Consider the following 71,742-nt stretch of genomic DNA (forward strand, 5'->3'; position numbering starts at 1 on the left):
CTTGGGCAGGGCATGTAATGCGAAGGCAAGATAACCGCTGGTCATTAAGGGTAACAGAGTGGATCCCTAGAGAAGGCAAGCGCTGCAGGGGGCGGCAGAAAGTTAGATGGGCAGATGAGATCAAGAAGTTTGCGGGGATAAATTGGTCACAGTTGGCACAGGACCGAGGTAATTGGAGAATAATGGGAGAGGCCTTTGCCCTGCAGTGGGCGTAGACAGGCTGGTGATGATGATGATGATGATGATAGTAAATTCAGCGCAGTGTAACTACAATCAGGTCCATGCATAGGCCGGTTCCACGACGCTGGCCTCTTGCGCTTATACAGACCGAATATACCACACTAGGATCACGTCAGAAACATTTACACTCTCGTAAGCACACCCCATTTGCGAACAGAGTGACTGCTCCACATAAACACGGATTTACAACGCCCGCAAACGCTAAATATCAGTCGTGAACATACCGCAAATGCCGCGGCGGCAGTAGGGAGCGGGACGTAGACACCCGCGGCTGCTTTCAAAACGGGCAGCTAGGGGGATTTCAGTGGCTCCACTACAGGCCGCTCTCGAAGCGTATTCGCCCCGAGCGCGAACACAGTCGGCCCCTGGCGGCGGCGGGATGAACCGCTCTTAGTGTGGATGGCGCTCTCGCGTCGTCTGCCTTTTCACGTTGCGTGCGGCGCAGGACGCGTGCTGCACACGACAAAACAACCAATATGTGTACTCGTTTGGCAGTAAGCAATGACATAGTTACCTCTGCTTACGCATTTCCTCTAGAAACGCAATAATCAGCGGCCGTTGCGGGTTAATGCGCTGGTTTAATTCCACGAAACATCTTCGCCGTGGTCACCGCTTGAGTGTGAAACGAGTTATAAACATTGCTTCCACACATTGCACTTTTCTTATTGTTGAGTGCAGTCGTCTGCCGTTTCGGGAACGTCGAAGGGTGCTTTTTGAAGGTGGCGTGGTGATTATTTAAAGGATAAAAGTTTGCTACGCGAAACTGGTAAGAAGCGACAAGACCAGTGCATACGCGTGCGAATTCCACACCATTGTAAAATTGCTCTGTGTCCTTATAGAAAGAAGAAACAAAAACCTTTACAATGCACACGACCCGTGCGCTATCACCCATAAATTACCGGACACGTATTTTACACCCGCAAGCGCCTGTGTGATCGTGTCCTTCCCGTACCTTTTATAAAATAAATACCATTTTTGGACAGTCGTTGTTTATACTGAGAAGGAGAAATAAACATTTATTCAACTGTATCGAGTTTCTAATTTTACGTATTATTTACAATACGTTTCTATGGATGCGCAAAAGTATTTAGGGGGATTTTTCGGCAAAATTAAGCAGTTGTGAGTTTGCGTCTGTCATGTGGCATTTCGTGTGTCATTTTCGTATATATCATTTTCAAATCCGACATGAATCACCTTGTCCAGAAACGTGTCTCACTCAGCATAACCGAATTCCTAATATGGTAACGTCTTAACCTCTTAAGGTGGACCGAAGTTTAAAGAAAGAGGAGAAAACGCGTAATATAATGCACGTTGTTGCCCACATGTGTGAGGGGTGTGTGGCATGACTCGCTGTTTTTTTTTTTAATTTTTCCCACAATGCTTGGTTTCAATAAAATTCTGAAAAAGGCGAGCACAACTCCTGGACAATCCCAGACCAAAGGGGGGTTAATCAGTTTTGAAAATACGTACTGCTTTTTCACCGCTACCGAACACGACGCCTAGTGTAGTTTCGATTGTAAGTAATTCTGATAACCATAGTTTTTTTTTTGGCTTTTCGCGTTACATGCGTTCTCTTCTCGCTGCTCTTTCAACGTTGGCAGGACCCCCCCCCCTTCCCCCCCCCTTCCCCCCCTATTTCCCGAAAAAAACTAAATGCACAGAATTTGATTTTTTAACCAATCCTCAAGAATTAAATGCCAAGACAAAGGCTATATTCAGTTTACAAAACAAAGTAGTTACCGGGAACCCGTTGCGCTGATTCGCAACGAGAAATAATAAGGAAATGTTTGCAACAGCGCAACTTCATTTATTGCCATCTTTAGGGTTCGTAAGCGACCTTATACGCAAGAATGCAAACACATCTCGCTGTTGCAGGCACCTGTTAGATTTTAAAAGGAACGCAAATGGTCAACAGAGAAGCCGTAACAGAAAATTTGTGCTCACTGTGAGGTCCCAGAATTTCCATTCCCTACCCACAGGGCTTTATAGCCTCCTCCCTTAAATAAAGTCATTCATTCATTCATTATTTTCTGGTTACCGCGGCTCCCACTTTGGAACCATTGGAGTTGGCCAGGACGACTACGGCAAATCGTCGCATTTGAAAAAAAAAACACCAGAGGCTTTTGTTTTAAACAAATATGGTCTTTGTGCGTGGAATGGCAAATGAGTAGAATATGTGCACACGACGTTGAGTTTTGTGTCTAGGGAATCTTCACCGTGAATTGCGGCCAGTCACCCTGTCACGGTTACTTGCACGATAACACGAAGAATCGGAAACTAAGGAAGAGGCGCAAACACAATGCAACAGTGGAGAAATCAGAAAACCATTGGCTTTTGCGTTCAGAAGATATATTCCAGGGTTTTAAACAAGGAGCGGTACTAAGAGAAAGCTATCTTCGTCCACCAAAAAAAAAATGTTGCTTCACCACATCGTTCTGTCAGAGTTTGAAAACACTGAATCAAGGCCAATAAACAACAGAAGGATGCGGGGGCAGCATTCCCTGCATTTCAACAGATATAAAATACGGTTTGGCGTTGTACCAAGAATGCTTGAAGCACGTCATCTTGTATACTACACTGTACTCCTGCGATCCCCGAGCTCGAGCACTGCTGCTGATATTCAGCTCAACAAAATGACTTTCGAACTGAAAAATTACCACCTCAGAAAAACTACCTATGTTATTAGTGATATAACAATTACGTATACCGAACAACTTTTAGCAACTCTCGTATGGCTAATCTGCGAGAAAACAATTATCAGTGGTGTGTAACCTCAGTTAAAAAGATTGTTTTCTTGGGCCAGTTAAAAGCAAAAATATTTATCTGTCTGTCCCTTGATTCAGCCGCCCGACCAAAAGATAAAATAATTCTTGAACGAGAAGTTCGTATAAGGAATACAAAGAGAAAGTAATCAGTGATTATTGTTCATTTTTCATTGCACGAAACTTTTTGAAGCTAAAGAATCTGGGGGCAGTGTTCATACTCGTAAACATTTATTGGCAAAAACAATACATCACGCATATTTCCGGCAAAACATCAATACATAAGTAATATTTCACTTTTTGGTATAGGTGTAAAGTTTATGACTGCTTGGTTTCAGTGAGTTGGTTTCAGTGGTTTGACTCAACAATTCAAAAGCGACCGCCTAGCCACCTCGGGGCCGGACTCGAAGAAGTCACATCTTAACCAAAGGTACTAGGTGATTGGGCGAGCCCTGAAACGCGGCAAAATTTAATTGACTTAAGCAAACACCCACTGTATTTATCGTGGAAGGAATAAGATGGGGCGGGAAAGCGGGAGAGGTAGCCTGGAAAGAGAAGAGATGTAGTGATGTGGCAAGGGTTGCAAAAGACTATCGTCTTTCCACCACATAGGCAGCGTACTGAGCAGATCCATGGCCATTTTTTATTTTGGAAATGTGCGGAACTTTAGCGTCAGTATTCCTTTTAAATGTCAACGTAATGGCATTGTCAATTTCTGGAGACTACCGATTCGTGCCCTAATTATAACGTAATTTCTCATGCCTGTTCGTTCTATACCTTCAGACTATTGCGGCAACGGTTTTTTGTAGTTGTATTTTACTCTTGTAGGGCTTCAGGAATGTATGGTGTTGTAAAGACGCAATAAAAATGTCAAGGTTTTATTTTTTGTACGAGACACCTTTCCTAGAACCTATAGAGCAATATGCACTCTGCTTTGCAGTGATGTAGGATTTCTTTCTATGCTTATATATCTTGCCAGAGTGAAATTGGCGAATACCAAAGAACAAAAATTGCCGATGTTTTATTTCGTTTTTTTTTTACTTTTAGAGCGCGCGGAACCTGGAAGCTATTTTTCTGCAATTTAGAAACCCGTACAGCAGTGTTAGAAAAGCTGCTGTCGAATCTACTACTACTAACTTACTGTCATTTCCCGTTTCATATCATGCAAGTGAACGGACTCATCGCTCTCCAATTGTTCTTAGGAACACAGTTATACGTTGCGTGCGCTCAACTCGTCTCGAAGAATTTTGTTAGGTAACGCAGCCGAGCGACCACTGAATCCGAACAATTTCAAGCGATAATTACAATCCGTATAAAACGGGTACACATGGGCGAAGTTAATACAGCTATTTTTTTTTCAAATGTTCCTGACTCATATTTAATTCAGGTCCAACAGTGTGCGTCCACTAAAAAATATAGAGCATTTGTGATATTTTATCTCGCCTGACAAGGACAATCAGATCTACTGGAACGTCGTCATCGGTCCTTCATTTTCCCAGACAGTGAGTCACACTATATAAAGTACAAAATAAGAAACGTAGCCTGCCTCGGGCAAAATAAAGTTTAAACTACTACACAGAGTTCCCTGGTGTAGTTTTTCTGAGCACCTGAAAACCTTATTTATGTGGTTGTACCACCAGGGCTGTCCCAATTTGCCCTATATGCTTCCCGGGGGGTAGACTTTGACTGTCATCCTGAATGCAACGACATTTCCTTGTGAGCGCAACTTCCGGGCGTAACCCCTGTGCATCTACGTATACTTGATGAAACAATGAGCACCGACGGCTCTTGACAAGATGCCAATCATAGCGGCGGTCAGGTTATTCAACACATAGACATGAAATGCCGGAACAATCAGTGCTCGCCATGAGTAATAATTCACTGGCGTTTCAAGCCTCCAGGTTTCGCGCGTAACACTACAATCCGGATAATACCGTGAAGTGAAACGTTACTGGTACATGAATGCTACAGCTGTAAGGCCAGAAAAGTTCAAGGAAAATGGCTTACGTTTTTTTCGCTGACGTCAAACTAGTCAACTCATCCCCAGTGACAAGCAAATTACCACCGAGTAGAAATTTTTGTGCGACGTGCGTGAACAATTTATCTGAGCAGTGACGTATTCCACTCGTTGGCCAAACTCAAGCGTTTTCTATATAAAGTGTCATTTGTATGTAACGCTCACATATGCCCTTCACCATGAATTCTTTCATGATGTTAGTTTTGGTCACGCTTTTTGCCTTCGTTACTTTTTCAACGGTGCAAGCAGGACCTGGTCCAAACAAACTCCAGAGAGATGTTCCTGATGCTTTCAAGGTAAGAAAACATCAAGTAGACAAGGAATCAGACATTGATTTGAAGTTTCGCGGTAGGGTTGCTACATACCTAGTTAGAAGACGGTAATATCAGAAAACGCTTTAGAAACGCAAACGTCCTTCTGTCTATGCATTTCTTCTAGCTTACCTCTAGGAACATCAAATGGCGAAAATTAGTCGTTCCTAAACTAATCTACATAAGCCCACAAGAGCGAAGACCAGTATTGCCACACAAACACAATTAAAAGAGAACTACGTTGCTTCTTACTACGCCCACGGTAGTTTCGTACATGTGACAACACTGATTCATCTGTACAAGCCAGAAATTGCCCCCTGCATCAATCACTACTTTTCTGTCTAAAATATTTGGTAGTATGAGGAACTAACTAAATAAGAGTGATGTACTAGTTAGGTAACACCCTAGAAACTGCATAAATATGTTTCCCAAGCAATGCGATACCGTTGGTTTTCTGGTTTTGCTACCGAAGATGATGTCAAGAATAATCAGCATCTTCTGTTAAATGGGCGTCGTGTTTTGTTGTTTAGGCATGTTTTCATCTTTGTGCTCACTACCGCTGAATATGCCTTCAATAAGTGACCTACTTTTATTATACTGACCTCCAACCAACAAAGGTGTCCCTGGTGACCAAAGCCGAAAAAATGAAGTAGGATAAAAAAGTAATTTGGAGAACTCATTGTGAGCAAGAACAATTTATTAGCACAAGCGTTTACATAGCATTACATTTTTACAACGAAGGCGACGACCCCAGGTTCTTCCCTTTTCTGCTTCATAGGGGCTGTCGACCACGGTTCTTCAAAATGTATTTGGTTAAGGCAAAATCGTTCGAATAAGGCGCATGTTTAGCTAGGACTAAAAACTCGTAAATAACAACCACTATACCCTATCTCATACCTCTACTTTCGACAAACCGATAATGTGAAAATTTGGCTGTTTTAAATAAAAATTGATCATGCGGCGGGCGTTAGTGTAACATGTTCTTTCTTATCGTTTGAACGGAGCGAATAGTTGAATTGGTGCCTTTAAAATCTACCCGGCATCTTTCTCGTTTGACCATGCTACCTTTCACGAGTCGGCTTGAAGACCTTTCATAAAGAGCACTATGAAAAAAGTCAAATAAATACAACAAAAAAGCTCAGGCTGATAGAAAGAAATATACCGTGTGATAACAAAGGTACCTCACAGCAAGCAGCATTGTGCCAATGAACTTTTGAAGTCAATGGTAAAAATTGCAAACAGGGCATTAGAAGCTTTTCGAACTATTGTGCCATGTGTCAGACAACACACCTACCCCATTGTAATCACAATACTCTCAGTCATTCATTTAGGGCAAATGACATCAGACGAACGACGAGAAAAAAACAGCGTGAAATATTTTGCTGCACAGCGTTAGTACCCATGTTATTGCGACACCGAAGCACGATAATATTTGCGTCTATTGTTGTCCACACCTATTTACAGAAAATGATTAGTCTGCACAAATATTTGTCCAGGCAGTGCGAAACAGAACCGCACTATGCGTATTGCAACATACACACATTTCGCAGCCTTCAAATAACTCACACGACATGTATACTCCAACAAAATACCTAAGCAGCGGGTAAACAATTTATTACATCGGTGGAACACCTTTTTAAAGAATTCTTTTAATCTGAAATTTTATTTATCACTAGGACAAATAGTGGGTGGAAATTTTTGTTGGCGTGATTTCAAGAATTGCGATGAATGACATTGTCATGCTACCTTTGGTAATACCAATATTATGAAGAGTTCGATTCAAATATTCCCTAATTTCCAGGCATTTGCCATTAGTGACTACTCCATTGCAATCAGTGACATAGACAACGACCAACGGTTGGAATGCCTGACAGTGATGCGTAAAGATTTGGATCCAGAGGCCAAGACAGTGACGTACATTTGGTCGATTAACCAGGGACCCGGACAAAAGAGGTAAACGCCACAAATATAAGAGGACATGTTTCCTCACAGGTATATGAAAACGAAAACACTGCTTGCTGTACAGTTCAAAACGACGCTTTGCACGTTTGATATTTGTATTGCTAAAGCATTTCCGGCATACAATATCGCTTGTTCTGCACCATGAGATATTACTCTTTGTCCTTTTCCTCACAATTCTGCTGTTTCGGAGACCTTTCCACAGATATGGAGGTTGTGTATTTATAAATCGCCTGCACAACGGGCAATGTATCGAGCTTTAAAACGTATCGTGGTCTTTCCACACCCTGTGGTCAGGTTCAAAATTACAGCCAAACGGCACAGTTTCACCGCGAACAATACTCAAATGTTGACCTACCGCGGTGGCCCTGTGGGTAAGACGTTGTGCTGCTGAGGCCAAGGACACGCAGCCGGTCCCGGCCGCGTGGCTGCTTTTCAGATGTCAACCGCAAGCGAAAACGCCCGCGTGTCGAGATTTCGATGCACGTAAAGATGCCCAGGTGGGAAGACTTGGAGTCATCCACTATGACTTGCCTTATAACCCTTGCGTAGCTTCGGCGAGTTACGCCCGTTCGACGGGGTTCGATTTTACCGGCGAATTCCAGCTGGGGCACCGCTCGTGCGGCAAAAACAATCTATTCTCGCTTCTGCCCAAAATGAAGAAAATAAGTCCGTTTGTTGCATTGCCGGCACTGCAGCTCCGACCTCGGACGAAAATTCGCACAATGTAGAGCGATCTTTAAACCCCACCATCAATCGTTCTTAGTGTAGCATTAGGTTACTGCTACACATTCCCACGTCATGTTATGACTGCAAGAAGAATTTCCGGCGATATCTATGTACCGGTCACATTGAAGTACATGCAAAATCGTAATTCACCAATCACCAAATGTTGCTGTACTTATCAAAAACATCTTTTTTTTTTCATGTTGCGCAGCTTGCGTTTGCCGCGTTACTGTAGCTTGCGTGCTATCTGCTGGGGCAGTGTCGTAGAATAAGCGGCGTTCCTCAGAAAAAGCGTCGTTCCTGCATTGCGCACACTCGTTATGTTCTTCTTAAGCGGTTATTAGGATAACGCTATGTTCAATTCAGTTTCAGTGTCAAAAACGTTCTTTTGCTTGTAATCCTGGCAAAATAATCAGCAGCTAATCCAAGAAAAACCAAAGCAGCTGATCAAACTTTTTGGACCAACAAGTAACCAGTGAATGTGTAGAGAAGATTCCCGGTGAATGTACATCAGATGTGCACCCAATTCATTCAGAAGCTATGGTAAAAGATTACGCTAACACATCAGGGTTGACGCTGGCTGCAAGTTCGGACGTAGCCACCACAAATTATACGTGCGTGTTTTAGGTGTGGAGTACCTTATGACCACACAATGTCCGTCCGGGTCCGTCCACATAGCATTTACAATTGCAAAAAATCACACAAGCGCATGAAAAATTCGAGCATGTGCATTGTTTACCAGACAGAGTTAGTGTCAGTCCTCTTAACCATTGGCCTACGACAGGGAGTTAGTACCCGAGGGTCAAACGGCTGACTCCCTCGCCTGTAACGGTGCGGAGTGCCTGAGGACTTCCCAATGTCCGTCCGCGTCCATAGGTGCGCGCACCACCATCAAGCGAAAATCTATCGAAATTTGATTTGAGCCGTGAGATGCAGTTTCATTTAGGGAATAATGACGTGCAACTAACGGCTCAATCGACTGACGGTCGGAGCGAAAATCGTAAGTCATTCGGTACACAACTTCGATGTCATTTCGAGTCCGCGTACTCCGCGCCCTCGCCGTCATCCAAGGAGTGGAGATGCGGCCAATTTTTTCCGGAAACTTCACCGATTTCAGAAGTGTTTTAACACTGACTTGGGAAACTAAATAAGCGTTGGTTTTGAATAAGACACAAAACAGCCTCATATGACGTCAATTTTAATATGCATACTACTTAATTCTTATCCTTTAAAAACAGGCAATGAATACGGTGTTGCGGAGATGCGAGCTAAATTAAGAGATTATGTTTTCCCCATCTGCATAATTGTCCTCAGGGCAGCATTTAAAGTTGCTACTATTATTTATAACAAAAGTAACTGCAAGAACACCTAAATTGCCACACTTAGCAAAAACTGAAATCCAAAATCCGATTTGGTTTATCAAAATAATAACCACGGCTTTTGGTTGCCTGTTTAAAAAGATGTTTCATATTTCCCATGCTTATCGGTCGACGGCTTCTGGTGGTTTTCACGTTTTTTCGCATACGTGGAGATCAAGACGTGCTTATACATACTAATCTAAAGACTCAATTTCCCTTGAAAAGGCGAAATGTCATGTTAAAATATTTTGGCGCTGGCCGTAATTACCAATTACGGATTCAGAGCATCGCTCCTGCTTTAAATGTGTCTGCCTTTTCCGGAAACTCCGAGTTAACACCTACACCACCTTTGCATAGAGAGCATTTGTCCATTTCCGCTAACTACCTAACGTGTCTTCAATGAAACACCGATAACCTCATTCCGATTGAACCGGATCAAATAAAGATTTCTTTGATTTTTCAGGGGCAAAGCACCTTAAGGCTGAGGCTTGCCCGGCGTCAGGCATTCGTGCTCACGGCGCAGCACCGCGTAAATCGCAAAATCTGTCCATGAAAGATTCACAAAAAGGTTCAAGAGAGAGAGAGAGAGAGAGAGAGAGAGAGAGAGAGAGAGAGAGAGAGAGAGAGAGAGAGAAACGCACAGCACCGTGTAAATCAAACCATCCGTGAAAAAAAGGTTCACGAAAGGTTAACAAGAACAAAATAAAAGGTTCACAAAATGTTAGAGACAGAGAGGGAGAGAGAGAGAGAGAGAAGTCCTGCAGAGCTGTGCTACGCATGCGCGACGAGCATTTGATTGGATTCGATTTAAATGAATTGGATTGGATTGATTTGGATCAAATTGTATTGTATAATTGGATTGGGTTGGAAATCGTTTTAGTAGCAGAAAGCACAATCATGGGTGATTTGCGCTAAGAACGATAACCCATTGCTTCGCCCACTCTTCATGATTGACTTTGTGGAGATGCGTGAGTTTTATTGACAACTTTTTAGGGTACCCAAAATTTTAAAATCTGCTCTTTTTCAGAAAGCATTACGCCTTTCACTATACACAGGGAGACTCGCCCGACACTGCGTATTTCACTGTTGGGAATGGTAAGGATCATGGCGTTCGTTGCTTGCACATCTGTGCTTTTCTGCTAATGTTGTGCCCAAGTTCAAAAATGGGTACTTTTTTAAATCTCCGTACCCCAATTTCAAGTCACATATCCGCGCTCTTTTACCTCCTGACCTTTCGTACCTCATGAAAATACAGAAAATCAACAAAATAAAAACTCAAATGTGGCTGTGTAGTGCACTGAGAGAGCCTTTTTGATTGGGTTCAGTATATAATTATCAAGTTATAGGTACTTTTTATCTTCCTTCTGCCGGAAGATTCAGAATAGTCCTGCAATGTACAGAACAGTATTTACGACAACATTCGTAGTGCTGGCAGAAAAAGCCCTGCTAATGCCAAGTGCAAATACATTGAGCTCTTTCGCACTAACATTTTCTAAACGTACTTGCTCCCAGTTGAAAAAGTTAGCAATATTGCACAATTCATTGGAGGCGGCTTCACAACACTTGCACTTGTACTGTGGTGGCTGACACAGCCGAGCTCCAAACTGCGGAAGAAAAGGTTACTCCCAAATCTCTCCGTATTTAAATATTTTAGATTGATTTGAGACCTTGCCGGTCTTTTTGATGACGCACGCACAAAGAAAATAGGGCGCAGCACCGATAGTTGATAGTTCGCCCTCGAGGTAACTTTCTCTGCTGAAGGATTCTGAAAACGTATACAGGTATACAGTTAGGTATACAGCCTCATTGCAACAATCAGGGCCAAGGGCAAAGCTTACAAAAACTCAATGGTTATAGAAAATCTGAACATACGGTATTTTTTCGTCTGGAAGATATGTAGAAACCGCACCACGGCATCACCAAAAGCATTGTGAAGTGCTTTTTGCTACGCTTGAGCTTGCACAGTGCTGTGCGAGACACCACCAGCCACGGCTCCTGAGACAATTGTCACACGTGACAACAAGCACTTTTGATTCTACCTTAAAGGCACATGAACTGCCCGGCCAAGGCTGTGCTTTATCGCTGAACAACACCTCCAAAAGGTACGCGTTTGCAAGGACACACACAAGATACGTTTTAATTGGAGTGACGGTGACAAGGATGGTTTTCGATAACCCAGGGTGCGCGGCCATGCTGGAATTCATAATTGAGTGTGACAGAAATGATTCCGGCTTGCTGCGTAATCATGACATCAGAGAGATTGGTATCTAGAAAACTTGTGCTCCACAAAAAAAGTCTGATGAAAGATCACACAACATGGCTTGATCTCGTTCGGCCGATTAAAAACCACAATGTGTGTTTGTGCATTTATTTGTATCCGGGCACCATTTAAACTCGGTAGCGTGACCCCGATGATAATAAAAATCTCATTAAATTTTAGTGACATTTAAGGTGGGGTATGCGCCGTCGAAACATCCGCATTGGTTCCACCAAGTCACGTGGCCGGGATAGCCGGTATGCATTGGTACGCCGGTATGTGCCCGTACGACGATTCCTTTTGGTGTGAATACATGTATCTAGCAGCCTGACGAACGTACTGGTAGTGAACGGTGTCATCCAACGGCTTAAAATTTGGCCAGTCCGAGGTGACTTTTTGCTAGTTCCGCTTTGATTTACGCGCTCCAAGTTTCAGCGGTGCTGGGCGAGCAAAACACTCCTCCTCCTCTCACCATGGAGGAAGAAAAGGTTCTTTCCTCCATGCCTCTCACTTTTTTTCCCACTCTGCCTCTTCCCGGCGCGACTTCAGCGCGCATGCGCGACTGCGGGATAACGGTCGCCGCAGCTGCCGGAGCAACAGCGGCGGCGGTGCGCGAGAGAATCCGCGGGGCTCGCGTGCGAGTCGTAGCATAGTGGAAATATTGTGTCGGCATTGTGAAGACCACAGAAGAGCGGTTATATGCCCCATGCACAAGGAGGAAGCGCAGAAAGAAGTGATTTTGCTTCGTGTTAGCAAAAGGAGAGACTCGTTCGTGAAGCATGAATTTAATCTGAACGATACCGCTGGTGCCGTGAGCTGTACAACTACGTGTACCGTGTTCGATGTCAGCTTATGCAATGCCGTGTCGAACATCAGTGCTTATCACGGCACGCTGCGTTTGTGTTCGGTCGTATTTTCGTAACATGAATAAAGTGTTGAAGTGCGATTTCGGCTGCCGTCTTACTGTCCCAGCTGCGTACGTACGCCTTAATGGAGGCGCGCCGGTATCGGCGTGGCCTAGCGGGCGGCGCGAAGGGCGCGGGGCCAGCCTGCCAGGGTTGCCAGATCCTCGAAGAAAAAAGGAGCCAGAAAATTGACCATAGTAGCCATAAAAGGAGCCAACTGGCCGCGGTCGATTTATTTGGGAGCCAGAAAAGTAGCCAATTGCAATTTAAGCTTACTTGCGCATCGCCACAGCAAAAAAAAAGCAATCAAACACATCAGCTTGAGTTTTGTCACATCACAAAAACACTAAAAAACGTAATCCTCACTTTTGTCACATAGCATTTGACTAGAGTCGACTTGACTAGAAAACTCGGGTGTACATGTACTCGAGTTGACTTTCTCCAGCATTTCCCGCGGAACCGAAAATCTAGAGCTTGTGACTCCCTTCAGCCGCAGTCTAAACTTGATTCTGAGGATCTCGAGGAGTACGCCGTGGGACATTCTATTCCGCAAGTCACTTTTTGTGAGATCGTCGGCTGAAAATACCCTTTCTGCTTCTGCGTTCGATATAGGTAGAACAAGGAGCTTCATTGCGCTGTCTGCAATGTCTACTGCCGATGCAACCTCCGTGCAGTGGCATTCTTGCCCATGGCGAAGAAGTGTATGCCAGCGTATACCTTCCAGGTGCACGTGCACGGCGCAACCGGCAACACAAAACGAGTCCAGAAAGAAACTGCACAAGCTGTGTTACGATGTTTCCGAACCTTGCTGTCATGCCGCCCATGTTGTGCTTGCGGTGCAGGCAAATGCTTTCGGTATAAAGAGAGCGCAGTCATTCGATGAAGCCGTTGCTTGCACAATAAATAGATGCCACTTATTTTGTGAATGTTTTCCGGTATTTTAGCGTATACGGTAGCTGTCAACACAAGCGCCAGAACAATAGCCATAAACTAGCCAAGTAGCCAGCGCTTTTTTTTGTCGCCGTGGCCTTCTAAAACTAGCCATTTTGGCGTAAAGTAGCCACATCTGGCAACCCGGCAGCCTGGGGCCAGCAGCGGAGCGGTGGGAAGAAGCGAGGGGAGGAAAGCATCACCCCCCTCCCCATTTTGCGCCTCCTCGCAGTGCTGCCATGACAACTAGTATGCCTCCAAGCTCAAGATGGCGGCCACGTTGCTATGGCAATTACAACTCACTTTTGCCCGCCCAGGCTCGCGAGGGGAGAATTTGGTGCTGCGACCACAATTAGCCGGGACGCTGGGTTGAAGGCTAAGATGACGCGGACTGATTTGGCTGTGTTGGCTGGTGGTATTCTACCATTTCTCATAGATTCTTATACGTTTCAGTGCTTAGCACAATGGTTTGCGAAACCTTTATGTATGTAGCTTATAAGTGAATGGGGCGAAACAGCGTGCACACTGTTATAAAATTACCTCTGTCCGTGTCACCTGCAGTGAGACGCTAACGCCTGTTCCCTACTTCCCATTTGGTTTCGATGCCAACATAGCCACCACACTTCTCGCAATCTAACGCTAGGGGATTGGCCAAGTATGTCGACAGCTACCACAGCGTCCCAAGAATAATGCCCCAAGTCCCCTTTTTTTGCTGTGGCCGTACACCCACACACGATTCTCGCACGTCTACTGGGCTGTACTCATAAGGGTAAAGTACCCCTCCATTCGAATGTTGAATACAAATTTTCAATTGACATACACTCCGCCCTGAACCAGCTACCCACACTTAAGCTTTCGTACATGTAAAGATGATCTTAGGTTTCTCTTCAATTTTTCTTAAAACTACGTGTTCTTCTTTGCGCACTGAGGTAATTGTAGGAGGCGACGCCAAAAGAAGTTCCTTCTTGTCTTTTAACACGGTCTGGCGTAATCGATTCCGCTTTCTTTATATTGTCTGACAGTTGCTCGGTGACCGAAATGCTAACCTCATTATAAAATATACAGGTTGTGTAAGCTTCACCACCGAATTGGGCTACACGACTTCTAAAAGCCAAAGCGCTGTATATGTGCCTAAACTGGGTACTAAGGCAAATTATATTGCTGCCCCTATTCGACTATATTTTTAACGTCTTCAGTACCCGTGATTTTGAACAATGCAGTGATATTGGTTCTGGAGAACGTATTTATGAACTGTAAACTTTATAATTTCTTTCGCAGATACCAAAGTGGAAGTTAAGCGGGTCAGGTACAGTGACTACAAGAATTGCGTGATAACAGAAAGCTCGCACTTTCTTGAAGGTAAGTCTCTATTCTGGCATTGCTCTAAGGGTCACTGCCAAAATCCTTTCTCGGAGTTCTTTGTACCGCAATTGAAGAAACCTCTAAGCCAGGCATAAAATCACCTGCGCCCTCACTTTGAATGAGTTACTACAAAACAGCGTTTTAGGCCCGACGGATATACTGAAGATAGGGACGCCAACATAGTGCCCTGTATCACTATTGACTTCCGTGGAAGGTTGTGGATGCGTCCTAATGCGTAAGAACACGCAGACAGTCACGCAGCAATGCGCAGCAATGTTCTGCAGCATTATCATCGTCTTTATTCTCTTTTTCATTATTTTCGTTTGTTGCAATACTGACTGAAAGTATTGGCCCTTGCGAGAACCTTGCATGGGCTTAACAGTAGGTAGTCGGACGCCAAACAGTGCAGTGCCAAGCAGCGTTAAACTAATATAACTCGAAGCTACGGCACCACTTGACCACGACAGAATACAACGCTTAAAGTAAGCCCCAATTTAAGGCCCACGCGCGCTCGATTTCCCGCCGCTGAGAAAAAGGATATAGAGAAAAATTTCGTAGCTGCTTCTGAAGTTGCAGGCCTGCATCACTCAGTTAAAATGAGTACGTGCCTCTAATACAAGCATCTAAGTAAAAGGTGATGACGCTTTTACTAGATTCATCTCAGTCACCTAGAGCCTTTGAGCATTCGTGGAGTTGGTAATTTGTGGTCATTTGGCATTGCGCAGGCCGTGACGACAATTTACATGTAAAAACAAAGATAACAAAGTTTCATTTCAGCACAATTCATCAGTTTTAAAGCGGATTTCCTGAGAAAACTGCCATCTGCCCGAGTATTCCCTGGCACGATTCCCAGATTCTATCTGCTATAGGTCACTTTTTGGAACTCTTACCTTAAATGTCAAGCCAGTTATCTAGCGTTTTCACGTTGTTCCGGGCCACAGGCTGTACGATTACTATGTTGGGCAAGCCACCCGTTCGTGGGAGATATACTGAGCCCCTTTAGCCGCCTTCAGTGCATGCAAAGCCTTAGCGGTTGTCACTAAATCTCGAACATGAAATTATTTTCTGATGTGTGTCGATTCTTGCTAGGTAAATAAATTGATGCTGGTACAAAACAAGTGGTTCGAACTTTTACTAAAATTGAATGAACAAATCTCGAGCTTCAGAACTCCGCTAAACACTGTTTGCAGTGGTCATTCGGAAATCCGAAAAATATATTGGAACTATATTACTTTGAAATACGCCGAGAGCACGCGATTGCATTTCTTCCGGCTTGAATGTTGTAAGTTCTGAACGTCTGTATGTTTCCTACATTGAAGGGCACCCAATGCTGCCCAGTAAAGTAAGCGATTTCCCACAAATCTGGGAACCTTTTCTTGCATCGGAGCTATTCATGACGTTCCCATAAAAATGTTTCCTCTTTTTTTTACGAGAAAAGGTGTGTTACTTTATTGCATTAGGTAAAATGTCCGGCAACAAACTGGATAATCCGCACTTTTAACTACTGCTCGTCATACCTGTCACGTTTCCGCGTACGCAGAATGCACTCTTTGGGTTCCGAAGGACGTGGTGAACCAGGTGCCGCAGAACTGCATCGAGCAGTTCGCTGACATCTGCGGAGAGGCTGTGAATCTGCGTGCCAACAATATCTGCGAGGACGACTACACCGACACCGAAGATGGCGACATTTAGGAGCAGCATTAAGGCCGACCCTATTAGTGATTTTTACTAGGGTCGCCTGTTTGTAGCTGTACCATTTCTAGCGTACACATCTGACCTGGTTCCGGCAAACGAATTTTTCGCATGCGATGTCACTCCTCACGCTTGTATGAGAATGAATAAAAACATTTTTCTATTATAAATAAAAAGAAAACACAAAAGAAACATTGCCCTTGTGCACTGAATAACAATGACCATCGAAATTCGCCACACTGCAAGCAGTGCGCGAAAGAAAATACGTTTGTTTCTAATTTGCGATTTAGTATACTTTCTACGTGAATAGCTGAATGAAACGACGAACTGCAGTTTTACTTTAGCGGGCAAAGTTGGTGCTTTCTGTTTTCCCCTGCGTCGTACGCATGTTACTGTTTGCGTAACCCACCAACTCCACAGAGAACTGCACAAAAGTCGCATCGGGCCGTGGGAAGCCCAGGTTTATAGGTCCTTCCCAGCAGAATGGGTATTTCAATAGTGTTCGTGCGAAGCCTGCATGCACGTGCTGTCCTCCAAATCTACCCCAAATGACGCGTAAAAATGACAGTGGGGTGATAAACGGCGCGCTTGGCGAGCAGTATAAACGACTCCGTGGAAGAAGCGGCGCCGGTGGAGAGGAAACTTAAAGTTGAGCTGTATCCATACTCTCTCCATAGGAAGGCATGCTCCACTGTGCAACACACATTGTGTAAAAGTCAGCTTACAAAGACCAAGCTCATACAGATCCCCTTAAAGATGTGGTAATGCTATCGCATCTAGATTAAACGTGAAGGTGAGAAGGCGTAAAGTTTTTTTTCAGTTGTGATACTCTCTTAGAGCAATAAACAAAGGACACAGTGGAAGTGCACAAGAAGAACTTCCAGGGACTAGAGAACTGCGAGTGTTTTGGTCTCGGTTATTTTTATCTAATTGCCTAATGAAACTAGAATAAGTGGAAGATATGGATTTACGGTTGATGGTGTTCCTGAACGCCTTCACAAGAGGCAGGGTGCATTCTAACTAACGGTCCATTGAATGCTTTACACAGTATTGTTACATGCAGGCAGGACAAAGATGAGACAAACCATCAGTGATGGTGAAGTGATGTACTTAGAATGGGGTGGGATCTATTTGGAAGAGTTCGCACTGTTGGCGCACTGCTCGTTTGTTCGCGGACAGTCATCGCACAAGGCCCCCCAAAACCACATAGTTAATCTTGTGTTCAACTTTATCATGTCCGTGTATGCACGAAAGCATGAGCTGGTCCTCTGATTGGTCCCAGGACACGCAGGGATCGCTGGCAACGAGTTGTCAGACGACAGGGCCGCTGCTGCTGCACTCAGGAACACTGTAGACGTTACAACGATACCCTACACAGACCTCAAGCAACACATAAGACAACACCTGCGCAGAACATGGCAAACACACTGGGACGAACAGAGAGACAACAAATTACATGTAATTAAGCCACACTTGGGACGGTACACGGCTGACTCACACAACAGACACACGGAAGTCGCCTTGGGTAGGCTGCGGATAGGGCACACCCATGCGACGCACTCGTATCTGCTGACGGGATCTTCTAGACCCCAGTGCAGCAGGTGCGGAGAGGCCCTATCCGTAGTGCACATACTAATTACATGCAAGGCACTTCACACAACACGACACAAACACTTCAGAGAACTCACCAGACAACATATTCCCCTACATCAATCGTTTTTTCTAGGTGACGATGCCATTGTTTCCGTGAAACGTGTGTTTGTCAGACGTCAAGTTTTTAACCTCATTTCCTATCACGCATAATGAAAGCTGGCCCTACACACCAGTCATGCTCATTGTCGTTTTGTGACTTTACTTTTCTTTTTGCTGACTTTACTTAGTGTTTAAGGTTTAACCCCTCATATATGACTATTGTTTTGGCGCTCTTTGCCCCGGTTGGCCTTGCGCCATTAACATCCAACCATCATCATCTATTTGGAAGAGTTCACGGCGGACCAAGCGAGGCTGCGTGGATATTGCATGTGTGTCTACGCCACAGACGCCCCTATTTACCGTATGGGTATGTGTCATGAAATGCCCCCTTATGTAATAACAGATTACCAAAGACGACGTTGAAGAAGCGCTTGCTTGTGTTTGGTTGCCATATTGGCCACACCTGCGGTACTTGCGCCTGCCTTAGCTTTCCATCTAGGTGTATTACCTAATAAAACCCCCTTCGTGTGTGCGTGGTGACAACTTGCGTCTCCATTTCGCTGGACACCACAATATCAAACACCATGCACATAGGAACCATGAAAAATGAGTCATGATATGCTGCCTCAGAATATAGTTTAGTTATTTAATACAAATGCAAAAGCAAATTAGTGGAGATGAGCAGTATCCAACGCAAACTGGGAGTATATACGCCAATATTACAGTAAAGGGACGGTAATAGTAAGAAGAGGGCCGAACCCGAAGGCTTGTGGGACTACACACTGTGCAAAGTTTTTGATGGTGGGGTCGGGCGAGTGATAAAAATGACTTTATACGCAAGGTACGGCATAATATTCAAAAACTAGAATTACAGTTCCGAAGCACCCGAACTGGTTCGGAACAATTCCTTCGATTTGTTCCCGTTCGGGTTTAGTTCCAAAATGGCCGAAAACTACGGGTTTGTTCGGTTCCCCTGCTTGGTGAAAATTCGGGTTCGGTTCCTGTTTTCAGTTTGGTTCCGGCTCTGGTTCGACACCCTGGTTTCTCATGCCTGCCTTCCTGTACTTGTGGTCAGTGCAGTATCTTTATATATCAGTCATTAAAACCACGCCTATTCCCGGTATTTGCTTGAGCTATAACGCAGACGCAGATGGCCCAGCCACCGGCGGATGATAACGCGCAAGACAACTGGCCGTTTCACTCTGCCCTGTCACGTGGCACCGCAGCAATGAAGCCCTCAGCAAGAGTGTTAAAGGTGCAGCTTGCGCGCTGGCGGCTGCAGTTCATTGCGCCTCCAAGAATGTCCTTGAAAAAAAAGAAGAAGAAGAATATTGAGTGCGTAAAAAATTGCATAGGTGAAAACACCACAGACAACAGTACCAAGCTCAGTGACTGTACAGGAACCTTCGAATAGTTTATACAACCGTAATTATTACAACGAACACTGGCAGAAACAGCGCATTGGCCCCAACATTGTTTGGCAGGCGAGCTGTCCTACCTTAAAAAAACATTGGCACCAGCAGAGGTAGCGTAGGAGAGCTCTCGCTCTAAAATGTGTCTAAGCAACTACGGGGTAAAGCAAAAAGTCTAAAAGATATCCCCGCAACTAAAACTGAGCAGATATTTCGCGCGTGTAAATAGTACCGAATAGTCCTAAAAATACAAAATTGAGTTCGAATGCAACACGTTACAGGAATTTGTTATTCGACTTTCAATGCACGAAGACTAAAAGCTACACACAGCCCTTCGAGATCGCACACCCGCTTGTATGAGCACAAGATTGTGTATACAATACCTGTTGTGTACACAAAGCATGTCCCTCATAAGACGAAACACCTTTGGTTTTACAGCCTCTAAAATTTGGAACTACTTACGTGTAATGCAAAAAATAACACAATTTGCCGATTGTACACCCGATCACTTTCTAAACTTATCTTTTAATATTACTGCCCTTGAGCCCTTTGTATCACATGGATTATGTTCTCCTGTTCTTTTGTTTGTTTCTTTCCTTTCATTTTCTCACCATATCGTATCTTTTGCCCTGTATCTTCGCACTTTTCGTGTAGCTTACATAGCGGTGCTATTTTTAGAATCAATCTTATTCCGTATGTTCTTTTTTGTATTGTTGCAATAATTTTGGTACTACACTCTTGTTAGTTCATTGTATTTCGATTAATACTACGTGATAACTTCACTGTCTTATTAAAAAGGTGAAATTTTTTTTGCGAATGCTACGATGATTAGGAATGGTGGGCGTTGCGTTGCTTAGCATCACGGATAAATCCCGGCATGAGAAAGTTTTTCTAAAGAGGGCGAAGGACCAAACTCCTGTGGTTAGAAATATAGGAGCACGTTAAAGTACTGCGGGGTCCAAATTACTCTGTGCCTCTTTAGAGTTGCGCGCTTCACGACCCAGGTCCAGCGTCGGGGCGTAGACCCCACAATTTTCGAAATAATCAAGTGCTCTCTTCGAAATAATCGCATCGAAATAATCAAGTGCTCTCTTATAAACGTTCGAAAAAATATCTTAACAGGCCAAACCCAATCTTAGTAAGTATAACACTAATACAGCTAATGCATTCGGATAACCCTGAATTTCTACATTTAGCGGTAATAATGGACGCAGGCCGGCTGCTCTGATGTGCAGTTTAGGGTACCATGCCAAATGGATGCGTCAGCAAATACACTGGTCTTGCGTGATGTTCCAGAATGGGTAAAACATACTTCTGGAAAAAGTTGTAACCTTTTTGTATACAGACGCACTGTTCCGTCTCGTGTTACTTTATATTCTTACAATTGTCATGATGAAAGAGGTGCTCTAGCAGCATCTTACTTCTGAGACCAAGGTTCTACAAGTTGGTGGTTTGTGGGGGGTTTAGCAGGCCAACAAAATGTGTGGTAAAGACCCTCAATGCACATGACCAGGAAAAGCACGAGGGCTGCCCCGTCTCAGGGTGCCACAGCCCAGCCCACCTATGAGCTTACGTTTCTAAGCTCAAGCCAAAGCTGAACCAGAATAGTCCGTTTATTAATGCATTCTCTCTCTTAGGCTCATGTTGCGCGCGATACTTTGAGTAGGAAATCAAACTCGCAAGCAGGAAGAAGCACTCCCAAAATGTGTTCGGCTTTAGGAAGTTAACATTAGGTGCGCTTTAGTGCAACATTGCGGCCTTGGAACACATTGCATTGCTTGTAGGCTTATAGGAGAAGGAAAGAGAGTGCTTTAGTGATGAACGCATAAGGAATTTCGCGACGACCTCTCCAAGCGCTCACTTAGCATGGCATGCATTTCTAGAAAAGAAAAACAACCAGCATTCTAACAATGTTTCTCGCATGTATAGCTGTTTACACATACAAGACATCTTTTGCGTCTGCTGCTACTGGAGAATAAACATATTCACATACAAACAAGACATACATGCTTGCCGTTGTAACTGAACTCTTGATGGTTTGTGACCACAAACTCTTAAGAAACGACCGTAAACATGGACACCATAAAATATTTCAACTCCAGGTGATCACCAGACAAAATGTGGGCAGAATCACTAAGCACAATGTCCACGAAAACGGAGCATGTAGAGAACGACCAAGAGTTTAGAGAGAGAGAAAGAGAGAGAATAGACTTTATTGTCCCCCCAAATTGCAATGTACCCTACCCTAGTAAAGGGAATACGGGGCTGAAAAACGACGAAATTTTACCATGTGTATACCCGGTACTTAGATGAGTACAGCGTTGGTGTCATAATCTCGGCTGTGGAGCTCTAGAAGGCGATTTCAGTTGACGCCATTATAAATATCTACATTCTAATGATTCACATTGCACCTGGAAGTTACCTCCCAAAGATTTCTAGCCACGCCTGTAGGGGATTTTTCGAGTTCACTTTTCTGACTGCAATTTTTGTTGGCGATTTTGCTTTCCCGCCTATTGACATAATAAATTTAGTTTGCTGTCATAATAATAACCAGATGGTTAAACAGATAGTCCACTCGTCTCCTAATATGTGCAGAAGATTCTTGGCCCACCCGCATTTATTTCCTGTAGTTTAACTAGAATATCTGCCGCGGGAGGTTTTCTCTACTTTACCTAGCTGTTTTCAAATCTGAAATTAAACCAATATGATTTTTTATACGGATTGCTAGAGTGTACTTCCCAGGTGCTGTGGGGCCTCAAGGCACTGACCATATAGCCTACTGGACGTACTTGCTGTACACCAATTGTTTGAGTGTGTGGAAAATTCAGCTTTAACGAAAACCACAGGACTCAGGAAGGAAACACGGATACGGCGAGCATAGTGTCCGTGTTTCATTTCTGAGTCCTGTGGTCTTCGTTAAAGCTGAATTTTCAAGTCGTAATGAGTAACCTCGGCCAAACCCAAGCAATTCTACTTTTTAAGTGACACAGGAACCTTTGCAGGCAAAATTATTTAACTTTTCCCCGAATACAGCGAGGGCCATATAGCTTGTGCACAATGTCTTTTAATATTTTGACCATCACTAGAAATGTTTGAGGTCTATATATAGTAATTTCGTTGGTATGTAACTTCATTGCCTAGTTAAAAGGCATTTTTTGAACGTTCTTTACTTAACGCTACTTTTAATTTCGCAGCCTTGGTTTAAATGTCCGTAGCTACACTTTTCGAGCAGTGTTCATGGCACATGTTCTGTATGTCCTCGCCCAACTAACCCCACGAGAAATGACATCCGGACACACCACAAGCATTCGATATTTATTCGCGACCCGCATGATCACAATGAGTTCTTCTACAGAGCCCTTCTATACCGGGAGTTTATATTTTTGGTTAGATTACGTCTCTGTATGTGACACCGTTTGTTATACGGAACCATGTAGGGAACATTTTGGTAGGCCCTTGAAGATAATGGTGCACGTGGACTCTTCGTACTATTTTTATGCCACCGCTAAAGGACTATTCTGTATTGTATGACTCCTCAATGCAATCACAATCATGGTTATGTCTTCTGAGTCGTATTTGTTTTTTGTGTTTTTCTAATGCTATTTATGTGTGTTTATTCTAGTGTGCACACTTTTTTACCTTTTTGAATAAATAAATAGGATCAATGGTATTTACATTCCGGAAACCCTCATAATAGCAAGCTCGCGTGAGTTGTTGAAAGTCTGCCATGCCACTTATTACAGTAAGTGCTTTTGTGTAAATAGGTTTTCCAGAAGGATGAGTGGTCCGATGTTATCGTCTTGACTTTTGGGCCTCATGTATTTATAATAAATATTCCTGTTGCATTTCTCTCCTTACTTGACAATTTTTGCACTACTCCTTGCGGCGATGATTCTGCCAGCTGTTCCACCACAGGTAAACCTCTATGGTGTAAAATGTAGGCTGTTACCTGACATCCCTACTAGCTTTTCCTATTTCACCCTCTGAGTGCCTTTTTAACTCACCCTTTATTACGTTTTGACTCTGTCCACTAGGAGAATCTGTATTAAAGAGTTTTCTAAATAAAGCTCGTATGCCTAGGAGTTTGAATAGAATTTTCTGGTAATGTTCAGTATATTGTCCACTTGACGTTTTGAAGGTTTCAGGTTACAGTCAAAATATATTTTTATAGTACATATACTCTCAGGGTTTATATACTTTTCCGTATATAAACACTGTATGTCCTTTTTCAGTCAACAATAGCACACCATCAAATCTGAATGATAAACACGTAGGTGAATTTGTAGAGAAGGATGTTCCAATGAAATCACAACCGGGGGGATCTAGTGTTTATAAATGCGAAATTTGGCTGTAAACCTTACAATTAATTGATATTGAAAGCACGGTGATTTACAATAATAGCATATTAGACCTACTAACCAAAATTGGCAATACAATCACAAACAATGATCATTTTAATGCTTCTGGGTTGTGTAACATAAAGTTCAATTTGGGAACTACAACGCTACTCTAATTAGAGCATAAATATCAAAACTACAATATTACATTGTTTGGGTCGATAATAATTATTACTCCGAATTTGTTCTGAAAAAGCAGTGTTACCTCAGTGGCTGTGTTCCTATTTATGGAAGTTTCGTTTGTTCTATGTTTTGATAAATGTTTCTTTCTCTTCTGAAGTCCTGAGTAAAAATGCTCATACAGTCCTCTCTGATCAGTGATTCTGACAGCCAAAAACCGGTTCATCTGCGGCCATATCCGGACAGGCGGTCTGATTGACGTGAAATTGTTCTTAGTTTACATTTTCGCGCTTTTACAGGTGACACCTACGAGAGAACACAGGAACGATAGTAAATAAGAAATAGAAAATAGTGCACAGCTGCTCTGCAACAACTGTTTGTTTTTCTGCTTTCTCCCTCCATAGGGCTGCGGTGGTCTGGCAGAGATTGCTTTACGAAAGCCAGCGGACGAAAAACGCGGAAGTGTAGAAGGAAAGTCATCAGAGTAAACACGTTTCGCATCCAGCTCCTTCCCTAGAAATATGTCAGATGTGAGGTTTTGTATAGGCACCGCAAAAAAATCTAGATGCATATAAAACTTCACGAGAGCTTTTGTACACCACACAAAAACAACATGTAGAAAATGGTATGCAAACAGACGTTTTAAGGTTACAAACAGTGAATAGGGCGCATTAATATGATAAGCTGTAAAATTATATTGAAGAATATATGAGAGATAACAGGTCGACCTGCACGCAGGAGCTATGTTCTTTGGAGAAAGAAAGGAGAAAATTTGAGGACACCGAAACACTTCTTATGATGCTCTTTGCGTGAAAGCATTAGCGTCTTTTGTGAAATGAATATATCTGCTTTGTGTGTGCTACTATGTTACACAGCTCCTGCTAACTGCAGAGAGGTTCAGAGTCTATCTCTACACAAACCATACCGATGAAATTTGTACAAGCAGTCTCAGTAGGACGAATCGCAGTCGTTCCATGCAAAAGTAAAGGCAAGGTGCCCAGAGGGACCCGTGACCATTGGTGCTCGAATGTCATCTCATTATCGTCGTCATCTTCTCCCTTTCTTACCTCTTTCACCTTTCGATTACTGTAACTGAGATGCTTAGGCAGTCACCCCTGTTAGCCCTACATGTACAGTATTAGCAAGAAGTTATTGCGCCATGCCTAATTTTTACGTGCGTAAGTACCGCGCTAAAGGTTTTTCTGTAGTGCTGAGTGTACATCCCCAATTCACGTATCTAAGTCGAAGGCTACAACGTACTCATTAGATTCACATTTTGGTCAGCCACAATCGTCACACTGTGGCGGTGTTGGGATTCTGTGTCTATCTCGCATGTTGGAAAAGATCCGTTCTTATCCATACTTGAGCAATATCGCCGTAGTTTTATTTTGATCTGTATTGGTTGCTCTGTTTATGCGGGCGTCCTGAAAATTTTCTTTTTAGTTTTTTATTGACCTGTTTGTATTGTTTGAGCAGTTTATGGTATCGTGTGCCGTCTGTCAGCCATGTTGCCTGCCATCCACCGGTTGTTTCGTGGGTCATGTCTGACGGCCTCCCGACCAAAAAGAGGAATTATTTCTTTCGCATTAAAAGTACGTACCGCTGTGTAAGTTTTACGGAGTCTGCGTAACTATTGCGGTTAATCCTTCTCTGCGGAAAGTGTCATGCACTGTCACGGGTACGTACCAGGTCAACTATATTACATTATACTAAGGATAGCGTACGTGTTAGGTTATTGTATCACCTTCTGTGCCCAAGATGTGGCCGTGGGGACAAACTTGAGTGCGAGAAATCCGTGTGTCTGAGCAAGGTGATTACGCTTTTTGTCTGTCACAATCAGCCGATGACTCCGTAGAACGCGAGGAAGTCGCAACGGAGGGTACCACCAAAAGCAGTCCCTTTATTGAGATTGAGAGGATTGAAGAGCAAAGAACAGCAGCATGTGGAGCGAACCATAGGCTCAGGTGTGATTTTGCATCAATAACAAAGAATAAAAACGTTTCAACAGTAGACACTAAGCCACCGAGTGAACATACGCTATGTAGGTCGATGGAGGCAGCTGTTGCCCTGAGCTGTAACTATTACACCCTCTCTGGCGGAAAGCTGGAGAGAGGTTACTCAGTTTCCGTTTTAGGTGCCGGTAAAAAACATCCGCCATTTTCGTTGAAGTACACATTGTGCAACGTCGTCCTTGCTCTGTTTCCTTTCTCAGTCCAGCCTTGATTCCCCGAATCATAAAAGAATGCCTGATATGAAAGGAAAGGTGGCCTTGATCACAGGTATGTGACGAACTATAACCTTAGAGCTCATTTGAGTGAAAATATTGGAAAAGTGGAAGCAATAATACGGCGCAGAAGTGCTGCCATTGTGGCCAGATGGTATCTGCACAGCCCTTGTTCTGTTTTTTACCGTTTGTGGTTCCTGTCTGTTCTGCGCTTTCATAAGGAAGTGTTAAACCGCCGAAAAATGCCCAGTAATTGAGTCTGGATAAGAAAACAGGAAAAGTGGATGGTTCTTGACATATCTGATAAAACATAACTGCTGTAAGGAACGTGAAAAAAATGTCCGTATAAAGAGTACGAACTCTACTACTCTCAATACGCCCTGTGAAGTTCTCAGCCGCTTTTTACCGCTGTCACCCTTTGCAATAGCACACAAACATGGTGCAAGTTCTATTTCTTCTGTACTTATGGTGTTACTTATGAATATTATATGGAAGATTATTTCCCCCAACGAGCAATGGAAGACACCATGGTAAGGAAAAAGTTTAAGGGTAGAAAACTGCTGTCACGGATTTTAAAACTGCTTTAAAAAGGACATCGCAGCTGAACTAAACAGAAAGAAGGGGAAGGTACCCCTCCTAGGTAATTAAGAGCGGCATTTGCGGCATGTTGCCTCGCAATTAGGTTTTAAGAAATATGTTTCGTGGATGGATTTTAGTCGGCTTTTAAATTTTTGTTTGCAATGGCATAAACTGCTACGGCAGACAGTGGCACTGGTGGTACATTCTATACTCCGATAACACATCTTGGAAGAGAAAGCAGTCGGCACTAGTGTAGGGTTCACTACTTGTCATAAGGTAATCATTCACTTCGAATTTGTCACTCCACTGATTCTCATTAGTTCCCCTAATTTATCTTCCCGCTCTAAATTATATCTAGGTAGAGTTGAGGTACCATGTCCATCCTCATTGGGTAACATACTTGTACTGCAGCTGACTATCCTATCTACGCGATATTTTTTTCTGGTCTCAACTCCCTCCCGCTCCGCCGTGCTGTGATTCGACGATAAAAGGACTAGACGTGCTGCGACCATCTTAGACAAACTCACGTTTGTTACACATTCTTTCAGTCGGGCCGGCACCAAAAACACTTTTTTGCGTAGCCTAGCCTGGCATCGCAGCTCCACAATCAATGCGTGCCTTTTCTAACTAGAGTTATCGGTGTAACAAAGAAATTTCCACTGCTGGAGAAATAAAAATATTTTTCTCTCTCACTCCTCACAGTCACCTCACGCTTAGACTATACCGCGGCTGTGACCGACGCCATTTATCTAAAACAGTCATGGTGTCACATAACAAATACATGGAGGTCCCATGGGTCATTTCATCCTTCTCCGGTCATATACCTCCAAGGAACCAGACAAATTATGCTGATAGCGAGGAGCTAGCGCAAAAAGTACCTGTGACAGAAGATTTTTTTGTATAAATATTGTTCGTGGGATTCTGCTGTTTGAGACCCGGATTCGCATAACGTTTCTGTAAATATTCACAGAAGAAATCGGACCTTCATATAAGATAAGAAAAATAACTTGGTCATGCAAGTACCAACATCCCGAGCAGAGCCCGAGGGCTTAAATCAAGTATAAAATCTAGTGCAGCGTTCTTTGGCATCATCGCAGACACCAGGACCACGCACCCACGTCATTCGGCAGAAAACGTTATTACCTGCCACCAATATATCACTCAAGCTTAACTCCTAAGGAGATTAGAATGCACAATTTTGGCGCACACTACACGAACAAAACTTTGCACTAAGTACTGGGCATGAAACTCTCCCTCATCTTTTTGGGGTGTAATCATTAGCAAAGAGACCCAGCGAAATCATTCTCCCTAATGATGCTCAAATCAATCACATGAAGTGTATGAGCAACCAAAAGCTTCAAATCAGTCCCTATAGTACGTAGTAGCGCAGAAGAACTGTGAGTTTAATAGTGTAATAAATAGAATTATTAAATAAACTAGAAAGGTATAATATTAGAGTGAAGCTGCATGCCATACCAAGAGCAAACGAAGACATTCCCATTGAAAACGCCCTCTCAACGACCTATTTCTTCATATAAGTGTAAATTTAGGCATTGAATGTTGTCGACGTCCAATGCGGACTTCTTCGTGTTAAATAAACTAGGTTGGGGCATCATTAAAACATGAATTTGGGCACATGATTGGAGAAAGCTGCAAGTGTTACACATACTGTGCAAAAATGTAGTCTTTGCTGAGTCCATGTTTGCCAATAAGGATGACCTTTTTGGGTTCAATCACCAGGTTTTATGCAACTAGGAGCTGCGATAGACAAAAATAATTCTTCATGTCTCGTATATTCCGAAACATCGTTGATTACAAATCGAGAAAATATTTACTAGTCAGTTGTAGATGTGATAGTTGGTCTCGTAAAATGCAACTGTGAGGTTGAAGTAGTTCGGCCCGGCAAGGAGCGTACGCTGAAGCACTGTTTCCACAACACGGTGGTTTATTCGCCGCTCACAACTGAGGCCCAACGGTTTAAGACCAACGTCAGGGCCGATCTTCGAGGACCGGGTGTCCTTCCCGAAGTATAGGTGGCGGCATATTCCCTGCTGGCACTCGCTAACTTTAGATGTGGTCACAGGGGCTCTTATCAGGAACCTTGCGAGAAGTCTGGCGCCAACCACAGCGGCTGCCATGGCTCAGCCCGTGCGGCGGTAGACGGGTGCCACAGATCACCTCCTAAGACACTGAGGCCATTGCAAAAGGCCCAAGCGAGGCAGGGTCCCGTTCGTAGCTCACAGCTTACGGCCCACTCGTCGGCAGCTGTCCCTGAGAAAAGAGAGCCAGGCTCAGGCTTGCACGCCAGTTAAAAAGAATTGCCTGCGCCACCACGCATAGTTCTGCGCAGGGGTAATTGCGCGGCGCCTTCCTGGGGCCCACTTGCCAACAACAGGGGCCTGGTTTCAAAGCGACATGCTAATGCCTTAGAAGTGTTCTCGGTTGGGGCGCTGGATTGAGGGCCGAGAAAAGGGTGAGAATCCCTGAAGGAAGCACTCCGACAAAGGCGCAAAGCGACATGCACTTCCCCCTTTTGGTATGCGTGTAACTAGCATGCTCAAATTACGCCTGTACACCTCAGTCCACGTGTACAACACACGTTTTTAAGTAGAGCCCACAACGTAATCACTGGTCTGCATGTAGTTCGCTACATTATTCAAAGAATGCGCTCTGGTCTCGTCTTCTCGAAGCACGTTGTTTTAATTCCACTCAGACCCGACGTTACGCGACTTTTTTTTAATTTTATTACCCTCTATTGACCCTTTCGAAGAGCAACGACTTTTGCTTCCATTTTTGACCATTTTGTGTGCCATCGATGTTCAACGGGGTCCGGATTCTTTTCCTAACGAGTTAATGCCTTAGAAAGTTTAACGAGTCCCCTACACGCAGGTGCATCATCGGGCATCGGAGAAAGCACAGCTCTGCACTTCGCATCCATGGGAATCTGGCTCTCTCTCATGGCTAGAAATGAGGGTAAGCTGCAAATGGTGGCTGACGCCTGCCGCTCCACTGGAATCCCACAGGATAAGGTAAGATGTAATAAAGCCAGTACGTATTTAAGTAGCTCTGAAAACGTTGCTTTAGGTTGCTCGCGCACTGACAATAGCGCATTATATTCAATTATTCCTACCACCATGTACGCCTTTTCAAACGCCTATGCATAAATCCTGATTTGAATAATCCGGGGTAACCAGTTACGTGCATAGCTCCATGGCATCGAATCACAGGGTTCGAAGATGTCATGAATGTAATGGGTGAACAAAACATTCATCGTAGGTTATCCAGCAATAAATTCACAAACGGCGTATGGCTGGTTCTTTTACCAAAAAGGCACATTTTATTGTTTGTTACCAGAACAAACCAGAACCCACACTCTTCGGTAAAACACTTACCCCAACCGAGGACACTCTAACAGGAATAAACAATATGAGCTGCCACCTGGACTGTTTGGAGGCGAGACAGCGGTGGTATAAAATTGCTATTCGCCATCCGCCGGAGTCATGCATAACATTGATAGAAAAAAAACTGTCGGCTCTTGATCTGTCCGAGTGCCTAAAAAAGGATGCCCTGTAGCTGTAGTTGAGGCTGTGAAGCAGACACCACTCAGCTTCTCAATTAAGGCCACAGCTGAGCACCGCATTCTTTGTTTCACACTTTTCAAAACGTTTTTTGCTTCCAACTGTTACTGAACATGTTCTGGCGAGTCAATTTTATTTTGTAAGCTGTGTGATTATCGGCTTAAACACTTGTTACAAGAAGGAAACCGACGGCGTGGCGCGTAGTGCCAGATGGGATCCCCGAGAAGGTTTAAGCAGTACGTCGCGAGTAGCCGGCATCTGTGCTCTCACTGTCATGGCCATCGTCATCTCATTTCTCTTTCCGCCATATTGCTAATCTAAATTCTCTTCCCGCAATATAACACAGTATTGATAACGTCGGCGAAAACTGTGCCTCTATCCCCTGGCATGAATACGGTAAATGTAGCCTGAGTATATTCATTATTACTGTTCCACCGAAATGTTAACAGCAGGGCTCTTGAAGCTTGTAGTTCCGCTGGCCAGCGTTACCGGACAAAAATAACCAGCGAAAATACCCCGCGCACACGGGCGCGCGCCTCATCAGTAGCTCGCGCAATAGCAAGCTCAACCTTCGAGAGCACTCTGCCCAGCATTTGTAGCGTGATATCTCACGTGCTGTTTTTCTCGCCAATTCACGTGATATCTCGCGTGCTGTGTTTCTCTCCAGCTCACTTGCTTTCGCACTTCAAGTAGGAAGCACAGACTCTGAGTTCGCGAAGCCGGTTGCCGCTGGTCCTAGCGCGTACTAACTTGGTCCGCTTAATTAAGGAGCGATGTGAATTCCTTGAGGCAAAACGATCTGGGCTTTCCAGTCATGGAGAACATTCAGCGGCAAGTTAGAAAATTTATGTGTCGCAAAACAGCCGAGTCTAAACGAAGGGAGAATTTCTCCAAGCTCTGCCGTTTCTCCACCCTTGCACCAGTAGTGCAAGATGCGCCAATGTTTTGTGAGTATTTAGTAACTGGGAGAGAATTTTCGAATTGCGATCGGTTCTTTCTCCGCAAGGTGCACTATTTTCTCTGCGTTTTTCGTCTCGTCATAGCTCTGTTTTTCGAATTTATTGCTGCACCAACAAGAACGCGTTAACACGCTTCCTCTGTAGAAAACTGCCTGCGGCCTACCATTCTTCGCAGCATCATCATAATTGTGCATGTTGCAAGCTCTTCAAGAACTTGCAGCATGCAAGTATATTCATGTCTAATATTATATTCATGTTTATGTACGCGTATCTTAAGGGCGAAAAACTATTTTTCCCAAACCAGCACGGCTTTTCGGAAAATCCGCCTACAATAACCCAACTAGTAGAAACTGTCGACGACTTCACGCGTGCCTTAAATAAAGGTGTTCAGATTGACGCAACATGCCCGGACTTCTCTAAACCCTTTGACAAGATTCCTGATATAAAGTTAATTAATAAATTAGCCCACCTAGGACTAAATTGTAATGTAATACGGTTAATAAGCTCATACTTAACCGGTAGAACACAGTATGTGGAAAGAAACCGTTGCAAATCAGAGGCGCTCAAGGTTAACTCAGGGGTACTGGAAGCTTCCGTATTAGGGCCGATACTATTCTTATTTTATATCAATGATATTTCACGCAGCATAGATACGGGTACTACAGTGCGACTTTGTGGAGATGGCTGCCTAATTTATAAAGAAACACACAGTGAGGCTGACCAGAACTCTCTTAATGACATTATTGAAGATGTCAGAAGTTGGTGTACCGAATCAAAAATGGAAATAAATCAGGCTGAAACAGTCCCTTTGCGCGTGACAAACAAGAGTAAACAAATTCCGACTATACTTTATGCTCTACCGGCCTGTCCACTGTCAATGCAATAAAATACTTAGGTGTAACAAAATCCAACAATTCAAATTGGAGGACCTACAATGAAAACATCTGTTCTGTAGCGGAGAACACATTATGGTTTTACGGCGGAAATTAAAAGTTGCTTCAACCCTTTTAAACTAGCCGCATGTCTTACGTATATTCGGCCATCTTAGGAATATCGGAGCATTGTATGAAACACCTCAGAAATCGCGCTTATAAATATGCTGGCAAAAGTACAAAGGCGAGCCGCCAGGTCCATTCATTTCAAGTACTCTACTACCAAGTCGGTAACAGAAATGTTATGCACGCTACAACTGCCCCCCTTAGCCGAACGTCGACAGTTGGCCAGGGTGAGCCTCCTCTTTTTATTGTCGAAAAATCAGCTAAACGTGAACACAAGAAAATACCTAACGCCAAGTGGCGTAAGAAACGTGAGAGGAGCAAATGAATGTACATGAGAAGTACCTCAAACGCGTGTTAATGTGTATGCGAATTCATTTTTTTCCTAAAACAATTCGCCAATTGAATACGTTACCATTGCCACTTCTTTATTATAACTCACTAAAAAAGTTTGAGGAAGGACTCAAGGAATTCTTTTTGTAACCTTGCTCTGCCGTTACTGATTGTCCTCACTGTTTGTATGTATGCTTCGACTGAAACGTTGTGAACTTTGCTAGCAATTCTGATGTGTATTATGTATGCTATGTAACAAATCAAGCCTGATATATTGTTGTTTATAAAATTGTAGGATTTATACATATTGATACCTAACTATCCTAATGTGTCCCAACCCTGTAATGGCCCAAAGGGCCACAGTAATCTGAACTAAATACAAAGAATAAATTATCAGCAGCATATACAACGCCCAGTGCAAGAGGAGCGAATCTTATCACTTACTTCCAGCCGATTGTACCCTGCGCAGTCTGAATTCATTCCTGACAAACAACGTTTCTTACCTCAATACCCCGCACAGATATAGGTATTCGTGGTTGTGTTGCCCCATCTTTCGGTAGCCACTTCATTACGCGAGTGGCTTAAAGGAGCCATGAAGACGAAATACAAGTGTGGTGCATTAGAAAGGCTTCTTTGTCCTGATAAAAATGATACCGATTTCATCGCAAACTACCAAACAATGACGAAGATATTAAAGAAATCGTGTGGAGCTGTGGCGACGTGCTAGCCAGTTTCCAGCAACTTTTCTATGACGTCACAGAATATTGTTTGGGGGATTGACGGCGGCTGAACTAATCAATCGCCAGGACACTTGACTGGACGATTGTAGTGGGGCCGCTGTTCCGATTGATTGATTCACTTGAATGCTAACGTGCACCTAACGCACTGAAAATTATTTTTTTAGTGCTGGCCCTAATGACATCACTCGGGCCGATAACACAACACTGATGCGCGAAATTTGAATGTTTTTGAGTATTAATTGCATTTTTATCGGTTAAGAAACGTCTTTCATAGCTGGAATGGAGCTGAGTGAGGTACTGAAGCGTACTTCTTTAAAGTTAACCAAAGTTGTATTTTCTCTTCATGGACCCTTGAAAGGTTGTCGGTTCTCGGCCGTACATATCTATGCCTAATGCACTTATTTCTTTTTGTTTGATATAGAACCAGAGATGGCTCACGCATTGGAGACGCTCGCTTTTTATCTATATGCATTACTGCTAGTATTATTATATCTGCGGCTTATATTGGGCATGTAAGTTTTTTTTCAAATTAATAAGGCCCAATCTTTTGAGCCATAAGTAAGTACCACGTGGATGAAGTAGTTTATCAACTTTCTATTGTGCCTGGCGCGTTCTCTATTGTTCAATCTTTCACAGTCCTTACCAAATTCTGTCCAGTCCACAGTATTTTCTTTCCGGTTTGTTTCTTGCGGTATAACCTAGCACTCACTATATTTGTACAAGATTAGTTATTCCCCCAACATCTGCATGTTTATTTAACTTTACCAGTTCCTTGCTATTGGTTTCATTTCAGGCGCAGGGCTTACTGAGTATTTTGCTTAAACCGCTGATTGCAGATTTTCTGCCTCATTTGTGAACAAAGCGATGTCAGAAGTTATAAATGTGTTTAAGTGGAAATAAAGCATTCATTTATTCACGCGAAAATTCTGCTTGGCTGAAATATTATCCAGTTCATCGTATCCCTTTCCCTTCTCAACGAAGCGTCCATGATCCACTTACAACATAGTCTGATGACAAATTTGTCGAGATGGGGGCCCTTGTGTAAGGCCCGTCGTAATTCGGAACATTACTGCTTCTAAGAGGCGTGATCGTTTCCGTGCGCTGGATGCAATACATATTTCAGGTGCCCGAGAGATGTATACTTTACTTACTGAAGTTTGTATGCTTTTACCGGAGGGGGGGAATACCTCAGTTAGAGGTTTTTTATGGTATAATGTCCTTATAGGGGCTCTTTGTATTATGCCGCATTCTCCGTTACGAGGTTAAGAGCCTAAATTCGTTCTTTGACTTCGCGCATTTTCATCGACAAAAGGACACCTTCCCGCATTCCGCACTCCTACTGCATCCCTTTTTGACCCACAAAACTTTCGAGTCTGTGTCGCTATCTTATAAATAGTTCCACGTTGTCCGTCAACCAGCTAAAATGCGGCATTTCACGTCGACTTCACACACACATCTCACGTACTCGGCTTCGTACTATAGCTCGACGTTCTATAAACGCCAGTCCCTACAATTCCCTTTCCAGTCACATCCAGAATACTAAAAATCACGTAGTCAGGGAAAAACCTACATGCCAAACCTCCTCTCCTTCTCTTCTACTGAGGGCTGAGAGCGCGGCATGAACATATCTAGCGGCGCAAGGACCACGCTCGCCTCACCCCTCGCGTGGGGGATGCCGCGCTAGCTCGACGATTTTAGAATAAACAAAATTGGCTCCAGTGCAGGCTGTGAATGTGTTTGGAAAGCAGAGCTTTAACCGACACCCACAACAACTTCCCATACGACTTCACTTGAATTCACACAACGTGGCTCTATAAAGAGTGAAACCAGAGATTCTGCCAGCCGTTACCTCGAATTCGCGGGAGCGGCGTCTTGAACGCAGCAGCAGCGTCGGCCACGGCCGGGCAAGAGTGGCGGACGCCGCCGCCGTAGCCAGGCCGTGAGTCGGGAAAGAGAAACCGGAGAGCAGCGTCTTTCGAAAGGTGAGACAGCGGAACCTAGGCATCCTGATGCTCTTGCTTGGAGCTACACCACCGCGCGACACAAGCGCAGCAGACACCGAAACAGTTCGGCATGTGAGCTTAGTGATTCCCATTTATACCGATTTCAACTAGTCACTTTAGTAAGTTTGAGAATTGGGAGAAAGATGAGGGAACTTTTATAATCGCTATTTATCAGACCCAGTTGCTCCTTTCGCCTTTTGTAATACCTCTTAAAACACAACCGAATTGGTAATCACAAGTTTAGAAACCGGAGTCCCATTAGTGGCAAGCACTGTGCGAAAGGTAGCGTTTCTCTAGCGGCCGGATGTCTGAATCGCGATTGTAAATTGTTTTGCCGCCCTGCAAACAAATCCTTAAGGTATCTGATACACTAAGGAGCACGCTGAATTTCAAGTTACGAACAGCTGTGCTTTCGTTCGTTCACTATTTACAGTGGGCCCGGATTCATGGGTCATCCTTCACAGAGTGGGAGGGCACTGATTTTTCTTGTCCATTTTCTCACCGCACGCGCCCTAAACCATGATCGGCTTAGCCTTGGTAGACACTGTTCGCGTGAGCCTAATTTGGCATTTCAATGCACCCTGTTACCCTCCCTAAAATGGACATTCGCATTGGGCAAATGACAATACAGGTACTTTCTCTGTTGTTTAAGTTATGTCTCGTTAAGCCTCGCATTGTTTACGAAATGTTGTCTTTAATCGTGTAAATGAGGCGCTTAAAATTTGGCACGTATATTTATAAACTTCGGTTACTAAAGTCATCATTACATAGTGCGATCAGAATTTTTAAGAAGCGCTACCTTTTCTATATATTTCCCCTCTATGCTGCGCAGGTCCTTGTGGTACAAGGAGACGTGTCTGTTGAAGTCGATGTGGATACTGCGGTGGACAAGACAGTGAAACACTTTGGGAAGATCGATATTCTCGTAAGTGCAATAAACTGAAGATAACGTAACATTGCAACAAGCCTGTAGTACACACAGGTGTGGGGGGAGAAGGAAGAGTTGTAGGGGCGAACCCCCTTACGGGCTCGGGCTTTCGGCATCTCCTGCCGTCGCCGGTGTCAGCACCTCATGTAGTCACTATAGTTATCAAATACCGGGACACTAGTTTTTCAACGCATCGCGATACAACGTAAAGCTTAGTAAAACAGTGTAATGAATAGAACCGGTTCAGAATAAAGTAGCATGATTTAAAGATTTCTGTCACGCTCCCTGTCCGCTTCAGCAATCGTCAAGCATAAGAAGAAGCTGTTTGTATACGGGCTATAATTTGTATTACACTCATATACCCGCTCGCACTTGGCGCTAGCCCAGATCGCAGGTGGTCGGTCGAACCAAGAAAAAGCACACTGACCTGGTGCTGCGGCCTCGTTTATCACCAAGGCCGAGGCTCCACAGCAAGGCGCAGGCATTTCACTGCCGTCGTGTTGATCCCTGCCACTTCCCCAAACTGGGAAGGTGGGGCATGCAAACGGCTTCAATGCGATCCATCGCCAAAGAGGGCGCCACCACCTCAGCAAGCGCACGATTGCTCCTCTCACCGGCGCTTCACCGGCGCCAAATTAGCGCGTACTGTGTGGTGAGAAAGCGTCTAACAATCTTTCAATACACTGATACACTCCATGCTTCGCCCCTCCCCATGTTTCAAGTTTAACAACTAGCTCAGTTGTTGCCGCCAGGTTAGTTTTACATTTCCAGCCATTAATAAATCTACGTTTGTAATCATATACGTTGATTAAAACGCCATCGTACTCCTGCGTGGTGCTCCCGGGACTCGGGGATTCTCACTACGCCATACTGTTGTTTGGGCGAACTTAGACCACTACCATTCTTTTCAGCCGTTTTAAATCCCTTTCTTCCCATTCATCGTCTCCTCGAGATCAGCGTCGCAGGAAGCAATATCAGGGGTGTAATTAAGAATCAAGTGAAGAAGGAAGTAGAGAAAGTTTATTTCTAACTGGAAAACTGATCGTGCTAGCGAACATTGTACACAACGAAGGAAAAGAACGGACAAAAGACACGCCGTCATGTGTGCGTGCGTATCTTTACATTTGTGCTGTGTTATGTTCTCTACAGCTATGAACGTCTTAATTGAGGAAGTGGAAATTGTCGATTTCAAGTGTGAAATTTCCGTTCTTGATTCTTTGACACCATCTTAGAGAGATCGCGAGTCTATTAAACACACGCACGAAAATACAACGGCGACCCCATGGTTACACAATTTAGTTATTATTGTTATCACGAATTTCCTGTTTCCCTAACTACAGGACAAACGAAGCGTAGTGAGGTTAAGGCGGCTTCCTCATCCCGTATCTGCTAATATTCATTGGTTCTACACAGTTGTTTTCAATGACAGTGGTAGTACTATTGGTATAATGAATCGTACCCTCCCAGACAAACTACTCATTATTTGAGATTCCTTGCCCAGTGCCCGAAGCACGCACTTATTCGGTATGGATTTCGTCATCGTGTTTGAGATCAGCACTGACCACTTGTTCAATATAGTTGTAATCATCAGCCTCTTCAAGTATATTTTTCAACCTAAAATAAAGGTGTGACTTTAGCACAAGTTACATTACTTTCAATTGCTTTGTGTTTACCTTAGTTCCTTTTACTGAACTTTTTGCGTGCACCTTCAGCTGCACTTTAGCTCCTGTCGTATTAATCATTACGATGTCGTCAGCAAATCTTCTGTAGCTTTCGTACAATCGACTTCTTTTAACGAGCAGTTCACAAGAACCGGAAAATACCTTCGAAATACCTTCCAATTAAAGAAAGAGCCCAATAACAGCTTTCCTACTACTCCGCAACCCGGTTAACCTTTCTTGGTTCAATTCAAAATCTCTGGTTGCTTTCTCAAGTCGATCACACGGCACTGGTTGCCATGGCAATTGGGACTTACCCCTAAAATCGAAGCCTGGAGCACCCCCCGCACGAACTGCTGTCACGGCGCTGTGCGCAAAAACAGGAATGTTGAGAGCTTTAAGAGAGCTTAAACTGTACGCTGCATCAGTTCCGATGAAGCCGACATCTGTACAGAACACGGCATGTATTTGTTCTTGAAATCTGAATTTTACGGAGAAAGGACGGCCACCTCGATGATTTTCACTGGAAACACCGTCAAAATTACTGATAAAATTGGCTTTGGCTTGGAATTGTGGAATAATTTCGTATAATTATTGAAAAATTGCATTCAAAACGGATTTCCCATTAAACGAACGTTTCAATTAAAAAACCTCCGTTCCAATTAGCCAGAACACGAGCAACATTCATTAGAGTACACATTTAGCTTGGCGTTAGCCAGAAAAGCGATTACCTTCGTTGCATAGAATAGTAATTGAGACTTAGGGCTTTTATACTCGCTGCTTAAGCTCCCATGTTGTCGCATCCCTTCTGCGTGCTGTTTACAGTGGCTATTCCAAAGCTTTACGCACACGTTTTTATTCAGGTGAACAACGCGGGAACAGCGAAAGGTGGAAGGATTGACGATTCTTCACTGGATGAGTTCAGCAGTATGTGGGCCACAAACGTCCAGGGTGCAGTCTGCATGACACAGAAGACGCTACCGTTTCTGCGACAAACTAAAGGTGTGAAGGACGTAATGTTTAAATAGCCGTATACATTGGATACACAAAACTTTTTCGGGGTACTCAAGTCTGCTTTTTTGTTTTTCTTCTAAGAAATGGGCCTTTAAGCGGTGTAAGCATCATGCGTTTTCTGCTACAGAACACTTATTACCCCTACCTGGTATTCGATAATAGCAACATTTATCTTCTCGTACATTTCGACCGTCCCACTCTGTTGGAGATCGAGAATTTAAGAGGAGACGCGGCCCCCTGGGCAGTGCTTCTGGGTACCGTGTGACACCCCCTCACGGCGTCGGTATTCGGCTCAGCTATTTGATCTTTCAGACTACTCGCTTGAACTGTACCCAAAGCATTGGTTGCACAAGCTAAATTTTGTACATGCATCGCTTACCGCGCATCATAGGCAGACAGGTTTAGGAACGCGTCACTGCTTCCACTTATAATCAAGCGCCTGAGGGAGCATGTTTAGTCATGCCGAACAGTGGCAAACACCCTTGCGTAATGAAAAACGTGCTTTAATAAATATTCTCGCATTTAGGTTGAATGTCCTAGGTTACGAAGCATTACGTAGTTTAAGCCTACGTGGCTGATCTAGAAAGCTCTGCATCAATCTCTTTGCCTCCTTGACGAGTAAATATGTTTCAGGTTGCATCGTGAACGTCTCTAGCGTTGCATCGCTTACTGTGGTGAGTTTTTATAGCGGTTCGCTGCTCCTATTGTTACGGGAAAATCGACAATAGGAGTATTAGTGTGCGTGGGAAAGATTCCTTGCTATTTTCAAACAACCTCTCTGACATCCTGTGTACGGGTTTCTCAATTATAAAACTACGTTATAAGTCACAGATGTTGCACTTCAGCTGTTTCGATTTTACCATCTAAGGTCTACTAAGAGGTCCTTGTTTGCCGCGTGGGTTGCCAGATATGATCCGGAGGCAGTCACACCCGGGCCATATTCCATATTCATGCGGGCCTACCCAGAGTCAAGCGAAACCATACTTGAGTAGGTTCCCAGCAAGGACGTAGTTTTACCTCCTTGGTTCCCGGAGTGAGGAACCGCCACAGTTCAGCCGTCCACTGTCTGATTGCGCTCCAGCGACAGAACCAGCAACATCATATAAAACACAGAACCTCAAAAATACCAAATGTTTGGGCATTTATACGTTTATGCATGCTAAGAGATGTTTAAAATTACTCACGTGTTTGCAGACTTGAGTATTTCTGCAGAAAATGTTATCCTTTCACTCTTTATTGCAGCTATACAAAGCGCCTGCTTACAGCATGAGTAAAGCAGCCCTCGACCAGCTTACTAAGCACACAGCTTTGGGTAAGTCTTCTTTGTTTTAATATTCATTCCATCCTCAGATGTCTTGCAGCTACAAAGTGCGCCCGTAGTAGAGAAGGCTTTGGCACAACCAAGAAGGTTTGATTAAAGTGGCCTCTACAAAATCTGGTTTCACTGGTTCGAAGCTGGTAGCGCTGAAAAATTCCGCGTGACAAAACGATTTAGTGGCGCGGTACTAGTGCCACTTGATCGCCTTCTCCCCTCCACGGCCTCTGCCTTGGTGGCAATCCCACTCCTTGTAGCAGCCTCTCTGATACGATTTTCACTGGTACTCCCAGCCACTTGCTGCCGATCGGAGTCGCTTTTAGGGTGACGGTGCGCGGTTTCGTAGGCTAACTTCTTTTTTACACATAGCCAATTTCTCAATAGCACCGAGCGATGAGCCACGGCCGCTCGATGAAATGCCATCAAGCGGCCGTGGCTCACCACTATGTAGTAGGGTGGATTTCTAGCTTTCCATTTGCCCCGTAAGGTGTCAACCAAGGCCTTCCTGCTTTGCTTTACCCCTCATAGAGGGCGGTGTTATGCAGTGTTTAGTTGAGTTCCCGTATATAGCTCCCCTTGGGGAGCAGAGTTGCGCGTCCATCCGCCATCTTGAGTTCCAGGTCGTGCGGGAAAGCCACCCGTCCCACACGTAGGAACTGCCTCGTGCCACCGCGCGAGCGGCAGTGGCGAGGAGGAGTGACGAAGAGCGGCCGGTCGAAAACTAGCGCGCCATATTTGGCCGCTTATCAGATGAGCAGCCGCCGCTGCCGCCGCTTCCACAACCGCGGATGCACAGTTGAGCAGAACTGGCTGAATACGGGGTCTTGTGCGCAGCTCTGAAAGCGGGCTTTCTGTCGAACTGGAACTCGCGGCATGTGGCAATCAGACGCGAAACTCTTGCGCTACGCGATATACAGGAACTAGTGTTTAGTGGTTTTTTAACTTCCGTCCTGCTACTGCATGGGTCCGTGTATGCCTTACTGGTTTCCTTTGCATCCTCATACAAGGGCGCGGCAGCTTATGGCCACCAAGGCTAAAACTTCACGAGAAGCTATCCATATTGCCACAAGGTCAAAGATGACACAGTAGTCATCGATTAAAAACAAGTTTATTGGAGCGAACTTGTGCTCCCCTAGCAACTCAAAATGAGTGCACAGGCGCCGAAGCAGCAGCCAACAAAGTGACGTGCGTTAGCGAGCGTCGGCAATTCGGAATACCCCGGCGCCTGCTCTGCAGGCTTTTATCTTTCGGCGGCGGTGTTTCTCGAACCGTCGATTTACATCTAGAACATTGTAGATCAAAGAAGATTATTCCAGGCTAGTGACGTAAGGCGAAACGCTCTCCTTATCCCAATGAGATAACCGCGCCTCAAAAAATAAGGAATGGAACATGCGCTTCGCTTGGGACACAGATAAAACAGCCGGGCGCAACCTGGCAGTAAAAACAAACCATAAATAAACCAATCCAATGCCTGGTTCGCGGCAGTACACATAGCGGCTGTAAATAGACACACTTGCTGCTCCTGGCCAACCCCGACACACAGATGACACATTTCCTCACGCATGAATGGCTACTAGGGCAACTTGAGACCCCGGTAGTATGCCTAGAGGGTCAGCGATCAAGTCCAAAAGCAATAAATTGCGACAGCAGGTCGACGACAAAATATTGCATGAACGCTGCAGTTTACGCAATAAATGGGCCATTTTTCTACCGAATTCAACATTCCTATGCCGTACGTTTTGAATTTGATAACGTGGCCGTCTGCATAACCTCATATGTTGGAATCAGACCTAGGGTATGTGTCCGGGATACACCATTTTGGCTATCTATCTGGCTATACACGGGCTATACAATACAAAGCGTACACACAAATATATTATCCCGTTTTCTCTTCCAGAAAATGCACCATTTGGCGTCCGCGTTAACTCTGTAAAGTAAGTCACAAACACTCGGTTTTTCACCATTTTGCTATTTCTTAATTACGTAATCATGGTGTTAGTTTTCCTCTCACGATTGTATTTCTGCTCATAATGCGAGCACTCACGTGCCGGCAGGCACATTTTCAAGGAACAAGTATCGTTTACAAGTTAAAAGTTCAAATACATACTAAGAGAGCGCTTAGCTTCACGTGGGCTAGGTGGAACGTGGTTGCTGAGGGCTGAGTGTTAGTTTCGACCAATTCCAAACCATTGGGACCCCGAGAATTGTTGGCTCACGGCCGTTTTCCTTATCTCGCACTTCAAAGAACGCCCACCGCTGACCAGGACCGTACCCTCGCACTTAAGCTGACTAACAAGAAGACGTAATAAACTCGTTGCGGAGTGTAAAAATGGTGTCAAAAAAGAAATTCGCCGGAATGTGATTGTCGAACCAACGAATTTCTAATGGAATATTAGAAGAAAAATAGAGGCTTACACTGTGGAAAAAATACCATCAATAACACATATGACCATGTTTCTGGATCATTTCAAGGATCGAATTCATCCAATCTCCCTTTTGACGAAGTAAGCCAGCACGCCAATGGGTTCTACAGTGTTATCTGACGGCCATGACTTCCCCCCAAGAAATATTGTGGCGCATTTTTCCGTTAACAGCCAACTGCAACAAAAACTTACATGCCCCACATTCTGCTTTAAAGTGTGGTACGTATCCCTAAACTCCGTTTTGACCGAATTTGAAACTCCACAAAAGCACAGTTTTTATTTAAAACCGTTATAAAACAAGCCACTTTATCCTACGCAGCACCTAGCGGAGTGTCGCAACTTCTGGCCACTGCGGCAAACTTCCGTATGTGACGTGCCAGTCAGGACTCCCGTGAGGCCGTCGCCTCTCCTCATTAGCCCTGTTACGTGCGGCCTCACGCGAGCGAGCAGAGTCGCGGCCGCGGGATGCCAGCGCACGCCTTTCGTCCAGTGGCCATGGTAGATTAATTCGTGCCTCCTGAATGAATACGTGCGTTCACGCGTTTCCGTAATGCGAGAAGCTGAAGAAGCTCTGGGTTGCCGAGACATGAAAAATTACGCCCACCTCCCCTCACGAGTACACTGGTGTGATGCGACGCTGAAGGGGGTTCCATTGTGCGTTTCGTTGGGTGGATTACTCGAATTGCGTGAGCAATCGTCGGGTAATGCGAGAGAGAGAGAGAGAGAAAGAGCAAGCGTAGCGCGGATGACCGTCGACTGAGAGACCGGCCGGAGCGCGGCACTCCGCTTATATGCGCAGCACGCCCGAAGGAGAGGAGACCGTGGAGAGAGAGGGCGCTGGACATGCGCACAGCGCGCAGCGCCGCCCACCGGCGGAGTGAGAGACCGCGCCCCACTGCGCGCGCCACAGATGTTGGGGGAGAGGGCGCGCTATCACGGCGAGAGGAGAGGGGGTGAGCGGAGGAAAGACGCAGCTGTGCGGACGCGGACAACGATGACGACGGACATGGCCGCTGGCAAGAGATGCTCCTCTAAGCGTCGCATCTAAAAGTTTTAGAGGACCGTTTTCGACTGCCCGCTCCGGTACCGGCGTCCCGCCTAGCGCAACCGGAGCCAATGCTGTTGGCGGGCACGCATGCGCAATGGCACTCCCGCTTGCTATCGGTGCGGAGCGGACCATGAAATACGGTAAGCTAGTAAATTCGATGAGTGCCGGGGCCGGTCTACGCGAGGCAGTACACCGACGGCGAGCGATTTGCACAACGCCGATTGCGTGGTCGCGACGGCGGAGCCGGCTCTCGGTTGACTCGCCGAGCACGCGAGACGCGTGTACGGCCTACACGAGGCGATACGCTGTTGGAGTGGCTGGTCGCTGCGTCGGGGCGCGAACTACTACGGCAGTTGTGCGGCGCACTGCAAGCTCGCGGCCGGGCGTCTACCAGGGCGCAATACGCAGAACGGACGGCTCGAGACGATACGGTGTTGTCGCGGCTGATCGGTCCGCGAACGAGTACGGCAGATAGCTGTGCGGCCCAATGCACCATCACGGCCGGTCGACTCTTCGAAAGCGCGAGTGGCGCGAGCACGGCCGATGTTGGGAATAAGCTGTTGTGCTGTTATCGCGCCGGTCGGGGCGCGAACAAGTACAGCACGCGGCGCACTGCACGGAATCGATTCAGTTCAAACAACTCCGTCAAAATAAATTAAAAATAGCCACTGTTCCTAACATTTCTCTCACCAGCAAGTTAAAAAACCGATAAAGAGGGGGGGGGGGGACATTTGGCAGCATTGAGCCTAGGGAAAGGTCACTGCTTCACGACACCAGCGAAGACACTGCAGTGCTTTCGCCGCTGCACGGCATGAGTATCTAAAGATTTGGCGCGGGTACCCTGCTAACAGGAACAAAAGTTCTTGTGTAAACAAAAATAAGTCCGGATTTCAACTTCGAGAACATGCTCTGTAAGCAGTTTCTTACACGCTAGCAGGCATGTTTCGACGCTTTCCACCCACGGTAGCTTTTGTTTTAAATGCGAATGCATTTCTTAGTGGGGGGTTGTCGTGCGTTGGCCGGCGTGCGCCTAGCAACAGCTGTGGCGCGCCTAGCAACCGGAGCGCGTGGTAGCTCGGGCGGGAGTAGCGGAGGGCAAGGGGAGAGGAGGAGCGCGCTCGGCGTGCGAGGGCGCTCGCATCGCGGAGCTCGGGCGGAGTAGCGGAGAGTGAATGGAGAGGAGGAGCGCGCTCGGGCGTGTGAGGGCGCTTGCATCGCGGAGCTCGGCGGAGATAGCTCGCGCGCGGGGCGGGCGTGTTGTGCGGGTCTCTCTCTCCTCTCTGCGTACCCTCTCTCCACTCGCTGCGCTCGGAAAAATATATATAAATGCAGTGGAGCGCGCGCCTCTCTCCGTGACTGCTTGCCGCAGCGCACTCATCGGTGCACCCAATGCATTCGCATTTCCGCACGATCCCCTTCGGGGAGGTGGGGGGAGTTTTTTTCTTTTCTTCTCTCACAAACACAGGATTGTTCAATCGGCACAGGGTATATTGGCTGTACCTGCGCCCATCCAGCGCTCAACACTGCCTTTTGTGAACCTATTCCCTAGCTCCCAGCTTCACCACGACGCCTCGCGATGCCTGTGTTTTCAATTTGCCGGACGACTACAGGCGTGTCTCAGCAGCTCACAGCTGAGCAATAATGGTCACACGAACTTTCCACCCCCTCTTCGCGCTTCTTTTTAGTGTTCCAAGAAACTGACAATCCGAAACACGTCGAATGCACGCCGTGTTCTTGCAGGCAGCCACGGGATAATCTGCCGGCTGCGCGCACTCGATTCCTGAGTGTAGCGTCAGTGTCGGCCAGGCGTAATGAGCGCCCTTTTTTTCATTTTTGGTTTGAAAATAGCGTTTTTGGTCTTTTGCGATGCAGCGACGCACACTTGGGCTGCCAAAGTTTGGAGGTAGCAACCTTTAAGGTAATACTACCGGAAAATACTGCATTTGAGCAGCAGAAAATTTTTTTGTAGCCTTTAAGCATGCCAAACAAAAATTTTAAATATTCAAATTTAGTAACACGTCAAAGCAGATAAATTAGAAAGCCGGATTATACTTTATGCTGTCAATGAATAGCTTGCTTTTGCAGTTTGAGTTTCTCCTGTTCATTTCGGCGGATATTATGCTACGTGTGTAACCAGTGCCAGAGCGCGGACGCTGCCATTCGAGTCGTCTCTTACTGGGCAGTGTTAAGCGAAAACGTGATGTAGAGGAGAACTGCATAGCGGAGAAAGATTTTGGGTGACAAGATCTGTACGTACGAAGGAAAGCTCTTCGTGTGTGTGGAACGTTCGTACTACGATCGCACCTGTTATTCTGTACGGTACGTAATATTCGGAGAGTTCACCCTCAGCCGAGCTAGGTAGGATTACGAAACAGATTGTAGAAGCACCCTTTGGGGTTTCTGTGGTTGTCACTCACCTCAGTAGAATCCAGAACAGGGGAACGTATACAACACCAAACACCGGGATGATGTAGGTCATATTTTGAACTCGAAAGCAAAGAGACGATCTGCCAGACGGCCCAACAAGTGCCTCCGCACAGTAGCCTGTGCTTCAAACTATTTCTTACGCAAGGGTTCAAGCTTAGGCTTAAAGAAAAGTTGACTGCCGCGTAAACACGATTACTGCAAGAGACGTTGCGAATGCATATTACCAGAGGTCAATACGCTTCATATCATATTTTACACGATCTTTCTATTATGCTCCAGCCCTGGCGTCATCAAAACAGCATTTACAAAGGCGCCTGGATTCACTGACGAGGAATTCGCAAAGGTTTGTTAAGAAATATCTGCACGTTATTCTTCTTTTTAATCATGCCAATCAGTATTGTTTTAACTTTGCACAAAAGCCGCAGCACAACAGACGAGATGGAACGACCTGAAGAGACACACTTGCACTTTCTTTCTTTTGCTTTTGCTTTCTTACAGTTATATACCAACAAGCTGAAGTTACAACTCTGTTGCAGTAATATTATACCCCGCAAGAAAACCTGAAAAGATACACATGCCCCAATGTGGTCGTTGCTTTGGGTTCACGAATTCATCATAGCGGAAATGAATGTAGGTCACACCCGTGGTTTCCTACCTTGGGACGTCCTCTTGTATGCCTAGAATATGCAATCAAACTTCATTAAATTTTTTAGCAACACTTTCAAACTGCGAACTTTTGAAATATAACAATTCAGGCTGCGCTTTTTAATTTCCAGGCAATTACAATAAACCATGTGGAAACCATTCTGCACGTGGTACCATTGGTTGGTTCTCTAAATGCTGCTTATATTCTCTCACGACTTTTATGCTGTCCATTACTAACCCATACGCAGCAAGTCGTGGTCTCGGCTAGCAAAACCCTGTTGCACTTGGTAATGCACCACGAAACGGAACTCACAATATTCAATAGGTACTCCCTTCACTCAGTTGTGAAGGCTATCGTCTTTCTTTCTGTGTACGTGTCTCTCACAAAACTTGGCCATACCTTATACAACACTCACTTTACTAACAATGTTGCTGCAGAGGTGTATTCTTGCACTGTTATATTGTCACGTTGCCAAAGACGACGCAGTTGTGTTCAAGAAGAACAAGTTTATTGGAGGGAACTTGTGCTCCCCTAACAACTCAAATATTACACGGGCGGCCAAGCTGGAGTCAGCAAAGTGACGTACGCAAGCGAGCGTCGGAGATCGAATGCCGCGGCGTCTGCTCTGCAGCCTTTTACCTTTCGCTGCAAGTGTTTCTGGAACCGTCGATTCACATCCGGAACATTGTAAATCACAGAAGATTATTCTGGGCTAGTGACGTTAAGTCAAAACAGTCTGCTTATCTGAATGTGATAGCCCATGCGGTATAAAAGTAAAGAATGGAAGACGCGCTTCGTTTGGAAGGCAGATAACACAGCCGGGTGTGACCCGGCAGTAAGTAGAAACAATAAATAAACAAACACATACATGGTTCCCGGCAATATTCTTCCACAGTTCTGTCATTTACTTACTCAAGATGCCTGGTTAGACCATGGGGGGCACGGACTAAGCGGAGGCGCATATGAATAGAAGAAACACAAAATACTGACACATCTATGCAAAAATTAGCAACAGATGTGGCAACTCTATCGAAAACACACAAAAACTAGAACATATGTACGAGCTCAAGACACTTATTCGGAGATACCAAAAACTGTAGTAGACTCTATTGTATTCTATTTGACATATCCAACATGCTTACCCTCTTTTTTAGCGAGAACTGGTTCCGGACTTCATTAGCAAGTTCTGTAAACCTCCACCCTGTAGATATTTGTTTGAGCTCTGTTAAAACCACTACCCACTCAAAAGACTTGCTGGCTACCATTTGTGTCCGCATTCTTTCTTTACTCAAATATTTCGAATATCTGTAAAAACGTTGCCCAACATCTTAAGACGTATCATGACTCCCTTTTTATTCGAGCCGTATTGTGACTTCCTTTATATCCTATTGTGAGTTCCTTTTTATACTGCGCTGCAGAGCTGGCGCTGCCACAAAAAGGTTGGTGGTAGCTGGAGGATGCAGGTCGTATTGTCGGCTCTTAGGAAGCTTTCGAAGATGGTGCGAAGGGTCAAGGAACCACAAAGCAGCCATACTGCGTCAAAAAAACACAAGAAATAAACTTCGTAGATCGCGCGACGGGTGTGGTTTACAGGATACCTCTGGCGTCCAATGGTACTACGTCGGACAAATTGGAGGGTTGCGCAATGATAGGTTGAGAGAGCACTGCGCAGCTATGACATCACAAATGGCGGCTGGCCATCTCGCTGACCATTGTCGTAGGTGCCCGTGTATGCCAAAATTCACGAAGACGCGCATCGTGCTTAGGTCTTTTTGTCAAACAAATAGACCGGTCTTCCACGCCTTTTTGATAGCATAGAGGGCGAAAAATACGTTAGCACACCTTTTAAGGCTCTTTCAGCTGAATAAATTAACCTTTAGGACAGAGAAAAGTGTCTCATTCGCATGCGCGATAGGTGACTGGTGTAAGCACGTGTCAGTAAAGAGAATACGCAGTGCCTATTCTGTGGACCAGTCCACAGGATAGTGTTCAGCTTTATTCTGTGGACCAGTCCACAGGATAGTGTTCAGCTTTATTCTGTGGACCAGACCACAGAATAATGTTCAGCTTTATCCTGTGGACCATTTGAGGCGGCGCTTGGCGGTGCTGTTCGGCGCGGTCGTGTCGTGCAACATTTTTTTTTTTTGAGATACTTATTTCAGTTTCGTAACTGCGCCGACTGTGCCTTCCCGGGTGGGCCTGTTCTGTGGGTGGGCGCTCTGGTCGCGAGTTGGAGGGACTTTAGGCGGCTGCGTTGACGGCGTGCGCCGGTCCGCTGAGCTCTAAGTTGCGGTGTGTAGTTGCGTGTCTGCTCTACAAGTTTCCTCTTTTCGCTTGCGTTTGTCTTTACCCTTGTGCGAGAACTTTGCCTCTTCAGTGCATTCGGTTGTACGACCGCGGACGAAAACGTTTCGTGACTCCGTAAACACGCTGTTTTCTTTCATGTGCTGTCTTGGCGCCCCGACCTACCTCACAGCGGGCTGTACGAGCGGATAATAATAATAGGAATCTTTATTTACAGGAACAGTACATATAATTTCCCAGCCCACTTAAGCAGCTGACGCTTGTGAGATGGCTGAGCACATGCATTGTCCATGGGGCACATGCTTATGTCTTTTACAAAATGAACGGGGAGGAAATCTGTTGCTAAAAAGCTTTTAATAAAACCAAGCAGCCTAATGAAAAAAAACCGAAAAATTCCTAATGCTATCACCGTCGGCAGGCGCGCATGCGTGTTGTGCCCCTTTCCTTTACCGCCGGTGCAACTACACGGTGCTCCTATGCGGTTCGGCCACAGCTCCCATGCTCCAGTTACTTCTGTCGGCACCTACTTCTTTTTAGGGGCCGAGCCGCTTAGGGGCTGGGGCTGGCATCTCCCGTCGTCATAATCGTCCTCTCATGTCACTGTGCTACAACACCCGGACACTCGTTTACGCCTCGCGCTAGAGCGCTTCGTAACGCGTAATTAATATGCAGTGCCCGGAGCTTACGTGGTTACCAATTTTAGAAGAATTGTCTTCTTTCGATGTGTATGATAGTTTTTGACCACCAAAGTTCGGTGAGCGGGTTTTAAACCGACACTGATGTGTTTTAAACCAGCGTCGTAGTCATTCACGTGCCTGTTTGTTCTATATGCAATAAAGAAAAAAAAAGCATAGTAAAAAAAAGAAAAACACAGAGACTCTCCTTTACGCCTCGAGCTAGAACGCTTCGTGCTTCGAAGACAAGAGGCTTTTACAGCTGTATACCTCTATCCCCTCCCCGACGGTTTCAACTCCGTTAATCAGAACAGCATTCCCCTTTACGCACAGCAAGCGATGCAGGTAGCGTAATGTCGTCGTCAGGCATTTAGTACACAGCATAACAGAACACACGAAATCAACAAAGACTTCCGAAGCGGCGAGCCCTACGTTCCACACCACGACGACCACGATGCGGCGAAATGCGGCCGAGTTCACGTTCACAAAAATTAGGCGGGCAAAAAAACGTCTTCAACTCCCGATGACATGATGCCGACCGTTTTAACGCTACAGGACGCTCAGTTTGTGCCGTATTTGTCTCACGCGAACTTTGTAATATGTAGTCGCAATGTTTATTATAGAACAACAAGCTTGGCGTGGCATCAGTTGACTTCGGGGCAGGCTTGCTAAAAAAATGTTGCAGTACGTTCAAAATCAGCATCAAAAATATGTGTTACTAGGTTCATAGCCTAGGTTTTTTGTAAACCAGATCACAAACCTGTGGACAAACCACGCAGAAAACGCTAAGTTAAGTTGGCCGCACAACCGCGCGCTGAAGAAGCAAGGTTCTCGCACGCGAAAAGAAGAAACTTGTAGAGCAGACACGCATGCACTACACACCGCAACTTAGAGCTCAGCGGACCGGCGCACACCGTCAACGCTGCCGCCGACACCGCGCAACACGCGACCGGAGCGCCCGCCCTGGAAGGCGCAGTTACGAAACTAAAATAAGTATCTAAAAAAAAAAAATGTTGCACGACACGACCGCGCCGAACAGCACCGCCAAGCGCCGCCTCAAATGGTCCACAGGATAAAGCTGAACATTATTCTGTGGTCTGGTCCACAGAATGAAGCTGAACACTATCCTGTGGACTGGTCCACAGAATAAAGGTGAACACTATCCTGTGGACTGGTCCACAGAATAAAGGTGAACACTATCCTGTGGACTGGTCCACAGAATAGGCACTGCGAAGAGAATATGGGATATGTGGTTGTGCTTTAATCATGAAATGGGGATAAGTGTGAGTGTGAAGGTTTCAGCATTTTGTTTCCAAGAACAACAAATTTCTGTATATCGGTTCTCGTTTCAGAAAAACCTCCAAAAAATTTAATATTATGACGGTAGTGACGACCGATGGGCATCTCAGCGTCTCTTCGTGGTCCTAAGCAGCGAAACTGGCGAGAGTACGCGCCCGCGCATAAAGCCCTCTCGTGTGTGAGTTTCGTCTGCTAGGCTGTTTCCTTGAGAGTGAGATACCCCCCGCACGATATACTCGATACTTGTTTAAAGAAAACCGAGGTTGACTGAAGCAAGCAGAAGCGCCTCTCTAAAGTGCGTTTGATTTTTCTATCATCGACATGCCCGGAACGTTCCTCAGGAACGTACACCACTTAATAACTTTTGGAAGCTAGTGAAACAGTTTTCGCAGATAAGAAAAACGAACAACAGAGTGTGTGTTGGTCTAATGAGAACAACGTAGCTTACCCCACTCATACATCAGATAGTTCATGAGCGTGCGCGTAATCTCGCCTGGCCTGTTTCGCTGCTGGACGCCGTGAGAAGGCGGCGACATGTACATATATGCATGAAAGTGAACATTTCGACAGACTTCTGTCTGTTTGGGAAGTTACTGAACTGAGATTTAATTACTGAGGCCAGCAAATGTGAGACTATAAGGTGGAGCTGCAGCGTGGCCACTGCCAACCCTAAAAAAGAAGCCGAGCCGCCTTCGAAATGTCGGGTTTTTTGCCGTTTTTCATTGTATTGGTTGGAGCCTAATTAAATCTCAGTTCACATATATGCATGTTTTCTTCTTTATTATAGCGTAAACCAAGTCCAAATCTGTCATGCGTGTCTTCTTCTCGTCGTCCAGTGTCACGTTCTCTAGCAGTAGGACGTCAATAGCTAGTGACCAACTCGCTGACCTTCCCGCTTACTTGGAATGGAACGACTGCTTCCACGACGCGTCATCCTGCAGGAGCGCCTGGATATCCATTTATCGGCAGCGGAAGAACATACCAGAAGAAATCGAGAGGTGATGGCAGCTGCATAATTGAACTGCTGGAGCTAATGAACGCATTTTATGACCAGTCAGAATAAGTGGTCGAGGCGTTCATTGATGAGAGGCCAGATGATGATAGGCCAGTCCACCCGACCGCCAGTCTACGTCTAAAGCTGCAAGAATGCGAGTCTTCAACTCTACGCCCGGGACCACCTAATCATAAAAAACGGCAAGTGCAAGCTTCCCAACAAACACTTCGGAAATTTGACTGTAGCCGCAGACTGCGTAGCCGCAGACTGCGTAGGCTGCAGCCGTATTCCACAAAAAATGAAGGAAACAAGCGCTAACGCGTAAGTCTTCATGGTAGCGGATCTGTACGCTACCTTCACAACTATCACGAAGATTTAAGCCTGCGATTGCAGCTGATTTGCTTCTTCATCGCTGCTGCAACGATCTTTACTCCATCATTGTTGCTATAAGTGCGATCTTCTTTCATTTTTGGGGAAGTTACCATTATTTGACACCACCTTGGAAGGGCGTAGGCTATGACGTGTGTTTCTCGTTCCGAGCAAGTGTTTCCACGATTAGGGCGATCGCTCGAGATTTTTTTTTCGTTCCGAGCAAGGGTTGCACCGAACGAAGGAGTTTTTTTGTGACCATTCTTGGTGAATCTCCCGAAGTGGGTATGCTTGGCTTGACAAACGTGCGCTGGGGACGCTGGGCGCTCACCGCCAAGCACGCGCACACCAGTTCTCGTCATTTTCGTGGTTTTTTTATCTGCGGAGTGGTCGCAACAATCTTGGCCAATCTTCGTATGTTAGTATGCTTGGCTTGACAAAGTTGCGCAGGAGACTCTGGGCGTCCGTTGCGAGGCGCGCACACAACAGCACTAGGTAATATCTAGGGTTTGTTAAGTGTCGGGTGGTCGCCGGGAAGCCTGCGCTCACGTGCACGCGCTATCGTTGCCCTTTTTAGCTGCTGACACAAAAACGTATGATTTGGTAAACAGCTTCGCTGTTACTAACTACAACATCTGCGCGTTGGTCAAGTTCAACTAATCGAGCAGCCTCGTGACCGGAGCAGTTGCACCGGTCTAGTTGAGAATCCAAGCAGCTAAGGACGCTGCGAGGACGCATTAGAGATGCTGAAGAAGTGCCTCGGAGATGACCAGATAATTATGCAATGTCACTTGCGCGGCCTTCTTGATTTGATACAGCTGTCCTTGTCATCAGACGTCGGAAAACTGAGGGCCGTATTCTGAGTCCCCCCTCCACTCCATTTGCTCTCTCCACTCGGCTGCGGGGAGGATTCCGCAATCCTTGTACATGGGGAAATCGATTTGAAGGATCTCCTCCAGTGGAGGCTCGAGTGGAGGAAGCACTCAGAATACCAGGGTGCGGCAACATTACGACAAGGGCCAGGTTCATATTCGAAGCCTCAAAGCACTTGGGACGAGCTCAACTACATGCAGCACCATGTTGTGTAAACTCCTGCCAAGAGTCCTGCGGTGAACATGGACCTCCGGTTCCGTGGCTGGCGCAAGACGTGATTTGCTTCAGCTATCCCTTCGTCTAATCCACACGGTTATTCAACCGTAGAAATGGCCCTACCCATGCAGGAGCGGCAATTGCTTTCAGAATACCTTAGAAATCAGCTCATGTGTTGGAAGGACTGACAGACCCGCGTGCATACTAATAAAGAGTATTCTTACTCAATCTTCACAAGGTGGTTGTAAACTTTTCGATAGGGAGGACATCGGGTAGCCGGTATTGCCGCTTCAACGCCTCAGCTAAACGAAAGGCTCGGTTCGCACCTTGTTTCTCAAATTAGTCTATAGTTATTTAAAATGATGCTGCATGCATGCTACGGTAGCCTGTATTTGCAAGTACAATTGCAATGCAATACATTGGATCATAATATCGCTGGCACCCAAACTGTTCCTTCGGTGAACAGCGCTTCTACACTATGCTTCCCTTTAGCCCCACTCTCCTTCCACCCCCCCCCACCCCTCACCCCGAATAGATAATACCCAGTGACTGCGTTACTTAAGCAAGAGAATGCGATCGCAAATCTTCGTTACATGGAAGAACGCGAGGCTACCCACCAAAATAAAGCGCGTGTCATATATTTATCCCAGACGTTCCGAGAAAACATTTACAACTTTAATTCCGTGTTTCCCATACTAACCTCCGTAACAATTCTTCTGGTGTTGTCATGCATTACATTTTCTACAAACGTGCCAGCCACGCGGCTATCCGCAGAATCATTTAAACAAAGCAAGCGAAGCATCGGTAGCAGAAATGCGAATTGAATATCTAGTGTGAAATTATTCTCACTTCCTCCTCTTACGTTTATTACGCTCTACCAACGAACGAAATAGCAGCACGATCCTCGCGGCGTGATTCTTGCGGCGGCCGAATGGTCATCCACGGAAGCGGAGTCAACTTTCGGTAGGCCGGTGTGTTCTTGTCGTTGTCGGCGTGTTATGACAACGTGATCTCGGGATTCGGCATACGAGTCAGTGGGTGTCGCCAGTGGTGTGTAGGCTGATGTGTCGGTACGACGCAAAAGGTGTGTCGGCACGACGCAAAAGGGATAGTTTAAGCCTGGTGGCAGTGACGGCCAGCTCCCGATTTCTTTGCTCACTTTCGTGTCAGGTTTTACATGTGTCGAGAAAAACAAAAATTTCACCCTTCATGTTTTGGTTTGGCCGAACGCCGCAGTTACAATACCTACCACCTTCCGTTTGCTCTACTCGGTGGGGGCCGAATCCACAGGAACTGCAGCAGAGCAGTGTGCTCACCGCAAAGCCGAGCAGCCTACCCCTGGCTGACTGTTTCTGGCTTCCTCCGCCAGGGCCACGTGCATGCGCAGTCGCGTTGTGGAAGAGGCAGATTTTTCGCTAATTCACTGCGCGCACTCGGTGTAAAAAAAAGAGCCATCGCTCGTAAATCTTGGTTTTCCCGCCCTCAACCTCGACAAAATTAAAATAGAATTCTTCGTCATCTTCATCTCTATGTCCTGCTCTAAATACTTTAGTTGATTTTCCTCAATCACTACGTTTATAGGTTCATAATTTCTGGGGCAGTTGCTGTTTTCTTTGGGATACCTCTGGATGCTAATTATGACACTTATAATATTATCAGATAAACAACGGCAGCTGATTTTCTTTTCGATGAAAGCCCAAGCTATCACTTTTAGCACTACAGAAGGAAGCCCAGAAGTGTCCCAAGTTTGACTGGTCGGCTGAGATTCTTCTGGACTACGTGGCTACAAATTTTCTGGTAGCGATTTCATAGAACCCAAAGAGGATTTACACATCAACGCTGCAAAGCGCTTTTAGAGACCAAATTTGGGATGAAGCATGAAAGCTCATCCTCTACCTGCACCGCCAGTTTCTCTTCGTGTTTGAAAACTTATCTCCTCTGCGCGTGGTTTTAATAATTTCTAGCCATTTTCGGTCAAGCATTCATTCCTTATAATAGACGAAGCATAGCAAAAACACTAGGTCATTCTCGCTTTTTAGAGCGGAAAAAACCTACAAATGCTTTCAGTCTGTTTAAGTGTTGGTCAAGCCAATCCGAAATATTTTACATGCACCAGCAGTAACAAAGAACGAACAAAAGTTTTTTTTTTTTTGTAAGCGAAGCTTGTGTTTGCTGAATGGTGTCACCCTCGACGTTATGTTGGCGGTGTGCGCCATAGTTCCCTCCTCAGTTCCTTCCTTTCCCCCTCACCGACAGCTGGTGGCCGGATCAAGCCATACTTCTAAACAATCACCAGCTCTCCCCCCCTCCAGAGAAGGGAAATGGTGGTTAGCTAGCTCCGTGCGCACCGTTTCTCCAGTTCAAGGCCTCCCCCTCCATTGGTAGGCCGCGCTTTGTTCGCTTCGCCGAAATAGCAGACAGCGCAGAAAGAACGACAGCGGGAGCGCGCCCGTAAACCTGCGCGTTCTCGGCAGCTATTCCTGAGAATTGGCAATCGGAGAGTCATTCCATATAACAACAGTGGGCCCTGAGAGCAGTTCAGGAGCCAAGGCTTGGGCATTTGGTTTCAAAGGCATTGCCCAAGAGATTCGTTTTCGGTTTCGCAGTGTTGGACAAGATTTGCGTGCACCCTTGTTTCCGAGAGGAAACACAACTTGTGTTTTTTAACATACGGTACATAGTCAATAATATGCTAAACACCGCCCCCCTCTGTGTTACCTCTCGTCCTCACATTACCGCACTTCAACATAAAACACTGCGCAGCACAATTTCCTGCCTTTCCCTTACGACTGAACTTCTGCACGAAGGTGGAAGTGTGCACTCAACCTGTAACCTTCTTTTCCACCTCGTTTTTTTTTTTCAGGTACTGGAGCAGACCATGAAGACGCGTCACGCCATGGGTCGCATCGGCAGCCCTGAAGAAGTTGCCCGTTGCATCGCCTTCCTGGCATCAGACGACGCTTCCTTTGTCACGGGCGTCACCCTGCCCGTCGACGGTGGACTGCTTCTTATGTCCAGCTTCGATTCCAATGCAAGGGATAAATTTCATGGCACAGCCTCAGCCACCTAAACATAACTGTGGTACTGGGGATTGAAGAAAAAATTAATGGGCTGTCCATGCAGTGCGTATAAAAACCTTAAAATGGTTCAAAAAAATTGGAACGTACTGAAGGACCTTTTTTGGACGACCAGAATACAGTTGAACACCACTTTCTACCAATCAGGACATAAATAAAGGTGTCGGGTGTTGATACTGCATGTACATTTTTTATAAAATGATTCCAGGCATGGGACCATTTTTTTGCGCCTATTTTTATTTTCAAACGAGTTCCGTGCCGTTACGGGTACCAACAAAACCTGAAGTCATGTCTTGTTTTTTGTATAAAAGAAGGCTTTCACTTTTGGCCGTTTAGTATTTATTCAATTTTAAGTCATATTTGCTTTCCGTGTTGATTCTTTGAAGTGGGTACTTTTGTGTCTGCCAAGACTGGCTCCTTTTATATTTCTGCCCTCGATTTAAATACGTGGGAACGTCTAAACAAATGGCAAACATTGATAAATTGAAACGTGCGTTTGGATGGTAAAATGTCTGGCATTTGTTGGAAGGAATTAAAATATTGTTTTTCAGATATTCAGACTGGAATCCCGGAGACGACAATAAATAATGGGAAAGGAATCCTTGCTCTTAGATATTTCGCTGAAGCCTAATCCAAGCGATTTCTAATGCCGTACTACGCGAAGAATGCGTACGTGGTACCAGATGTTGATATAAAGTCGTTTAGCTAACGCTTCTTTTCGACTCTAATTTTGTGGTGGGAAAAATGAAGGTAAAGTGTTTCTAATAGGACTATACTATTGAAAACGCAAAAACTAAATCCGCATTGTTAGGTGGGTCTTTTCGGCTCCATCAGAAAACAAAAAAAACCTCCATGCATTTTTTAGCTATGAAGGATTGTAACCCAGCAAAGTAATATTAACCAGAATACATATCTGAGGAAGACGAAGGTTCAACGCATGTGAGTTTACATTTGGTTTGATGCTTAAGGTACCGAAAAAAATATATAGATAAAAACAAATCTTTCCCATAGTTATTACAGATATGCAATTCCTACGTGGTGTCAGTTCAGTGAAAATATAAACAGCGGTGTCGCTACCATGGTAGATAAGAGCGAGTGAACGCAGGGCATATGCATATACCAACGCCTTTTTTACGCTAAAGATTGGCAAGAAACTTGCTAACAGAAGACATAAAGCCTTCACAAAAAAATCGCGCCAATCCACCCCGTGAATGTGGTTGGAAAGCAAAGCTGTAAACGGCACCCATAACGATTACCCATGCGACGTCACTTAAATTCACTCACATCGCTCTACAAATATTAAAGCCAGAGAGACGTGAAATGCACTTAACCACACCATTTATTACTTCAAAAATATATTCATGGTTACGTTCAATCAATGCATGATACATGCACGGTGTTTGGTTGAGTTGTATTGGTGTAGCACAAGAGTGGAAACTTTTTTATAAAATTAAAGTAAGCTCCAACCCTGTGTTAGACGATCTGACTTGTCCCTCTCTGCGCCGCGGACGGAGGCAAAGAGATTTGCGGCACAGAAGGAAAGGAAGAAGAAGAAATACTTCTGTTCCGATTTCTGAACGGCCCAGAGTGCAGCCCTGGGGAGTGATCCCGTCTTCTGTGGGGCCCATTTGCAGTCGGCGCAGCCTGTTTTCTGTCCACCCGCTGAAGCTCGATTGGTAGAGAGGGCCTGGACAGCAGCATCTCCCATTGCTCTTGTTGGGTAGTTGACGGAAAGAGAGGAGGGTGCTCAGGGCTAAAGTCGCACATCCGATTACGATGCGGAGTGCTCCTACTTCTGAGCAAAGTTTACATTCAGCGTCGTAGCGATTCGGATACATTAAGTGAAGACGCGTAGGCTGTGGGAAGGAGCCCGGATTGTATGAGCCGTAGGGTAATTTGTTGTTCTCTGGAAAGGTCAGGGCAACGCCGCCTGTATTAACATTGCCTGACGCGTCGCGCGCTTTTCAATGGGAAGGGTAGGGACGCTTAGTTCAGGCACTGATCCACTATGTGGCGCGTTCCGGCGGACATCTCGCCTTACGTCACTGCTCGCGAGTCGCGAACGCTGCACCCACTTCTACGACGTGTGTCTGTCAGCTTACCTGTTGGGCTTCAAGGGCGCTGGCTGGCGGACACGAAAGCACGCTGGAAGGCTACGGAGCGGGGAAGGGTAGGAGAGAGCAACAGGAGAGTGGCTGTTTGGCCATTTTTCGCTCACGCGTTAGGCACTGTTTATAGAGGCGGCGTTGGTCAGGGTAAGGCGAAGGTATGGTCTGTTTCAGAAGGCGAAAATGCTGGGCTATCACCCTGAACGTGACAAGCGGGTGACTGTCCTCGTGCAGCTCCGTAGCACGGAAGGTAAAAGCGCAGGCTTGTTGTGTGGGCGTATTTGTTGCCCTCCATTGAAGCGTGAGGGGGTGTCCAGATGAGTTTAATGGAGCCGTTTGGGGAGTGTTTTTTTATCACGCGCAGTGTAGGTCAGGACACCCAACCCGACTGGTAATTCCAGTAGGCTTGCTGGGAATCGGTGACTACCCTCCGAACCCCTGGTTGAGTGAGGGCCAAGGTCATGGCTGCCTCTTTTGCTTCCTTCATTTATTGGGTCCTAAGCGAGGTACACGCAAGGAAGTTGGTTCTGGAGGTAGCTGCGATGATGGCGTATTGCTGCCCTCGATCTTTGGAGGCGTCTGTGTAGATAACTGCATGATCGCCACCGAGGGTGGTGTTTAGCGCTTGAGCCCGTGCTTTTCGGTGACCGTTGTCATGTGAGGGGTTCATATTTCTAAGCAAAAGGGAGCATCTTTAGTTTTAGTCGCCAAGAGTCTGGGAGTACGTCAAGCGGAGTGACAATCTTGGCTGCCCAGCCAATCTCGTGAAGCGTGCGGTTACCCACCGAAGTTCTGATTCGGACCTTCTGGTTAGAAAGATGGCCTTCCATCAGCTCTTCCACCGTGTTGTGGAGCCCCGTGCTAAGCAGCCTCTGTGTGGACGTACTCATGAAAAGACCAATGGCCTGCTCGACCGCCTTTCTAATCATTATAGAAAGCATCTCTATGTCTTCCTTGTCGAGAAGAAGACAGGGAGTTGACGTAAGTGACTCTCCAGAGGAGAAAAGCTTCAATTTTTCGAAAGGTACCGGATTCCGTTAGACCTCGCTTCTTGGTGGCAACCCGCCTGTTCATGTGTATGATTTGATTAATGCTGTTTTTGAGGCGCTTGCAAGGAGACGTCACTCTTGGTGTTAGCCTCAAGATGTAGGCCCAGGATCTTGATGCTGGGGCGTGGAGTGATAGCCTGGCCATCAAGGAGTATTTGAATGTATTCCTTGGTTTGGCGTGAGGGCGGACGACTAGGAGCTGTGCTTTTTTACGTGAACACTGGAGGCCACAGGCTTTAGCACATTGGCGTACTAGAAGTGAGATTCCATGCATTGGTGTGAGCTTCCTTTAATTTTTGTAACTCTTAGCAGATGAGAAAGGTGCGCACAGGGCCGCTAGACGGGCGTGAGTGGTCGCATGACGCTTTCACGTGGCATTCAGCAAGAACGCAGGGGGTAAACCCGTTGATTTTCTTGGTGAGTGCACCACCTGTCTTCCCCGAATTCGCAGACAACGAGCTCTCGCTTTGTTAGTCTATTAGTTCCAGTTTCGATTCCCGGTGGTGCCAGGAAATTCTTTTATTTGTTCACTGGAGTTTTCTGGTGACACCAACGGCTGCGAAAGAACCCTTGGGGGGTAGAGGTAAAAAGGTTTGCTTTAAAATGTCATACACACGTCTTCATGGCCGCTGAAAATGTTTTTTGGTTTAGCTGTTGCTATTTCCTTTACCACACCTTACCACCATGGCAATGTACAGTGTGCGTCAGGCTTGTCAAGGGCAAACGAGCGCACACCTCCGGAGCGTGCTGGCAACATCTGCTGATAGCCGCTGGGTTAAAAATAGCTTGCCATTGCACGTGCGTGGATCTCGGGCAGGGTCGGGCCGGTCATTGTTTCGCATAGGCCACTCTAATTTGCAGAAGCCACCACCCACGAACGGCGCTGATATTCCACAGTGGCGGCAGTGATTGGTGACAGGCCGATGGACGCGTCGTTTGAGGCGGTGCAAGTATTTCACCACGGGCAGTTACCTATCTTCTGAATCACACGTGTACCAAACGAAAATCACGCAACAATAATGACTGCAGTGCTTTAGGTCGAACTATTTCTGCGATTACGTGACTTCCTGGCGTGATAATGCACAGCGTCAAGTTACGCGCTTATCTCCGGTGCCACCGCTTACGCCTCGCACTGCTGCACACAAGCTCACCTAGCGGGTGAGGGCGTCTGCGAATTCAAGAGGCCCAAGCTAAAAGGCGACCGGCCCGAGCCTGTCCGGAATATTCGCACTCGCAAATGCAAGCTATCTCTAACCCAGCGGCTATCAGCAGACGTTGCCAGCATGCTCCGAAGCCGCTCGCTCGCTTGCCCTAGACAAGCCTGACGCGCAATGTACGTTCTATAGTTCCTGGTTAACACTTGGCGATCGCCAGCTAGCGGAAGTTGGGTTGGTGCATTAAGGTAAAGAATTCTTTAATTGAGTGGCGTCCTGAACAATTCAGGTCGTTACAAGCAAGTAACGCATGATCCCTCGGCCCTTCGGTCGTTCCTGATTCTGATGCAGCGATTGGACATTCCTTTGTCAACAACTCTAAATGGCCGACCACTGGTACGCTTTCGGGCGCGTCATTCCTGTTGACAAAAACGGTGATGGTGACACTTACATTTCGAACCTTGCTTACGCCCCATTACTTTATATTATAACCCTTTATATGTGATGCTATTGACGTTTTCAATTTGGTCCGCGAACCATTTTGCAATACGGTAGACTCCGAAGATGAGCAGCAAATGGATTGTTGCTAACAACAGAACTTATAACAGTTTGCGAAACGTGCCCCTGACCAATTTGTGCGCTCTATTATTACAGAAGACAATAGCCAGTCATTCAGAATGATTTTATAGGTTGGAACGATCGCACAACTTTTTGATGAAATGACACATACATAGACTGCAGGAAAATATGAGAGAGAAAGATTGATTGGTTAATTTATATTTATTTATACGTTTTTGTATGGCACTAAAGGTGTGCGTGTGGTAATGCCACGCGGAATATTCTATGCCTCCACTGAGGACTGCATAATGTTCTGTATAAAAATAAACAGTCAGGGGTCGTCTACATCGCTTCATAATTTTCTTTGATGTATTTTGAAGCTCCACATTTAAACAGCCAAAAATAGTTCAGGGTAAAATGCTTCCCACTGCATCCCGGAGTATACCATTGTTTATTTTGCTTCAAATAATTATATACAGCTGCACCCACACTTATTCGGTCAAGAGCTTTATATCGCAAAAAGACCGGCGTTATAGATAGCGAGCTGTCAATGCTAGTCGATTCCACTTTGTGACATTGGGTTTGCTTTTTTTTTTTCCTGAGTAGATATTTAGGCGGCAGTGCATTGGCTTGCGGTGATCTTGATACTTGTTCATCACGTGTCGTCTGCTACTCGTCTACTGCTATATACTAGCACGCTCCCCGTGCCATCGTTGTTTTTTCGTCCTTTTCCGGCCTCCTTTGCACGTATTATTTGCCGCTAAGCCTGTGCGAAGTTCACCATAGCGTCACGATAGGTAAGGTATCAAGTACCCCCACTGAAGCACGCAAGTAAGAAACGGCGGTCATTTGGGTCCTTATCAGCATTGCGAGATTGTCGTTTCTACGGCCTCGCCGCTAACTTCGACGGGGTCGTTGGTTAACAACACTGCTGAAGATGCAGCAAAACGGCATCTTCCGACACTGCTGCTGAAATGCTACTAAGCGCCGTATCATTGATTGGTGTTCGGAACGACGTCAGTCGCTCGCAGCCGCAGAGCAGGAAGGACAAGCTTGGCCTACCAGAATTCACCGACTAAAACGCATAAGCAACAAAATGGCGGCGCCCACGAACCGTAGCAGTGTAAACAAACGTCACGTGATTCGAAGTGACCAATGATGATGTCGGCGGGACGGAACGATCGGAGAAAAAATGGATGCAATCCAGCCCGGTGAAATTGGATCTCCGACGCAGCTGTTGTAAATTACCGTAAAAACCCGCGTATAATACGGACCCACATATAATACGAGGTGTTATTCGAGGACAGTAAAATCAGAAAAAAAGTTTTCATCCTCATATAATGCGAGGTAAACAGCAAAGAAAACATTTATTTGCACTGCAGTTACCGTTCAGTCATTGTCAGTTCTCGCTGGCACTGTCTCCCGACGTCCGTTCAGTCATCGTCAGGTTCGCTGCCGCTGTCTCCTGAAGTCGCCTTGTCGGAAATGTCTTCCCACAGAAAGTGGCCCTCACCATCAAGGGCGTTCGAGATGCCCATTTCTTAAAAGAGGGACTGACGAGCTCCTCTGGGATGCTAGCCCGCGCATCCGCGGTCCAGCCACAAAACACCGCTGGAGAAGCCCGCGTCAGCCATCCGGTATCTGTCACTTATGGGTCTCCTGACCTCATCCACTCTTGGTAGCAGGACCTGGTGCAATCTTTGAAAGGCTTGTTGATGCAAACGCCTAGCGGTTGCAGCTGGGATGTCATTCCTACTGGAACGACAATGAGTTCGGCGCGGGGTTCGCGCAACAACTTCTTCACGGAATCAGCCAGGTGGCAGCGAAAGGCGTCCGACATGAGCACTGACGGGAACCCCCAACAGTGCTCCAGGCCGCTGACACCACACAGACTTTATCCAGTCAAGCACCAGTTGCTTCCTCCACCCGCGAATGCTGCCTTCGATGACGCCGAACTGCCGTCCTGCGGCGCAATTCCTGATGGTCTCGGCACATAAAATAACTTTTCTTTTAATTGCAGCCGAATACTGCCTTCGTGCAACCGACATCGTGATAGACTTGTGGTGAACGTGCCTATCCTTCGCGTGGTCAAAACAATCAAAATGGCGCCGGCTGAGAGAAGCAGCAGCCAGCTAACGCCACCGCAAGATGGCGCACCCCCCGCTGAAACCCAAAGTGCCAATTTTCAGCTGAAAACTTTGGGATCCACATATAATACGAGGCACAAATTTTACATAGTAAAATTTGGGAAAAAAACCTCGTATTATACGCGGGTTTTTACGGTAGCACACATGCTGACGGGGGAGCGTAAGTATGTTCCCCGCTTTCCCGACCGGCTTGTCGCTTCCACTCCGCTGCCTCACGCATGCGCTCGGCGTTCTGCAGCAAGAACTCCCGGGTGCTGCCTAGCCTGATGCATTCGCTAGTTTTCGAATGACTTCTGCCCCTGTCCCCGTTCGAGAGCAGCTGCAAACCACGAGCGGCTTTACAGATAGCGACCTGCGCATGCGTGGCGATTCCGCGTGCCGAAATTGTTATTGCTAGTTTGGTTTCTTTTAGCTCTTTCGGGTACACCGCACCTGGTGGCACTGCATTTATTCCTCATTTCTCCGATGTACACGTCGTTGCTCCGCCTGCCATCGTTGTTATTTTGTCTTTCTTTCGGTCCGTTGTAGTCATCTTTGCCGATTGATTCACACTGGGGGAAGTGCACACCTTCTATGGGCTCAACGGTGTGCTCAAATAAGAGCTTTTAAACGCGATACCGTTACTTGGCTAGGATGGTGAAAGTGCCCACCCGAAAGGGGTTCACTTAACCTAAATATCGTTCGCAAAAAACTGTCCAGAGCTGCTAACCCTTATCTAACGTGTTCCATGGCCTTCCACGAGTTTGATAGCGTCCGTACAACCGAAATAATAACCCCCCCCCCAAAAAAAAAAAAAAAAAAAACTCATCACGTTTTGTTGTAAGCCATGCAATTAAAAATGATCAGGAAGAAGAAGTATGCGTGCCCTGTTTCATATAGTCCATCAAAACAGGAAGGAAAAACACGAAGAAATCCTCAGCGCACGGACAATTCCCGTTGGGTTACATCGCATAGCCTGAGTCTATGTGAAGGCGGTGTTGCAGTGGCATGAACAGTGATTCTTGGAAAAGTAGCTGCAGTGAGTCTGCTATGCTGCAGGTTATAGTCGACTTACGCAGGAGGTGCGGCAGCAAACCTAGCCAAAACAAAAAAAACGCTTTCACGAAAGACCATGCAGAGAGATCCTGCAATAGGTTTGCATTGTACTTCAAGTGAACGCATCGTACGCATCTTGAAAGTATTTATTGCGTGCAAGAGAGAAGCCCGGAAACCGCACGGTAAAGGAAATTTGTTTCCACCAGGTTCCGATCGCTTCGGTTCGGGCGAAGTGACGCAAAAAAATATACCGATGATAACTGTGGTTCCCACCGCAAGAATTGAACAGACATGGCTGCCATAACCAAGTTTGTCATTTGTTGGGCTTGGAAGCCACCACGACAAAGCTCCTACAAACGTTGCTGAAATTGCCGCTGTCGCTGAAATGGTTGCCGTTGATCAGTGCTCCCTTCGCTTGAAAAGCAATATGTTTTCCCGCACGAATGATGGCGCTTCCACGCACAAAACCGCCTTGTTGGGGTGTTTATATATATTCTAGCCTTCTCTGCGAAATTTTCACGTGCATAGACGAGCTTCACGTCCAACGAAATCTCCTCAAGTGCCCGTACACGACAAGAATTGAACAGTTCCACGCACGACTAGCGACCCGCTTTCCTTTTTTGCATGCGACGCTGTCGTGGCTAGCAGATCCTTGCGAGGCCAGTTCACACAGAAAAGGCTTACTATCGCTGCAGTTATTAGGTCAGCGCTTTCTGAAGCCGTGCCGACCACAATCCCCAGGCCAATATTTTACTGCACTACCAGCCTCTTTCACGTATTTGTAAACTGATTTTAAGCAATATTCCGGCTCTGCTGGGCGGCGATGAGTTTTAGCTCCTCGGTGTATCCCGATTCGTGCGCGGTCCTTGTCCACAGCGCAGGGGATACTTGCCGCAATCACGCGCGAAGCGTTTCCGCCTGCAGAAGATGCTCGTGCTTTTCTGCTATATCCCCGTCTTGTAAACGACGTGCTATGTTAACAAACGTAGATAGGCTGGTGTGACGGGTGCCGACAAGCCCCGTTGGTTCCTACAAAGTTACCCTGAGCCCGAGAGTCGCTCGTATAGACGCCGTCCGGTGCGCCGAAACCATCGGCTGCTTCCCCCAGAGCCGGAAGCGTTGATTGGCTGCAGCATTCCATGGAACCCGCCAATAGCGTGGCCGAAGTGTTCATCACCACCTGGCGCTACGTCACAAACAAAAACCTACGTCACTTCTCCCTTGAATGCCGACAAGCGTTGACATGTAACCAAGGAAATAAAAGAACACGTAATGTGGTAATAGCGCGCTTGAGATGGCGACCTGCTTAGGGCCCCTTCATTGAATATATTTCTTTTAATGCGATAGCATCATTTGCATAGGTTTCCGAAAGGGCGCACTCTTCCGGCGTCCGCAGAATTCGCACTCGGATATCGTTCGCGAAAAGCGTCTACCGCAGCCACCAATTCACTGAGTTTCATAGCGTTCCACGCGTTTCCGAGCGGTACGTATGAAACAAAAAATACAATAACAAATTGAAACTCTCGTTGTGCGGAGCGGGGGAAGGAGCGAATTCTATTGATGCGAGCCTTAGGTGCTTATGACTGGTCATCCGCCTGGTGGGAAGTTAACTCTTGTCCGGGATACCATCGCCTGCCCGTATGTTTAAAAGAAATATAACCAAAAGGAGAAAATCGCGCGCTGTTGTATACACTGCACCAGAAGAAATAAAACCGAAAGAAACACATAGATTTTACCTTTTCGCGTTTACATTCACTACCGCAAGTTTTAACACGATGCCTCTGTATGCGGTGTTTGATTTTCGTAGTAAAATGGTACGCTCGAAATGTTCTTTAAGACATTCAAAGCTAAACAACAACTTTTTTCCCTGGGCTGCAGTTGGCTACCCTGCACCGGCTCGCATGCCGGTCTTTAACGTGTGCTAGCGCTGCGCGGGTGTCGCGAGCCCCGTCGAAACAGAGGCGAGGCAGTTGGCGAGCTGCGCTTCGCCACTCTGGCAACCAGTCCTGCAGCGTCGCTACCACTGCAAAGGCAGCTCTGACCACTGTCAAAAACGGCTTTCTTCACGGCTTTTCTGTGCTCGATTGTTCTGCCTTTTTGTGTCGCTCGCTCTGGTGATGGGTTATCGACGCGGAATTTTCCCCGGCGGCTCCAAGGAACTGTTCACGTAATGCAAACCGTGGTTGTCGTCAAAGAGTAAACAGTAGATTTGGCCAACGGCCGTCCGAACACGCTGCCACCCGAGTAAACGCAGTTGCAGACAGCAAACCTCACCGATAGCCTTTCCTTTTAATTGTGAAATTCCTTCTAGTGTGCGCGTAACCATATGCTCGCCTGAAGAGAAAATGTATCTCAAACTGTATCAAACCTGTCATAGAGACACGAGTGGTCTTAGACGGGTCGTGAAAGCCATGAGTTTATAGGTCGAATTTCTACCACAGTAATCGAGTACGGAAGAGGCCGAACTGGCGCTGTACTCACATATTCCCGACATTTTTACCTTTATTTCTTGTTCGCCGAGAAACGGTAGCGTTAGCTCGGCAGATTCCAGGATATGCTACTCCTCTAATGCTCTGTGAATGCAGTCATAAGGAAGCCAGCATATAAGAAGCATTTGAGTGTCAGCGAGGAGAACAGTTACTTTTTTGTTGTGCTTTGTTTGCATCAACGTTGCAATATCGTACATTGCGATAACTGACAAGAAGACGACGCCCTTCAAGGACAACAGGCGGCTTTATTGCGCGTCTCGCAAACCACCCTTAGTTCGCCTCCATGACCGAACATGAAGAAGAACGAAGATGAAGACGAAGTGCACGAGCCGGCCCCATACCCCAAGCATGCAGTGCAGGCCCAGCGCCACCATTCAATGTCACTTCTTTTAAAGGGACACTGAAGTGAATTTGTCAAACTCCCGTTTTTGCTTGCACTGCGTAGACTGGCTCAAATTAGCACACTTTTCATCGTTTATCCGGTTGACAAATCCGTAATTATTTTACAAAGCGCGAAAGAAGAAAAACTACCATGCGCGGTTTGCGGCGGCCGCACCAACTAAGGCTGTGACGTTGGGAGGAGGGGCGCCGTGATTAGACGATGCCCAAGGTTAGCAATCAAACAAGTTTCGGTTTCGGTTTCGGTTCTGTAAAACATAACCAATGGCGTTGCTGGATGGGCATTCTCAATATCTCAGTAATCATCGTACCGCGCTTCTGCCATGTTGTCGGCTGTAAAATGCACAAGATAAGCATCCCAGGACGGCTTGTAGTCGTAGCATTCACTAGCCGAGACCTACGCAGTGCATGAACGCCCTCCGCGTACCCGCAGACGCCCAAATGTCATGCGCTTTTCCCCCATATTTGGAGCTTTCCTCCCTCATGCCTGTATCGTAAAAAGCGTGTTCGTACCAGGCCAAGGGTCTGTTCATTCTGGCCTGTGCCCACTGCCTGCAAGCAGTCGGTGCTTATGGCAACAGCACACCAACGAGAACTCGCTAGCGCGCCAGTACCAGCCTGCGCGCGTTTTGTGAACTAGTTCGTGTAGCCATGAACGTTGCGGCCCAAAAAAAGGTGAACTCAATATAGAAAACATCGGCGGAAAACAAAAAAGTTAAGTTGCAAAAAAAAAAAAAGCACGCACCCGCGGGAATTCAAACTCGTGACTTGCAAAACTTTTGCGGTGACATACCTAACGCCCCAGACCACTGAGCCATGGAGCGGAATGCGACGACCTTGCTAATATAGGGTATATATTGTACAACCGGATTACACTTTTATTTAGTTTTGGCATTTCAAGCAGCGTAGGTGACTATTTGTTGTACTACGCTCGTGCAGTAAGCGTCGCCCGAGTTTCCACAGTAGCTCACGTCTAGCAATTGCATTTCGTAGACGTAAAAGCGTTCGCAGATGCGTAGTCGTGCTGCTGACCGCTGTGCACTCTTGCTCCGTGCCGCTGTGCTTGTTCGCCCAGCGCAAAAAAGTGCTCTCCGCGCCCTAGTTTTACGCTGTACGGTAAAAATATCAGTTGATTTTATTTCCTTAGTACCTATATTGACTTCGCTGACTCTTCTCCCGCCTTCAAGAGGCCTTATATTTTCCTACTGGCGTACCAGTCAGCGAAGCGTCGCATGTGGGCTTGTGCAGCGCTTGCGTGAAGCAACCTTGACTTGGAGCTAGATACAGTGTACAAACAAACCAAGTAAAGAAAGGCACATTCTTCCATTCACAAACGTGTCCTGGCTTCGTTTCAACTAAGCGAACGAATTGCGACGACCCGTCGGCGGCCGGCAGACGAAACGCTGGGCCGACTGACTCTGTCTGAAGGCCGGGGAGCCGTGCAGTAGCGCAGCCAGCCAATTGCCAGCTCATCCCCTCCTGACGTCACACGAAAACGCCACAGAAAATGGGCGAGCGTAAAGAGAGGAGAACAGCATTTTCGAATTAGTTTTTCTACTAAATAAAATCGTGTAAACGCGCCTAGAGTGGTCGAAACATGGCCTGGGGACTCCGGACTACAATTTGCGCTAGTAATCCCGCAATGTTTTCATGTCACTTCAGTGTCCCTTTAAGTGCGAATGCACTTCTTAAGCGACCCTGAACCTGCGTCCACCGGCGATGTCCACGCACGTGGAGATGGGCGCGCGCAGCCTGGCCGCTGACATGGCACATACCCACGTGGGACATTGGCCAGGAATCTCCTCGTCTTCCTTGGCAACGGGGGGAGATGGGCGCGCGCTGCCTGGCCGCTGACATGGCACATACCCACGTGGGGGATTGGCCAAGAATCGGGCGTGAGAAGGGCTAATGCACCTGCTTAAAGGAGTACTGACACGAAATTTCAAAGCTGAGATCCGCTCTAGCAATCAAGTACAACGACAACACAAATAGGTGTCTGTGAATAAATGCATCTTTCTTTCTTTGTAGTTGTGTGTGTATGTGTGTGTGTGTGTGTGTGTGTGTGTGTGATCTCTCTTTCGCGAACATTACCGAACCGCGCAAATTCAACTCGTGCATTCGCACTTTCACATTCTTCCCCTCGGGGAAATTCGGGAAATTTTTTTCCTCTAACAACAAAGTTCCAACAACCTGCCCCCACGAAATTGACAGGGCGGGGTTGATAAGTTTTCCTCACAACGCAATTCTGAGGGGTACAGCATCCGAATGGAACGCTGTAACTGCGATCCATCAGCAAATTTGACGGAGCAGGCTCTAATCTTGCCGTCGCGTCCAACGTGACGATCTGTGATGCGCGCCAGTCTCCATGTTTGGCGAATCCTGAGAGCATCATCGACTAATACGATGCCTCCGGCACTGACAGCTGCTGTTGACTTGATGGGGCTAGATGATAGCTCCAGCAGGTACTCGGTTGCCCATCTTCGACAGAAGGTTTTTAGGAGATCTTGCCTTTTTGCCCACAGGTTATGAAGATACGGATGTTGGAAACGACAGAGTTCTGATGATGTCGGGCAAGGAACAGATGTCAGCCGGTTCCATGTTAGAAAGTGGGCTTGAGACAGTGCCTCGGGTTCCTGGCTATCGCTGAAAACGTAAGTGAGTGAGTGGCCTGGAGTTTATAACGGCCTCCATTTCTGTGAGGACGTTAACAAGTTCATCTCTTGTCACACATTGTTGTCCCAGAGTCTTTTTCAGTGCTAGCTTCACCGAACGGATGAGACGCTCGTAAATTCCTCCCCACCATGGCGCCCGCTGCAAGATGAATTTCCATTCAATCTTGTGGTTGGCAAAGGTGTTTTTCACTTGTGGATCACGGATTGTCTCCCAAAGTTGTGTGACTTCCTTTTTGCTGCGTTTGAAGGTGAGGGCGTTATCAGTGTACACCACACAGGGAAAACCTCTGCGTGAAACAAAGCGACGAAACGCATTCAAGAAGGATGGCGCTGTGTGGTCGTCTATAAGTTCGAGATGTATAGCCCTGGTTACAGCGCAAGTAAATAGCACCAGGTACACCTTTGTTATCTTTCGTGCACTGCGTACAAACAACGGTCCCGCGAAGTCGATTCCGACAACAGTGATCGGGTCGGTTTCTGTGACTCTGTCCTTTGGCAAAGGGGGAACGACTTCCTTCGTGGGTTTTGCATGGTGCCGTCTACAAACAGTACATTCAGAAATAGCTTTCTTCACAAGCTGTCGTCCCTAAAGAATCCAGTACCGCTGTCGAAGGTCTACAAGCGTGTCTCTCACACTGGCGTGTAGAAGCTTACGATGATGTTCCTGCACAACAAGCTTAGAGTAGAAGTGTTGCTTCGGCAAAATATTGGGATGGCGCTCCGAATACAACCGCTGACTGTGGTGTATTTTTCCAGACACGCGCAGCCGAGCCTCTTCGTCGGTAAATATGGTAGTGTTTCGAAGGGCAGAAGCTCGAGGTGGCAATTCTCCTTTCTGTACCGCTATGATGTCGTCGTGGAAAACTTCTGCTTGAACGGTTCGAAGGCCGAACTTCTCCGCGTTATCGATCTCATTTGGAGTAAGGGGTCCTTTCATCACGCTTTTGTGACGTAGCTTGTCGAGAAAGTGGAGAGTCCATGCCGTAGTTCGGACTAATCGAAAGATGGAGCTGAAACTTGCTATGTCGATGACCGGCTGGTGTGTCTGAGATGTAGGCACGAACACTTGTAGTGCATCGTTGAAAACCGCTTCCCTTTTCGCTTCGGCCGTGAAATCTGTATCGCACATTGGTTGTGGCGGCCACTCTTCAGTACCTTTTAACCACCGGGGTCCATGCCACCATAAGTCCAACGAAATTAGCTGTTGTGACGTGATGCCTCTCGTCACCATATCGGCCGGGTTCTCCTTTCCTAGGCAATGTTTCCACCAGTCTGTTTTTGTCTTGGCGTGTATTTCGGTGACTCCGTTTCGCAC

The 71,742-nt window shown here is 46.0% G+C and overlaps 2 protein-coding genes across 5 annotated transcripts; both read left to right on the forward strand.

Moving 5' to 3' along the window:
* The first annotated feature begins 5,205 nt into the window (after positions 1-5,205).
* LOC144145644 (uncharacterized) lies at positions 5,206-16,755 on the forward strand. The gene is made up of 5 exons (XM_077677316.1): positions 5,206-5,315; positions 7,132-7,283; positions 10,401-10,468; positions 14,744-14,824; positions 16,368-16,755. The coding sequence occupies exons 1-5, from the start codon at positions 5,211-5,213 to the stop codon at positions 16,517-16,519; spliced, it is 558 nt and encodes a 185-aa protein (XP_077533442.1). The 5' UTR covers positions 5,206-5,210; the 3' UTR covers positions 16,520-16,755.
* Positions 16,756-26,262: 9,507 nt separating this feature from the next.
* LOC144147335 (meso-2,3-butanediol dehydrogenase-like) lies at positions 26,263-58,144 on the forward strand. 4 transcript variants are annotated; one of them, XM_077679451.1, is made up of 9 exons: positions 26,263-26,419; positions 29,833-29,972; positions 36,384-36,476; positions 39,001-39,139; positions 39,785-39,825; positions 40,394-40,463; positions 42,364-42,400; positions 46,644-46,707; positions 56,603-58,142. In XM_077679451.1, exons 1-9 carry the CDS (start codon positions 26,383-26,385, stop codon positions 56,807-56,809), a joined length of 828 nt encoding a protein of 275 aa, XP_077535577.1. In that variant the 5' UTR covers positions 26,263-26,382; the 3' UTR covers positions 56,810-58,142. The 4 variants fall into 4 exon arrangements, with proteins under 4 accessions (XP_077535577.1, XP_077535579.1, XP_077535578.1 ...); XM_077679453.1 differs by lacking the exon at positions 56,603-58,142 and adding an exon at positions 46,863-48,449; XM_077679452.1 differs by lacking the exon at positions 36,384-36,476 and having other exon boundaries at positions 56,603-58,144.
* The last annotated feature ends 13,598 nt before the right edge of the window (positions 58,145-71,742 follow it).

This window comes from Haemaphysalis longicornis, unplaced genomic scaffold, assembly GCF_048455015.1.
Source record: "Haemaphysalis longicornis isolate Haplotype H1 unplaced genomic scaffold, Haemaphysalis longicornis Haplotype H1 scaffold_7, whole genome shotgun sequence".
Taxonomy (NCBI): domain Eukaryota; kingdom Metazoa; phylum Arthropoda; class Arachnida; order Ixodida; family Ixodidae; genus Haemaphysalis; species Haemaphysalis longicornis.

What these genes read in the sequence shown, in the direction of transcription:
- LOC144147335 (XM_077679451.1), top strand. Translation starts at nt 26,383, where the DNA reads ATGCCTGATATGAAAGGAAAGGTGGCCTTGATCACAG. An exon ending in GTCCGCGTTAACTCTGTAAA is followed by an intron (nt 42,401 to 46,643) that starts GTAAGTCACAAA and finishes ATTATGCTCCAG; the next exon opens with CCCTGGCGTCATCAAAACAG. An exon ending in CTGACGAGGAATTCGCAAAG is followed by an intron (nt 46,708 to 56,602) that starts GTTTGTTAAGAA and finishes TTTTTTTTTCAG; the next exon opens with GTACTGGAGCAGACCATGAA.
- LOC144145644 (XM_077677316.1), top strand. Translation starts at nt 5,211, where the DNA reads ATGATGTTAGTTTTGGTCACGCTTTTTGCCTTCGTTACTTTTTCAACG. An exon ending in CAGGGACCCGGACAAAAGAG is followed by an intron (nt 7,284 to 10,400) that starts GTAAACGCCACA and finishes GCTCTTTTTCAG; the next exon opens with AAAGCATTACGCCTTTCACT. An exon ending in AAGCTCGCACTTTCTTGAAG is followed by an intron (nt 14,825 to 16,367) that starts GTAAGTCTCTAT and finishes CCGCGTACGCAG; the next exon opens with AATGCACTCTTTGGGTTCCG.